Source organism: Capra hircus, chromosome 8, assembly GCF_001704415.2.
Source record: "Capra hircus breed San Clemente chromosome 8, ASM170441v1, whole genome shotgun sequence".
Taxonomy (NCBI): domain Eukaryota; kingdom Metazoa; phylum Chordata; class Mammalia; order Artiodactyla; family Bovidae; genus Capra; species Capra hircus.
This window is the reverse complement of record NC_030815.1, coordinates 8,481,703-8,542,650: the sequence shown is the minus strand read 5'-3', so window position 1 is coordinate 8,542,650 and position 60,948 is coordinate 8,481,703. Positions and strand designations below refer to the sequence as shown.

At 51.8% G+C, this 60,948-nt stretch overlaps 1 protein-coding gene across 1 annotated transcript; it reads right to left on the bottom strand.

The window, feature by feature from the left end:
* On the bottom strand, positions 685–45,923 carry RP1L1 (retinitis pigmentosa 1-like 1). The gene is made up of 6 exons (XM_018052756.1): positions 45,327–45,923; positions 44,455–44,596; positions 37,948–42,569; positions 37,703–37,797; positions 3,231–3,321; positions 685–963 (listed from the first exon to the last, which is right to left on the bottom strand). Exons 1-6 carry the CDS (start codon positions 45,921–45,923, stop codon positions 685–687), a joined length of 5,826 nt encoding a protein of 1,941 aa, XP_017908245.1.

Sequence of the window (60,948 nt, the reverse complement as noted above, 5' to 3'; positions counted from 1 at the left end):
GAGTGAGCGCTAAGTGCCTTGCTCTGTGCTGGGAATCAGTTTTTTGCTGCTGTTCATGTTTTTTTTAGTGTCTTCTGAGATGTCACTTTCTTTGCAAAACCTTTGCAGTCACCCCCAAAGAGTAGTTGGGAGACGTGCTCCAGGCCCTCATAACTATACACACCTCTAGGGTGCTCCCAGCACCCAGGTTTTAACTACCTGTGAACCTGCAGAGTGTCTCCTTTAGAACTGCCATCCTTTCTCCAGCACCTGCCCCTGGTGGGCATGCAACAGAAATGTGGATGAGCAAAGACATGAATGGATGAATTTATGAGTACACGAATTAAGCTGTGCAGGCTAAGGTGAAGTGAAGGGGACTGGGAGTAAGAGGTGCTTCTCTGGGGTCCAGACAGGCAGGGAAAGAGGTGGGTCCCCCTCCCTGGCTGATATTTCACTCCTTTCACTGGTGGTGAAACAAAGGAGAACCTCATCTCCTAGTGGTTAATCACAAGCAACAGCTCCCAGCATACAGGCAAAGAATCCAAACTGGAGCCCAGAGAACTAAATACCTGAAGTTACTGCCAGTTCCCTGCATCCCACAGTGGAAATAGATTTTGATCATTCCTCTGTAACTGGGCAATTTTCGAAAAGAAAAGAGAGCCCAGACCTCAGTCTTAGGAGCACATATTCACCCCCGGGAGGGCTTTAGGGAGACAACAAGGACATGAGGTCCTTCCTGAGTGGACTCCAGAATTGCTGCCTCTGGAGCATTTTAGGGGGATTCCTGAGATTCCGAAGACTTAACGGGGAAGCCTCCTGGAACGGAGGGCTGGGGCTGAAGGTGTGAGCCTTGATGGTCCCAAACGCGCTGACGTCATCGGCTGGAATAGAGCAGAAACTCACATCCACGCAGCGGATGCTCAGCCACATGAAATCTGTGAGGCAGTACCTAGACCCGTCCTCGGGCGGCATTTTCCTCGGCTCCTAGGTGGCAGTTGTCCATGCTTTTACTGTTACTGCCAGGGGGAGACCCCAGGAGGGGCGGATGCTGGTTCAGAGGCTGGCTCAGGCTTCAGGCCACCTGGGCTATGAGTCTGGAGGCTCCCTCAGCTGGCCTCTCCTCTGTGGTGACCCCACACCCACCCTTCTCACACCAGCATCTTTGTCTCCAACAGATGTGACATTTGTATTCCCTTCCTGGGTCTCCTGCCTGGACCGTCGCTCTCACTGGCCTCTCCGTCGAACCCTTGTGCCCGAGTCCCCCAGACCTCAAGGGGAAGAAGCTGTCTTTTCTTCTTAAGCAGATATTGTCCTCCTGTTTCTTTAAGGTCACTTGTCCCAAATCCTACAAAAATTTCCCATCAGACCCCTCTTCTGTCTTTCCCTTGCCCCTCACCCCTCACGTGGCTGCTTGATCTTGGCATGAGCGGTCCTCTCCCGGGGTCCAGAGTCAGCCTTTCCTCTTCCGACAGATTCTGTTGTCAGCATCAGACAGTGTTTCCCAAAGAGGGTCCCAAGAATCCCACAGAACGCATTGTATTCAGTCAGGTGGGTTTGAGAAAGTCCCTACTTGGGGATATACAACACAGGAAAGGTCTGGAGAGTCCTGCAGCAAAGGCTACTGCTGCACCTGGGAAGACCCAGACTTCCCTGGGCTTTCGTGACCTTGGAAGACCTTTCTCCACGTAACACTCGTGAAGTGAAAGTGAAAGTGAAGTTGCTCAGTTGTGTCCGACTCTTTGCGATCCTGTGGACTGTAGCCCACCAGGCTCCTTCCTCCATGGGATTCTCCAGGCAAGGATACTGGAGTGGGTTGCCACTTCCGTCTTGTGAACATCCCCCAAATAGCAGAGGCAGAGGCCAATGATAATGAGAGGACTTCCCAGGTGGCACCAGTGGTAAAAAGTCCGCCTGCCAATGCAGGCAACATAAGAGACACAGGTTCGATCCCTGGGTCAGAAAGATGCCCTGGAAGAGGTCATGGCAATCCACTCCAGTATTCTTGCCTGGAGAATTCCATGAACAGAGGAACCTGGCGGGCTACGGTCCGTGGGATCACAGAGAGTGGGACGCGACTGGGCTGAGCGCAGCACAGGGTCAGGGTAGAGGTGGCCTCCTCTGCCCCTCCTCCAGCGAGCTGCCAGACACCCGTCCTGTGTGCGGCCCTTGCCCAGGGACTCAGGCGCATTGTCCCAAGGTCAGCACACCCGGGACAGACGCTACCCAGCAGAAAACCATGACCCCATCCCAGCACCTCATGCTCGTCGTCTCCCAAAGCCCCCCAACATCCCTGCACAGACCCTCCCCACAAACCCCATGGCCACCCCATTCCCACGCTCACTCCCTCTCCTCTAGGGAGCTCCCCAACACTGTCCCTCTGCACCACCCCCCCACCCCCAGCCAGGGGCTATCCAAAGGGCAAACCAAAAAAAAAAAAAAGGGAAACCAAAGCAAACAAAAGAATTCCCCTGACCCCCCAATACACACACATACAAAAGAGCAGGCTTGTGGGAAGAGGAAGCTGCCCCAGCACCTAGCCCTGGGGGTGGAGGAGCCGGGCTCCCCCCATTGTTCTCTGCCCAGGCCTGTGATGACAATCCCAGCCCGGACAGGTTGCAGCCCCCCTGCCCTGCAGCCAGCGGCCCCCCTCTCCTCCCCACCTCGGCTCCTGAGAAAGACGCCTCAGAGCAGCTGTCATAGGCTCACAAGTGGTTCCCACAGGAGGAGGAAGTGAATGCTCACAAAAGACCGGGCTTTTCCCTGAGGAAGCAGGGCTGGCCTTTCAGTGACAGACTTGGGCGAGGACGAGGGACAGGGCAGGCCGCGGACCCAGGGGACCAGGCCAGGAGAGGAGCCGGCTCTCGGAGGAAAGACGGGCATTGTGAGCCCTTGTTTACGGGCGGCGGGGCCCTGACCTTGCTGCAAGTCCACAGGCCCTCCGGCCCCGCCCCCCGCAGCCTGGCGCATTGTTGCGGCGTCGGCCCATTCATAATTTTATTTGGGGGTGGTTGTTTTGTCGGTCTCCAGCCCCTCCCCCAACTGGCTCCCTTTCAGCATTGTAACCCGGATAAAAAGGCAAGATATCCTTCCCTTTTCCTGGACCTCGCTTCCTACCTTGGCCTCGCCGGCCTCGCAGACTCTGTTAACCCTTCGAGCAGCGGAGGACAGGGCTCGCTAATGACAGGCCTGCGAGGCAGGCTGAGCCCCTCGCCCAACCCCGACTCCGTCTGCCCCCGCCCCCCTCCCCGTACCTGCTGGGGGGCAGAAGCCCGGGGTCCCAGGAAGGGCTTGGGAGCCAAGCGCTTTGGGATCACAGAGCTAGGTGCCGGCGTGTGGGAAGGGCTGAAGAGCGAGAGGATGGAGAGGTGCGGAGCGGGCCGTCCCAAAAAGGGCTGACGCCTCACCAGCTGTCCTTGTTTAGTCGCTCAGTCATGTCCGACTCTTTTGCGACCCATGGACTGTAGCCTGCCAAGATCCAGGGTCCTTGGCACCTCCGTCCGAGGGATTTCCCAGGCAAGAACGCTGGAAGGAAAGGAAAGGGTTAGTCGCTCAGTCTTTTCTGTGACCCCATGGATTGTAGCCCACCAAGCTCCTCTGTCCATGGGATTCTGCAGACAAGAATACTGAGGTGAGCTGCCATTTCCTCCTCCAGGGGATCTTCCTGACCCAGGGATCGAACCTGCATTTCCTGCATTGGCAGGTGGATTCTTTACCCCTGAGCCACCTGGGAAGCCTGCCTAGAAATGGAGGCCTAGCTCATACCAATCAAGGGTGCTCCCCACTGGGACATTCCTGGCAGTCAAGGGTTAAGCCTTTGCCTTCCAATGCAGGGGGGTGTGGGTTCAATTCCCGGTCAGAGAGCTAAGACCCCACACACCTCAAGGACAAAAAACCAAAACAGAAAACAGAAGCAGTATTGTAACAAGTTCAGTAAAGAATTTAAAAATGGTCCACATCCAAAACAGAAGATGTTCCCTGTGTTGGCAGTGGGGTTCCCACCTGGGAACCCACTTTCCCAGGTGGCTTCCTGGGAAAGCCATGAACCCATGTCTCGAAGCAGAGCCTGGGCATGAGAGTGGGGCCACCAGAAGGTGCCCAGGTACCACCGAGACCAGGCGTCCAGGGCCAGAAGCCGAAGCTTACCCATGACCAACTCAGGGCCACACGGGGAGCCCAGAGCAAAGCCAGGACAGGCACCCAGGCTCTGGACTCCGGGAGCCGAAGCCAAGGCTGGCTGCCCTTGACGGGGTGAAGCCTTCAGCCAGAAGGTGGGAGCTTAGAGCTCCTTCCACACCGAGACCAAAGCTTGGAGGACTTTGGGCTTCACCCTCTTGCTCTGGGTGATCTTCCTTCGTGACACCCTGGGTAGTTAAACCCATTTCTTCCCCGATCTGGTCCCTCACATCTCACACCTTCTCTGCTTGATACCTGGCTCAGGATATCACATGCTGCCCGAGCACCCAGCCAGCTTGTTCCCACCCTTGGAATTACTTCCCTGTCCTAACGTGCCACCTCCCACCTGCCTCCCAACCACCAGTCCACTTGCCTACGCGAGGCCCTGTCTAACTCTGAAACAGCACACTTGCCCCTAGGGACACTGCCTGAGGGTCCTAAGTGCACTGAGGGTTTTCCGCCTCTGCAGCCACCACAGACCCTTTGCAGTGTCTTATTCGCCCCCACAGAGGTATCATATCCCAGAGCTTCTGCCATTTAGGTTTATGCCCTGTAAGTGACGGCTCAGACAGTAAAGAATCCACCTGCAAGGCAAGAGACCTGGGTTCGATCCCAGGGGTGGGATGATCCCGTGCAGAAGGGAATGGCAACCCACTCTAGTGGTCTAGCCTGGAGAATCCCACGGCCATAGAAGCCTGGTAGGCTACAGTTTGTGGGGTCTCAAAGAGTTGGACATGACTGAGTGAGCATGCATGCCTATGAGTTGGTGGGAGGGGGCCACAATTCAGCCCAAAACAGGGGGAGTAGGCTGTCTCTAAGATCATCTTGAAGAGTTCACTGATTCTATGAATAGCCAAGCAGATAAAGAAATAGAATAAAAAAGAGAAAGGCGGGATAGAGGGATCTGAACTTGAAGACTGGGGCAGGGGCTAATGTCCGGAGAGGCACATCCCCCACCTCAGCCGCCTCTCCAGTGTATAACCTGTTGGCGTCTTGGGCAGCCTGAAGCCCACCATGGCCATCCATGGCTTTTTTGTGAGGGTGTCTCAGGTCTGCATACAGGTAACGATATCTGTGACAGTGACGGAAGTGAACTGAAAGGCGGCAGGGTCCACTCTGGGGAGATGCACAGTGCTTTGAAAGAAGTGGCCCAGCTGGGGATGGGGAGAGGTGTATGGGGTTGAGACACTGAGGGATTATGGATGCCCAGAAAGGCTGCTAATCCTGACCCACCGAGGTCACAAAAAGGTGAGGTAAGCAAAAGCCTTCCTAGGAATCCAAGATCCCTGATGGGGAGCCGGCGTCTCCCCCAAACCCCCTTGTCTGGGTGTGCATGTGTGTATATGCAATGCATGTTTATGCCTCTGCGTGTGTGTGCTTGCACGCATCCATGCGTGCATGTTTGTGTGTGTCTTCCTGAACTGCAAGTGACCGAGTATCCCAGATGAGGTGAGGGGAGATTTGGGCCCAGCCGGAGTGTGGAGGCTGAGGTTCAGGCCACAGGGATCTTTGCACTTGAGCGCCCCAGCAAGCACCTAATAAGCACCTGGTTTTACCTTGGAGCGGGTAGAGGCACCCACTTCTCTCCACAGCCCGCCCCTTCTGCAGAGGCTTCTTTCTGACTCCTTGTGGGTCTGTTTGCTCTTCTTTAGAGTGACAGGGAACAAAAGGATTTGAGAGAGGGGGCATCTTATGCCCAGGGTCAATGTGAGAGGTTCTGAGAAGCCCTTACAACTGTCATGTTGCTCTGGAGCCCAAGGACACACTGCCGTGAGTTCCTCCGTGTGGTTCTCCTTGGGGGTAGGGGCGAAGACTGTGGAGTGCAAGCCATCTGCCTTCTGCAGCCTGGCCACGAGCACTGGCTGTGGGCATGGGAGCCAGAGGGACCAGGGCTGGGCTCCTGGCTCAGCCACTACCAACGCAGAACTGAGGGCAAAGTCTCTGACTCCCGGTCTCCTGAAATGTAGAATGGGGCTCTCTGCACCTGCGGGGGAACCTTGCGGTGATGAGTGAGACAAAGAAGCTAAACTTGAAGCTCAGTTAGAGCAGGTAGGGCAGCCCCCAACCCCCACCTCTGCCAGGGGTCGCAGACAGCAGGGTGGAGGGATTAGACTCCGCAGTGCCTGTCTCCACTCACCCTCTGTCTGTCTCTAGAAATCTCTTTGTTCAGCTGTCCCACCCCAAGGCTGCCTCTTAGCCAAACCTCCAAAGTCTGGGATTAAGATGAAGTTGAATAGCCAATGCATCGTTCCACTTCCAGCAGCCCCCAAACCAGCAAAATCCCAGATCAGAGCTAAAAGGGCAGAGGCAGAGTTGCCTAGATCCTTCTCAGAACCCAGGGCAGCCAGGGGTCCCCCAGCATCACAGAGCTTCACCTCCTCGGGGGTCTGCAGATAGCAGATCAGAGGCCAGGAATGCGCCCTACCTGACCCCACTTCTCACCTCTCTGTGCACCCCCCCCCGTGTCCATCCCCCACACATTCATTCCCTACTTCCTGAGCCCCAGCCCATTGTAGAGAAGAAGCCCCGCACCCACCCAGGTCCTCCCAGAGTTGACAACTCCTGCCCACTCCCTCCTCCAGCTACAAACAACTGAGAAAATGTTGAAGAACAAGAAAGGCCGAAGGCCCACAGGCTGCTCCATGTCAAGCCTGTTGTTCCCAAAGCACATCTCCATCCTACACTCCGAATCAGAAGGTGCTGAGTCAGGGTCTAGACCCTGTTCCCAGCTGAGCAGAGACCCTCCTACTAGGAACCAGGAGAGGACTTGCCCGTAGGCAGGGAGATGGGTCACCAAGACCCAGGAAAGAAAGCTGGGATGTCCCTGGCAAACCCACTTCTCATGCCTGAGGCAGGCCTGTGACAAAGACTCACACCCTTCCAAGCCGTTTGTTCCACCCGGCCTCAACCGTGGGCTTCTGTCTGTTCTTTCAGGGTCTAGTTTCCGCTAGAGTCTGGCTAAGTCCATTTGCACACTTGACATCTAATCCCTCTTGACTTCGGATTAAATTCCTCATTCCCCGAGATCTCCCAGTTGATAACCAGCCATCCAGGCCTGCCTTCGGGGATAATCATGCTCTTGGATCCTTTTAGCAAGAATCCCACTACCCTTGATATTGCCTCTTAGAGATCTCCATCCACTGACTCCTCCCTGCCAACTGCTCCTCAGCTAGAAACCCCCACGTATTCTTGTGGTATTCAGGGTTCAGCCCTGTCTGTCTCCCCTACTGCAACAGCCTGAACACTATTACAATAGTCCTGAGGTCTGAATGTTCATTTCTTTAACAGTTAATATTAAAAGCAACGGAGGAGGGCATGGCAACCCACTCCAGTATTCCTACCTGGGAAATCCCATGGACAGAGAAGCCTGATGGGTTACAGTCCATAGGGGCACTCAGATATGGCTGAGCATGCAGGCACTAAACGCAGCCAGGCATGCAGGTATCTGTTCTGTTGGGGTGGCTGTGTTGAAGACAGGTGCTTGCTTCTGAGTTTTACGAGCCGTACAGCCAGCCAACTTTTGAGGAACAATCGTGAGGGTTATTAACAATCCACAGAGTCAGGGCCAGGCGGAACGTTCCAGACTCTATCTAGGATTTCCCTTTCAGGGACAAGAATTTAGAGACAAGGACAGACGTCTCTGTAGGTCCAGGCGTCAGCCCTGGCGTTGACCCGCTCTGGCGGAGTGGAACCCCCACTAGTTAGAGGCTAGCAAAGCTGACACCTCTTTGTTATGGATATGACTCGGAAATGAAGCCTGAGCTCGTGGTCACCCGTTCTCTGAGGGTCTCTGATCATCAGGGGGCGCTGCCCAAGGGTGTCTGTGGAACGCCAGGGGCTGTGGTCGCCTCTCGCCTGGGGATGAGCTGGGCTGGTCTTACCCCCCTTGAAACAGAGACTCCCCTCCAGGGCCACGTTTGAGAAAGATTTGAACTTGCGCTGTTTGACTCAGAATTTGGGAACCAAAAGAGACCCTAAATGCAGGCAGACCTCAGAGACACTGCGGGTTCAGTTCCAGGCCACAGAAGTAAAGCGGATATCACAATAAAGCCAGTCACACACATTACTTTTTGGTTTCCTACTGCATATAAAAATTATGTTTATACTATACTATATTGCACTACTGGATATGCGATAACATTAAATGTAAAAAGCCAGTATCGTACCTTAATTTAAAAATACTTTCTTGCTAAAAAAAATAATGCTAACCATCATCTGAGCCTTCAGAGTCATCATCTTCTTGCAATAGTAACATCAAAGATCCCTGGTCAGAGAGCACCAGCACGGATATCTTCATAATGAAAAGGTGTGAAGAACTGTGAGAATTACTAACATGTAACGCAGGAACCAAGGGGGCAAATGCTGCTGGAAAAATGGTGCTGATAGACTTGCTCGACGCAGGGTTCCCACAAACCCTCACTTTATAAATAATAATAATAAAAGTGATATCTGTGAGGCACAGCAAAGTGATATATACCTCTATGTGGCCCACGCCCTCCTTTGACCATTGGGAGCTGAAGCGTTGGGTAGAGAGCCCCCACCACCCAAAACCAACCCGTTGAGGTGAGGGCAGAGCCAGGTGAGCATCCACACCTGGGTCCTTCCAATGAGCAGGCTCTCCCACAGTCTTCTCCAGAAAGGCTCAGAGATGGAGCTCATAGTTATTTTTCACCTTGGCAGTTGCGAGAAAACTACCCTAAGTTTTCTTTGTGGGAGGAGGAAAAAATAAGAACCTGCAATTCAGCAGGGAGTACAATTTTAAAAATAAGTCTCCGGGCCAGTGCATTTAACGCCGGCCCCTCGGGGATGCAGGGCCCATAACTCAGGAGCACAATGGCCTTTCTTGTTGTGAATGAGTGTGAAGTGCCAGCAGAGGAAATAGGAAGCCCCCAATGCAGCCTGAATGGACCTGTGAACAGGCATAATAAAAGTTGTCCTGGATTTCCGCTACCACCAGGTGCTTCCGCCGGGACTTGTATTCATTCAGGCCTGGGGGTGGCCACCGTGCCAAACCTTCCCCGCGACCCCAGCCCCTGCTCACTCTCCTGACCTCACACATCGAACAGGGGCCCCTCGGGCCTGGACTCCTGGGACTGGGTGACAGGTGAGCTTTCACCCCACCCCCAGCGCCCCAAAGGTGGAGTTGGTTTTAGAGTGATGGGGGGGGCTTGGGGTGGGAGACAGGAGGGGGGTCACCAGATTACAGCGCCTCCGTGTTGCAAGTCTGATAAGAGAAGCTTGTCGGAGGAAACCCAAGGGCACATGGAGACAGGTGTCACCAGTTACAAGTGGCAGACACAGTGAGGGGTTTGGCCCATGAGGCAGGAGGTGCCAGCTGCAGGGAGGGTAGGGGTGAGAGGCTGAGAAGGACACCCATCAGTGAGGGGGGTGGAGACACGTCCACACCAGGCACAGATACTTGGGAACAGCCAGAGGCAAGCACCCGCAGGCCACCCACTTGCCGTGTGACCTTGAGCCTGTAGCTCTCCCCCGAACCTGCCCTGCCCCTGGGCTCCCAAACGAGAAGGTTGGATGGAACACACCGCCCATCTGGTGCTGCCTTCTGTGATCTGAAGCCCGAGTGTAAGCTGGGAACGCTTCTGACAAAAGGGAAAAGGAGACTGCAGTCTCTGAGGCCCACACCACCCAGCGGGGCATAGATGAGTGAGGCCAGCGTGGCGTGAGGCAGGGACTGTGGGGACAGGAAAATTCCAACAAGACACGGGCCACAGAACATGCGCCTGCCCGCCACCCAAGGGGGACTCTATCTAAGGCAGGCCTCCTGGCACCGGATGCTGAGGAAGCTGCTGAGATGGCGTGCGTGCATGCTAAGTCGCTTCAGTCGTGTCCGACTCTGTGTGACCCCAGGCTCCTCTGTCCATGGGATTTCCCAGGCAAGATTACTGGAGTGGGTTGCTGTGCCCTCCTTCGGGGATCTTCCTGACCCAGGGATGGAACCCGCATCTCTTGTGTCTCCTGCATCAGCAGGTGGGTTCTTTACCACTAGAGCCACCTGGGAAGCCCACTGAGATGGCAAGCCTGCCCTTTATTAACCGTCTTAATAGAGTAGATTCAGAGAGATGCTGCCACATCCCTATGACAAAGCAAGGAGGGGCTTTGTCATTCTGAAGTGGGGTAAGGTGAGGGGGGCGGTGGATTTATTCTCTTAAGGTATGAAGGAGAATGCACCAGAAACGCCTTGGCTCTTAACACAGTAGATGGTTTATAACAGGGGTCCCCAGTCTCTGGGAGCTAATGTCTGATGATCTGAGGTGGAACTGATGTAATAATAATAGAAATAAAATACACAATAAATGTAATGTGCTTGAATCATCCTCAAACCATTTCCTCCTCCCCTCCCCCTGTCCCAGTCCATGGAAAGATCGTCTAACACAAAACTGGTCCCTGGTGCCACAAAGGCTGGGGACTGCTGGTTTGCAACACACACCATCCAGGTGGATAAGAAGCTACGGAACAGCCGCGGCCCTGATCCTGAGTAGGGAATCAGTCACCCACCCCCATCACAAGTAGGAAGGCTCACCTCTTCCTGGAAGCCTGCCCAGCTCTGGGGGGATAATGCCTGGAATCCGTGGATAGCTGACCCCTTGGGCACTAGAGCATGTTAACTGGGTTTGACACCGTAAAAGCCCCTGAGTCCTTGTCTTTTGAAGTAAAGTGCTGACTCAAGAGTTAATGATGGGGAAATGTGAAGATGTAGAGATAAAGAAGAGCTGTTGAGCTGAGAAAGTGGTAACAATTTAGACTATAAATCTGCCACATAGCAGAATTACCAAACTCTGAGTTCCCTGAAAGATATGGATAAAGGTCTGACACATTCGTAAGCTGTTTTTACAGGAAGCAGACCTCCCTTCAGATGAAAACTGCTGACTGCGGGAGCATGGACCTTAGACTGGTTGAAACCAGAGTTGATGATGCCTGAAACTTCACCTTAATGTCAGCCAATCCAAGAACTGTCCACGAGCTGATCACGCCCTACTCCTTGAACACTGTAAAACTCCCCACAGCCCCTTCCCGTCTTGAAAGCATTAGTCCGCTGTGGCCCCCCTTGCCTGGCAAAGCAATAAAAGCCACTCTTTTCTACTTTGCCCAGAACTCCATCTCTGCATTTCTATCAGGCACCAGTGAACCAAGTTCCGGCAACAGGGTCATTCCTCTTTGGCACCAGCAGTGTGGCAGGGAGAGGACCCTCCAGCTGGAAACCCTTCGTCCTCCCACGTCTAGCCTCCTGGTTCCATCTGTAAGACAGGAGGCGAGCCAAGCAGTCAACACAGACTAGGAACCGCCTGGGAGCTGAGCAGCCCTCTGGCTGCCAGTGTTTGGAGAGCAAGTTGGGACTATGGACAGCCCAGGTGTCTGATATCTTTATTAGTCACCTAAGGGCTGCTATTATCAGTGTTATGCATCCATCCAGAATGAAGATAAGATTCATGAAGATAAGATTCACCTCAGTTCCCCCAGGTGACGATGGAAACAACAATGATACGGCAGTGGTAATGTTGGTGATAAGCAGCATCAGAGGGAATACGGAGTTACAGGCTTCTTGTACCATATGCCTTATTTGGAGTCTAGCAATGATACGATTCCAGAGACAGAGGAGCCTGGCTGGCTATGGTCCACGGGGTCGCACAGAGTCAGCCACGACTGAAGCGACTAACACTTTTACTTTCAATGATGATGTATGAAGGGTGGATATTATTTTTTTAAACATTTTTTTAAACTTTTTATTTTATACTGGAGTATAGCCAGTTAGGAGCCTGGTAGGCTGCAGTCCATGGGGTCGCAAAGAGTTGGACACAACTGAGCGACTTCACGTCACTCACTATAGCCAGTTAACAGTGTATGGTTTCAGGTGGACACAAAATGAGTCAACCATACATGTTGTTATTGTTAGTCACTGAGTCGTGTCCAACTCTGTGAGCCCATGGACTGTAACCCGCCAGGCTCCTCTGTCCATGGGATTCTCCAGGCAAGAATACTGGAGTGGGCTGCCATTTCCTTCCACAGGAGCTCTTCCTGACCCAGGGATTGAACCCGTGTCTCCTGCATTGCAGGCAGATTCTTAACCGCTGAGCCACTCTCCCCTCTGATCCGTACTCCCCTCCCATCCAGGCTGCCGCGTGACATTGAGCAGAGCTCCCTGCGCTATACAGTAGGTCCTTGTTGATTATCCATCTTAAATACAGTAGTGTGCACATGTCCATCCCAAACTCCCTAACTATCCCTTCCCCCTGTGTTTCCCCCACTCCCCGCAACCATAATTTCATTCTCTAAGGCTGGAGTCTCTTTCTGTTTTGTAGATAAGTTCATCTGTATCATTTCTTTTCAGATTCTGCATATTTCTCAGAAGGGTGACTATTATTCTGCAGGTGAGAGCATTGAGGCTTACAGAAGCATGAGGGTCATATCTGCATCAAAGTTCTCATAACTAGGAAGTATCAGAGGTGATTTTTCTTTCCCCACCCAAGGAATGCGGGTCTGCCAAGTGCTGTCCACCATGATGGCATCACTCAGAGATGGTAAATGGGCTGAATATTGTCCACACTGGGGACATCTGCTGGGCTCTGAAACATCCCCAGGTTGGATGATTTTGGCTTTTCTTAAAACAAACATGGGACTCTTGGTCCTCCAACTCTTTGGGAAGCTGAGTGGGTCCGGGGCCTCTGGCAGATCTCAGAGGACGGCTTCTCAATTGCCCACAGGACCTGAGCATATCTGGGAGGGTGTCCTTGGTCAAGACCAGTTTGGGCCTGACTGTGGGATTAGCTACGTCGTGTGCTAGAAAGAGCCCGAGGCCTGGGCTCCAGCAATCCAGATCTTGGCTTCTCTTCTGATTCCTTGACGGACTAGCTGTGGAATCAGGGGCCAGAATGACACTGTGTGAGTGCTGACTGCTGCTCCACATGGTCACAGCGCCGCCTGACTTCCCAGGGCTGTTCAGAAAAGCACCTGAGCGCAGCCTGGTACCTCGATAGTGTCCCAGGTGCCTGATACCTCTACAGACTCACACACCTGACACAAACATCACAGAAGAAAATGCAAGCCGGGGACGTCCCTGGTGGTCCAGTGGCGTAGGCTCCATGCTTCCAGTGCAGGGGGCCCAGGTTCCATCGCTGGTTAGGGAACTGTATCCAACTTGCCACAGATGAGACCCAGTGCTCAGTCAGTCGCTCAGTCACGTCCCACTCTTTGTGACCCCGTGGACTGTAGCCCACCAGGCGCCTCTGTCCACAGGGTTTTTCAGGCAAGAATACTAGAGTGGGTTGCCATGCCCTCCTCCATTGGATCCAGGGATCGAATCTGCGTCTCCTGCATTGCAGGCAGATTCTTTACCACTGAGCCACAGAAGTGAACAAACACAAGCCGGACAGAAAACTGGGATCCAAAGTGTGTGGTCAGCAGAGTCAGGAGGGCCGCTCAGGCCTGGGGTTCAGGCGCTGCCCCAGCTCCGAGCCCTGCAAGGAAAGAAAGTCTAGGGTGGTGACGCTCCGTTCTAGGCTAGAACCTCTATGTCACAGGGCAGGCTGTGGTCAGCAAGGAGCCAGAAGCTGAGGTCCAGAAAAGAACCTCTTTTGCGGGGCGGAGGTGGACAGAGAAGCTTTCTTTCTCTCGGGCCTCTTGCTCAGGCCACGTCTTTATTATCCCATGTGATTAAAGGCAGCGGACCCCTCCTCTATGAAACCGTGTGGACCAAACTCACGTCCTCTGAGACTGGAGGCAGCACAGGTTTGCTTTTGCTCCCAAGGACTTTGATAAATGGGAACACGGTTTCAGCCCGAGCCCACCGTCACTGGATGGTGCTATCTAAGTTCAAAATGATCAGCTGTGTTGAATAGAGGCAAACGACACACACCCAGCCCTGATGTCATAGGATACGGTGAAAGTGTAAACGGGGAGACTTTGTGGACTCAGCTACTGTGAGATTTGGTGGAGCCAGGCTCGGCTTGGAGTCACAGAATCTGATGGCACCCTGACCACAGGACTCACTGGGCCCATGGTCCTGGGTGAGGTACTTAGTCCCAACAGCATTTGTTTTTCTCGCCTGTAAAATGGGACAGCGGGATGACATGAGTGTAGGAAAACTGTCTACAGCTGAATGGGATCTGGAGCTTCATCCACTGCCAAGTGCTGTAGGAAAGCTGAGTGTTGTGTTCTCTGAGCTCTAAGGTTGATTTTCTCGGCCTGAGGTCTCTCTTGGGACTTCCCTGGCGGTGCAGTGGCTAAGAAGCCGCCTGCCAGCACAGGAGATGTGGGTTCGATCCCACGTGCCTCGGAGCAGCTAAGCCCAAGCACTGCAACTGCTGAGCCAGTCAGTGTGAGCCCGAGCTCCCCAGCAAGAGAAGCTGCTGCAGCGAGAAGGCCACACGCCGCAGCCGAGAGAAGCCCCAGCTCCCTGCAACCGGAGAAAGCCTGCGCAGCAGTGAAGACCCAGCGCAGCCAAAAGCAAGGAAATACATAAAGACAATTATAAACATAAATTTTAAAGAGCTCTCTTGCTCAAAGCCGTTACGGTCTGCCTTGGGTGTTATCCCTCTGATCTCCTTGGGTGTAGGGAGGTGGGGCTGCCCCTGGTGAAATACGGTAATGGGTCACAGGCTTCTCCTGTCCCAGTTCAGGCCCTGTTCCTGGGCAGGGATTGGGGGGAGCATCCAGGGAGCCGGCCGCCTCTCTCCCCACTTGCAGGCCTCTGGGAGTCAGGGAGATGCTATGGGACACGCTCAGAAAGCTGAGGTTCTCCCTCCAGCCCTGCTATTCACCTGTCCTGTGGCCTGGGGCAAATCACACCCTCTCTCTGAGCCTGTTTTTGGCCTGGAATGATCTCTAAGATCCTTGCCAGCTCTGATCATTGTCCTTCAAAAACTCCATATGTAACCCCTTTGCTCTGAGAGCTCAGAATTCAATGCTACAGCAAGAAAAGCAGTTGATTCATTTTGGTCTGCTCCTCTGCCCCACTAGATAATCCCAAGAGTCATTGTCACCCCAGGCTTGTCCCATCTGACACTGGCGTGTCCAGCCTGGGCCCTGGTACTGCCCCACGCCACCCTCTGACCTACAGGCCTGTCTGACTGGCTCCCTCTTCCCAAACAATGAGATTTAGCACTGGGGTGATCCCAGATCCGCCTCCCAGGCTATGTCCACACCAACAGGGGCTCATCTAATGCAGTGCCCCCACTCACAGAGCACCCCAGCTTTTTGTTTAACAAAGAGTCAAGTGGTAGACACTTCATTTTGGAAAGGTTAGCAGATTGATGAGAGATTTGGGATCAAGCAGACTTGGTGACGGGGAAGGGAAGTGTGGGACAAATTGAGAGAGAAGCACTCTGCCCTGTGTGAAACAGCTAGCTTGTGGGAAGCTGCTGTAGGGCAGAGGAAGCTCAGCTCAGGGCCCTGTGGTGATCTAGAGGGGTGGGATGGTGGAGGGAGGGAGGCTCAGCTGGGAGGGGATATACGTATATATTTAGCTGATTCACGTGTTGTGCAGCAGAAACTAACACACTATAAAGCAACTATTCCCCATTTCAATACATAAAGAAATAAGATCTGGGGTCAGTAAGGCCTTCCAGGGCCCCCCAAGTCAAACAGCTGGGCAACATTCAGGTCATTCTCTGTGGGTCATTCTCTGTGTTAGTTTGATGATGCTCAGGGCAGGTTCATTAGCTGGACCCTTGTTGAATAAAGGCTGATGGGAAGGGGCCTCTTGGCAATAGAGCAATTCTGCAGGGTAGGGACAGAGGATGGGTCTCACTGCACCCAGCTGGGCAATTGCCAATGGGCTGAGTCCAGTGCTCAGATACTTCATGAAACAGCCACTTTCGCTGTCCCTTCTCCCTTAATCCTAAGGCAATGTCTATTCTCAGATGAAACAGAGCAGAGCCGTCTGAGCACATGGTTAGGGTGGCCCCTTCCAGAAGGGCAGGTTGAGACCCGGATTCCAGCCCCGGCTTGGACCAGCTCACTCTAATGAGGGATGGGACAGGAGGACGCTGGTTTCCATGCCAGCAAAGACCTGGCACAGTGCCCAGGCCGGCCATCAGGGGTCATCCTGGGAGCCAGACACACGGCTCCCAGACAGCCTCCTATAAATAGCTATAAATAGCCTTGGCTCTGTGTGTGCACACGCCTGGCCGCTGTGTACAGGGCGGCGTGCACAAGCCCGGGGCGCGGTGAATGGGGATTGTTGAGCGGGAGATGGCTTGCCTTCACGGGCTCTGCTTGGGTAGGCGCCAGCCTCTTTTCTCCGGGCAATCCCATTTGGGCTATTGTGCCCATTATGGCTGATCCTTATCTTGGTTGTTTATCCAGTTGCTGTATAGATTGACTTTCTGAATGTCAGGGTTGGGCTGTTTCCATAACAGGAAGCTGCTTGCTGTCTTACTGTTTAAGAAACTCCAGGCTACACAATAGAGTCCCAACAAAACCCTAAACACTCCATGCGCCAGGGGGACCTCATTGAATCCAGCTCTTATTGTTTCTGTTGCGGGCTGAATCCTGTATTTACAGTCAGACGGGTGTGTGTGTGTATGTGTGCGTGTGCACGCGTGCACGCAGGCACAGGATATTAAGCCTGGCTTTTCACTTTCCAAGTTCTCACCATAGATTAGGGTGCCCAGATTCCCCAGATGTAAACCTCCTGAAGGTGGGGGAGCAGGGACGAGCAGGGCCCGTCCCCAGAGAGTTTCCTCCCGTTCTCCTGGGGACTTGTGTTCAGAAGGAAGTTGGCGTTTGTGTTTTCATACCGGGGCACAAACAGTAGAACAAATGCTCAAGTCAACGTTGACCCGGGCGCCAGGACCCCTATGGAGGAAGTGGAAGATCAAAGGGAGCGCTCGGCCCTGTTTCTTCTGTCACTATTATTTATTATCTTCTGAGGTGGTTCCCAGGTCCAGCTTTCAAAAACCCCTCTAGGCTGGTTAAGGATCATGGATTCATCTTCGATTTTTTTCAAGCCTCCTCTCCAACCCTCAGCAGCCAAGGAGCTTAGAGAAGAAATCAAATGGAGTCTGAGACCTCTAGGGAGAGCTGCCTCCTGGCACATCGGAGAATCACCTGTTTGGAGCTTGGCTGGGAGCTCCTGGAAGGCTCAGGATCCCTCAGCCAAGTTCCTGGCGGGGAGGGAGTGGGTAAGTGCCACCTTGAAGTTGGAAGGACCCTGTGAGCTTACAGCCCCTTGGGATGTAATTTTCGATGGAGAACAACCCTAGGTTCCTTGGCAGTAGAGCCTCCAGGTTATCTTTAAACCTTGAAAATATAAACACAGATGAGTTTAAGCATCATACCTGATGTCACCAATGAAGCCAGGGAAATGGCTTTTCAAGGCATCTCCAGCGGTTAAGGGAGGGTGTGCACAGTGGTCCTTCTTCCACAGAGCGTAAGGGCTTTGCTTGACATTGTGCATCCTCATCTTGGGAAGGAGCAGGTAGACCCTGGATTCAGATGGTCAAGCACAGGTTGCAGAGAGACCAGTCAGTGGATTCCTCAGGGTATTGTTAGTAGACCCCTTAGATCAGTCAGCAGATCCCTTAGACCAGTCAGTAGACCTCTTAGACCAACATGGCTGGGACCTTCTCGGCTTGAAGGAGCAACTGATATCAGCAGAAGTTTGAGGAGAGAGACGTGGGGTTGGCGGGTCCTGGAGGGAGCTGCAGGTACTGTAGACATCACTGGGTTAATCCATTTCTTCCTTTTAGAGGAGACAGGAAGAGTGAAGATGAGGCAGTCAAGCAAAGCGCCTGGGCTCAGATTGCTGGTTAGATGCAGAGCTTCCGGAGAGGCTAGGCTGCTCCCCCAGCCCCCAGCCTCCCAGTGAGGGGCAGTGGGAAGAGTGCCCATTCCTCTCAAAGCCCCGGTGAGAAGGAAGTGGCAGCCTCACCACCGAGAAAGCCCAGGCACGAGAAAATGTAGACAAAGGGCTTCATCTCAAACCACTGAGCCCCGGTCATCCCAAATCACCATGTCACCTCCAAACATCTCCAGGAGAAAGTTTAGGTTTCCTGGGGGAGATGAGCCAATGGTCTGGACTTCTCTTAAATTAAGTACAACTGGAGGTCCGGGGAGAAGAGAAGTGCTTAACGCTTGATTATTAGAACAAGTTCTGAATTAACAAAGCCTTCCTTTCTGCTTGCAAAGAACTGATCCGGTGAGCTACAGACACCAGCCAAGTCACCAGATCCAGAGAGGTAAGAAAAATTAAGTTTGTGTACTTGAACAAATGTGAACAGTCTTCTATTTCGATACTGATTGTTTTTTAAGGGCCACATAGTCCAACTGCTATCAGAGGCTTGAATCTAAATCTAAGACCAAAACTTCCATTTTGGTTGAAGACTCTTGTCTTATGGAGTAAACCATAGTTACCTTTTCCCACTCCCATGGAGGGTTCCCTGTAAACAGCCTGGGAGGGAACCTTGCCTTGTGAGCGGTGGTGAAAGCCATTTAGCAGTAGAGGGCGCTGTTTACCTAATATCCGAGCATGAGGCTGCGATGAGAGAAAGAATTCTGATGCTGTAAGAGTGGTCATCTAGCTGCCTCTTCCATCTCCTCCAGACCGTGTTCGACCAGCCTGATGGATGGGAAAGTTGTACGTTCCCAAAGAGCTCCCTGTCTTACTTGGGAACTCAGTCCTGTCATAGCCGTCTTCCTTGCTAAGAAGCTCTTAAACCAACCTGCACCCATTGTGTTACGTTTCCTCTCGTTCTGTGTCACTGACTTTGAACCTCGTGTCCATGGCGCTGCAGAGTGAATTGCCTTCCCTTTATTATTCTTGCTTGCCCAGCATTCACTACCATAGCAACATCCCGCGGGTGGGGCACAGGGTAGGGTTGGGACTGCACAAGTCGGACCTAGTATGAACACTGCAGATTACATTTAACATTGTCTGAGAATATGGGATACCGCTAGATCTTATAAACGGTAAATAAAGAGCATTTAATTATCTATTGGGCTTACCGGTTAGGAGCCTGGTTCCTGTAAAACACAGGCAGACATCAGAATCACTGTTAGAAAATACTTTCAAGACACTCCGAACACAGGAAATAACCAGATGTCCTCAGTGTTATTCTCAAAATATTAGCCACATTTGTGGATAATGTTGACTTTGTTTTGAGATTTGGCCTTGGTCTCTATGTGATGGCTCAGACAGTAAAGAATCTGCCTGCAATGCAGGAGATCTGGGTTCTATCCCTGGGTAGGGAAAATCCCCTGGAGAAGGGAATGGCTACCCACTCCAGTATTCTTGCCTGGAGAATTCCGTGGACAGAGGAGCCTGGAGGGCTACAGTCCATGGGGTCACAAAGAGTCGGTTCAGACACGACTGAGTGACTGACGCTTATATACGGTGGGTGGTTTAGCCTGGAGCCAACAACGGTTAACACTCAAGGTTCTTCTTGGCTAGCCAAGGGCCTAGCAATCTCTCGTTCAAACAGCATGTGTATTTGTGAAATTTGTAAGCATAAACTATTTTAATCCCAAATTGGTCAAAAGTGTGGTTTGTTTCTACTCTGACTTCTGTCCATCATACTTATCAACACACACAGACACACACACACACACACAAACAGACACTTTAGTTGCTTCTGTGCAGTTAAACATTGCCAACTGTTCTGGTGTAGAAATAGCTTCCAGGCATACCCCAGTGCCAGCCCATGCCACTGATGAAGGCCCAAGACCAGGCTTTGTGATCAGTGGGGACCTGTCTTCGGGCTCTGAGCACTAGAAGCCCGTCCCAAGCAGAGGATAAACACACACACAGAGCCAGAAGCTTGTCTGGATTATTTTTCTGGTTTCCTAATATTCCTGTTTTCCATCTTTTAAAAATCTGCTATTTGGGCAGAACTATGGAGAAAATAAAAAGATCAGTGGTCACCAGAAGTTGGGGGAGGGAGGGCTGGGCAGGGGGAGCTAAGGTCGTTTAGGACAAGGAAATCACTTTACAGACTTCTCATGGTGGAGACAAGTCACTGGACTTTTGTCCAAACCCACAGGACTTACCATGCTGACTGTGCCCACATGGTGCGAAATGCTCAGTCGTGTCCGAATCTTTGCGACCCCATGGACTGCAGCCCACCAGGCTCCACTGTCCATGGGATTTTCTATCAAGAACACTGGAGTGAGTTGCCATTTCCTCCTCCAGGGGATCTTCCCAACCCAGGGACTGAAACTGCATTTCCTGCGTCTCCGGCATTGCAGGCAGATTCTTCATAACTGAGCCACCGGGAAGCCCCACACTAAGGCTGACCCTAATGTAAACCAGGGTGACGATGAGGTGTTAAATCAGGGCCATCAGCTGTAACAAAGGCTCCATGTTGATGGTGGGGGAGGCTATGCATATGGGGAGTGGCAAGGGTACAAGGGAAATCTCTCGAACTTCTTCCCTATTTTGCTGTGAATCTAGAATGGCTCTGAAACATAGTCTTACAAAGTATGCAAACAGTTATCATTCATTTACTCACTCCAAATAAACGTTCACTTAAGAAACTTGTGACGCATTTGCCATCACGCAGGCTGTTGTTGTTGGTTTTTTTTTTGTTTTTTTTTTTTACGCAGGCTGTTTTTAAAAAGCCCCCGGTTTGTTGACTCACCCACAAAACCTGGGTCTGCCCTGTTCATAAGTCCTAAGTCCTTGCCACTGTTATTAGCTCATACTTACAACTATGTCACTTTTCCATTTGGATTATAAATATCTTAAAGATGAAAAAGTATCTTTTGTTTCCTGTGTCCAGTGCATTAAATAAAACTTTTCATTGGCTGGAGTTGATAGATGCCTCTCCTGACCCTCTTTGATTGTTACCTGCAGGAGCTGTGTTACTGGTTGGTTGAACAGAGTGTAGAGTTCTGTCCTGAGATCTTTAGTTACTTGAAGGTGTCTTGAGCTGAAACAGGGGCTCCAGGGAAGCATATAATTACCCATGTCAATAGAAGGGGACAGCAGAGAGAGAACCACCCAATCAGAGAATTGCGTTCCTGGTACGGAGAACAAGACGACGGTCAATCCTTCCTGTTGCTCCCACCACTATTAGTGACTCTGAGGCGCAGTACCTCACAGACTGAGAAACAGTCACCTCTTTCCATTTCTTGAAGTTCTGGAGTCCACTCCTCCCGGAGGGCAAAATTAGTGAATGTTTTGTCTCCTTTTCTCCAAGATCCTGCTTGGCTAGCGTGAAAAAATTGAGTTTTTTCAACAACCAAGATTCACGACGGTGAATCTTTCTTCACAGAAAAGCCACAATTCCAATTCTCCCGGAGGAGATGAAGAAGGGTGGAAGATAAACTGAATATGCCTGGTAATTCTTTCAGGGACTGTCCCTGAAAGAGACACCAGTCATACCAGCACTTGCCAGCAGAGGGCGAGATGTCCCCGCTGGTGGGACTGAAGTTGGCTGCGCTCCCTGTCTGGGTTCTTTTCGTTGGTCCACCTGGATTATCTGGACGAATCTGCAGAATTCTCTATCTGTACCCACTCTCCTTGAGGAGGTGGTTCCACCAGAGGAGGCTGCAAAGAGCCCAGGCTCTGAATATCCCGCCTGGGCTGTTCTGGGGGCCTCAGACTTGGGGCCTCCCTGTGCCCTGGAGAGCCACCTCGAGCCTGCAGTTCTCCCAGAGGATTCTGGGATGAGAAAGATCTGAAGGTCCCTCTGCCTCCCCACGCCCCCCGCCCCCCGCAGTTCCTGGTCCCGTCTGAACATCCCAACGACCTCCCTGCAGCATTCTGAACCCCACAGAAGGTCTTCTGTAGGGGTGCCAGATACAATCCAGGATGCTCAATTCGATTTGAATTTCAGATAAACAAAGAATAATCTATTATTAATAATCCATCCCAAACATTGCAGGGGACATACTTACATGTTACAAACCCTTCTTGATCTAAAATTCAAGTTGAATTGGGTGTCTTTTCTCTTTATTTGCTAAATCTATACCACCCCGGGATTCCCAGGTGGCTCAGACAGTAAAGAATCTGCCCGCAATGCAGGAGACTTGGGTTGGGAAGATACAGTGGGGAAATGAATGGCAACTCACTCCAATATTCTTGCCTGGAGAATTCCATGGACAGAAGAGCATGGCGGGGTCACCAAGAGCCAGATAAGACTGATGTGAGACAGCACACATGCGTACCACCCCAGCTCTCCTGAGAAGCCTAAAATATTCTAACACAATGCAGACCAAAAGCAAGATTCCTTCTCCCTCCCTCTAGCCCCTTCTTCCCCCAAAACACTCTGGCTAGGATCTGCCTTATTAGGCCTGCTCTAATCTAAACCACGCACTTCACACACTTTCATTTCCTCAGCTTTATTTGGTCCTGTCAATAAACCAGGCAGGCCTGCACCCAAACAGAAGGAAACAGACGCGCGATTCTGACTGTGCAGGGCATCAGCCTTGGTGGAGCAACTTGGCTAGGCTGCCTGAGACTCCAGATATGACAGCTGGAAGTGGGGGGTGGGGGCAGGCCCAGAATCTCCTGTCTTTCCCCCTAAGCACCGAGAACCAAGATCTCCCCCGCCAAGGAGCCCAGTCGTCTGCCACGTATCCCATTGCAGGCTCTGGGGCAAGCCTGGGGGACCCAACTGGGCAGGCAGACCCGCCACCAGCACACCTGGGTCCTGTCCACGGGCTTCAGCCGTGGCCTCAGCAGCAGCCATGCCTTCCTGCGCAGCCGCTGCGGCGTGTAGGATGCTGATAACAGGAACAATGAGGCAGAGGAAAAGTGGCAGGAGCGGGACAATGAGTGGGCCTCAGGGACTCTCCCAGGCCAAGCGCGATGGAGGAAGGAGCTGCAGGTCCCAAGGGACAGCCTGGGGACTTCTGCGTGGTGGGATGGAGAGCGGGGACCCCAGGGCCCCAGGAAGAGGGGGGGCAGCCTCAGCCTTGCTCCCACCTGAGAGAACCCCTTTCTCTGTGGGTGGGGCCAGGGAATTACTCCAAGCCCATTACCCCAAGAAGGGACCTTCTAGTCTCCCCAGGGCAGAAGGGTAAGCATCACACAGCTGCAGTGAGGACAGAGTGGCTCCTGGATGATCTCAGCTCTGACACCCGGAGGCCCACGACCTCTGACTCCCTCGTCTACTCTCCAGCCTGTCTCAGGCCCCGCCTGTGCAGAGTGAAGGGTGCCCACGCAGGACTCCAGTTCTGCAGGTAGACCAGCCAGCGGGGCAGGAGAGGAAGACCTGGGGGTTTGTCCAGAATGAGGCCGAGTTGTCTTGCTGGGGGCTGAGTGCCTGCAGCTGCTGAGCAAGTCATCCTGAGAGGAGCCGCCTCTGCTCTGGGCCAGGAGTGGCCGCTGGGACATCCCAGGTGTCACAGTCACTTCATTTATGGCTCACGGCATGTGGCAGAGCTGGATCAAAGTGTGTGATCAGAGCTCCCCGGGCCAGAAGTGGAGATGTTCAAAGGTGGTCCAGGGGCTAAGTGAGGTGCCTTGAGGGTATTTATCTCTTTTCTAAATCCGGACCGTGGCTACTGAGTCTGTGTCTATTTATTCATTGCTTAGCTCACCCTTAGTATGAAAAAGATGTACAGCAACCAGTAAGATGCAGACAAAAGAGGATAAAACAAAGAACGAAGCGGAGGGAAACAGAGGAAGAGAGGTTCCGCGGAGCCAGGAGAAAGGGTTAGGGTGCAACCGAGGCTGCCATGAGGCCCCTGTGGGCGAGTGGCGCAGCACCAGGAAGGAGAAGCATTCCCGTCACAGGCTGTTTGGGAGGAGCCAAAATAACAACAAACAAAAACACCAACGTGTTATTTCTGATACTAACACCAGAGACCAAGCCTCATCCAAAGTCATCAGGGAGGGAACTCAGAGCAAGGGGCTGGAAACATCCAGGCTCCGGGATCCTGCACCTCAGAGCTTGTCGAGGGTCAGGCGGGGGCCACTCATGAAAGGCTCTATAAGGAGGCCTCTGAGACAGGCCCACCCAAGCCCCCTACTGTTGGTGGCTTAAGCCGAATATTTTAAAATTCATTTTTATTGAAGTTTATTGTAGTTGCTTTACAATGTTGTGTTAGTTTCAGCTGTACCGCAAAGCAAATCAGCTGTACGTATACATACAGCCCCTCTTTTTGGATTTCCTTTCCATTCAGGTCACCGCAGGGCACTGAGTGGATTTCCCTATACAGCAGGTTCTCAGTAGCTATCTATCTCACACATAGTCTCAGCAGTGTATATTAGTCAACCCCAATTTCCCAACTCATCCCACCCTCAGTTCCTGCCTTAGTATGCATGTTTGTTCTCTATGGCTGTGTCTTTATTTCTGCTTTGCAGATAAGTTCATCTGTATCATTTTTCTAGATTTCACTTTCAAGCGATATTAATGTGCGTTTTTCTCTTTCTGGCTTACTTTACTCTCTATGACAGTCTCTAGGTCCATCCATATCTTTGAAAACGGCAAGTTTTTTTCCTTTCTATGGCTGAGTATATTCCATTGTATATACCTACCACATCTTTATCATTTCTCCGCTGAAGGACATTTAGGTTACTTCCATGTCCTGGCTATTGTAAATAGTGCTACAATGAGCGTTAGGCTGCATGTATCTTTTTGAGTTATACTTTTCTCAGGGTGTGTGCCTGGCAGTGGGATTGGCTGAGTCCTATGGTAGTTCTATTTTTAGATTCTTAAGGAACCACTATTCTATTCTCCATAGTGGCTGTGTCAATTTACATTCCCACCAACAGTGCAGGAGAATTCTCTTGTCTCATAGCCTCTCCAGCATTCACTGATTTTTTGATAATGGCTATTCTGACTGGTGTGAAGTGATACCTTATCTACGCAAAACAAGCTACTTGTCAATGCAATCCCAATCAAATTATCAATGACATTTTCCACACCACTAGAACACGATTTTTACGGTTTGTATGGAAACACGAAAGACCCCCAATAACCAAAGCAATCTTGAAAAAGAAAAGCTGGAGAAAGCAGGCTCCCCAGCTTCAGGCTATCCTACAGAACTACAGTAGCCAAGACAGTATCAACTGGCACAAAAACAGAAATATAAACCAATAGAACAGGACAGAAAACCAGAAGATAAACCCATATGCGTGTGACCAAGAAGGCAAAGGAGGCAAGAATATACAACGGAGAAAACAAGCTCATCAGTAAGTGATACTGGGAAACCGGACAGCTACGTGTAAAAGAGCGAAATTAGAACGCTCCCTAACAGCACACACAAAACTACACTTCAAACGGACTTGAGGCCTAAATGTAAGGCCAGATACTGTAAACCTCTTAGAGGAAAACATAGGCAGAACACTCTTTGACATGAATCGTAGCAATATCTTTTTTGACTCACCTCCTAGAGTGATGAAAATAAAAACAAGCAAATTGGACCTGATGAAACTTAAAAGCGTTTGCCCAGTTATGGAAACCATAAACAAGACTAGAAGACAACCCTTCGAATGGGAGAAAATATTTGCAAATGAAACTGACAAGGGATTAATTTCCAAAATATACAAACAACTCAGCAGGTCAGTATCAAAAAAATAAACAGCCCAATCAAAAAATGGACAAAAGACCTAAAGAGACATTTCTCCAAAGAAGAAACATAGATGGCCAAGAAACATGAAAAGATGCTTAACGTCAGTAAATATTGAGTGCCTGCATGCTGAATTGCTTCAGTCGTGTCCAACTCTTTGCAGCCCTCTGGACTGTAGCCCGCCAGGCTCCTCTGTCCATGGGATTCTCCAGGCAAGACTAGTGGGATGGGTTGCCATGCTCTCCTCCTCCAGGAGATCTTCCCAACCCAGGGATAGAACCCATGTCTCCTGCGCTGGAAGGCAGGTTCTTTACCACTAGCGCCACTTGGGAAGCCCTCATTAATTATTAAAGAAATGTGAGTCAGCTGAATTTTAAGGAAAAATTCTAAAGCACAGGTGCCTAAGGATGGAGGTGGAACTTGGCCCCGCCCCCAGGTAGCCCTCTATCATCCCCAGGTAGCCGATTTATCTGTCTGTCTTGGCGGAGCTCTGGCCAGGGATGGGGTAGCAGGGTGTAGGTGTCCCTCCCAGGCCACACCCCCAGGGGCTCTCTGTGAGTTCCTGGTTCACGGCCTGCCACCTCTCTGCTAAGGCTAAGCTGTTCCCCGGGTGGGGCCTCCATCCTCTTGTGAAAGATGAGACATTTGGGAGGCCCCTCCCCTCCCTGCTCCCTGCCCAGGAAGCTAGAAAGGCCCCAGCTCAGTCCAACTGGGCCTGGCCTGACACAGGGTCTACCGGGTTACGAGCAGGTGACCGGGCTTTTACCCTCCTGAGCCCACCCCGCCCCCAGTACCTCCCCTTGCCAACACCTGTACTTCTTGATAAAACTCATTCAACCTTAGACACATCACCTGCACTGGGGAACACAGCCTCTTTGTGGCAGGAGGCAGGGCCGCTCCTTGAGAGTGCCTGTACCCCCCGCCCTGCCCTGGAGCAGCGTGGACTGCGATGATCAGAGGGGTGTGTGTCCAGCCCCCAGTGCAGCCTTGGGGGCGAACCAGCGGCTCTCGAACACTGTGCTGCCCCAGTTTAGCAGGATTCCGGCACATCCTCCAGGTCAGGGGACAGGATACCTTGGCACTGACCCCCACCGGTCTAGCCGGGCCGACTGCCTATCCCTGGGTCAACTGGCTGGCTCAGTCCCCTGTGGTTTCCTCGTTCACACAATCAAGCCCAGCGCCCCGGAGCTCCCTGTTAGGGACTGTTTTGTCAGCCCTTGGCATGCAATCAACAGAGGTGACACCAATTACTAGTGTCACAGCTTCTAGAGAAGACGGAGATGTATGCAATCCAGCATGGGGACCATCCATCAAGGTCTGAGAAGAGTGGACTGGGGGTCTGTCACGGTGACAGGGATCAGGGTGGGGGGCGGGTCTCTCAGGACAGCTGCTTGGGAGAGTGCATTCCATCAGCAGGGCTGCCACCTCGGCAGCGGCGCTGAGCCAAGGTGACGACGACCAGGACTTTTGGAGCCAGGCATCCAAACCAAAAGCCCTCCCTCCCCCGCGTGCCAGGTCTGGCCATGCTGGATCTTCCCTGCCTCCTACACCTCTGGGTTTTAGACCATTCTGTTTCTTCCCCCTGGAATCGCCCCAGCCCAGCTCCCAGTGCCTCCATCAAAAGCCGCTCTCTTTAGTCAAAGTGCTGATCAAATGCACTCTCTCTCTTTTTTTTAATCAGTAACTCCATTTGTGTTTTATCCAGTTACAATAATAGATAATTTATGTAACAACTTTTGTGCATTTAAAAGTGTAGACGATAGAAGTTCTAGGGTAAGTGTGACTTCCACGAACTTGTTATACATATCTAAAAATAATTCATACTTATTAGTGGAATAAACCCCTAAAATTCCTTTCTTTTCCTCCTTCTTTTTTATTTTTTTAAATTATAAAAGTATGATAAGATATGTGTAGGAGACTTGGAAAATACAGAAGCGAAGTTGTGTATAGTTCCACTGTAGATTACAATTATTTTTAAGGTAGATAAATTAAGATTTTTAGTTGGAATTTCAATATTAAAAAAATCAATGGAATGAATATACAGAAAAGTAAAAGGGTATAGTAAACCTGAAAAGCACCATGAAGCAAGTTAACATAACTGAGATTTATAAAATTTTTACACAGCAGTAGGGTACAAATCCTATTCAAGTTCCCATAGACTATAAACTAGGAGACACTGCAACGTATCCAGGGACATAAAATAAGGAAATGCACTCTCTTTTGTAAAACCCTCCCCAGTTTACTCCCTTCCAGTGGGAATATGCTTTCTTTCCCATGGCTGAACTCCAGGAGCCTCTGCACCACCCCTCCAGACAACTCATTTCCAACCTGTTCCAAGAATAATTGATTTATTAAATACTCAGTATGGCACATCCACAGTTATCATACCAATTAATTCTCATAGCCACTTAAATATGTGGGCATCGGGCCCATTTTGATAGATGGGTAAACTGAGGCTCAGAGACATTGGTAACTTGGCCAGAACACATGATTGGTGAGTAGGGGGTGGCAGATGGGCAAACTGAGGGTATAAAGGAAGGCATGACATAGGGATCTACCAGTGGATCCTTCAGGATCTACTGATTGCTCCCGGGGGCTCTGCACTAGACGGAGCCCTCACTTGGGACACAAGGAGGATGAGACGGTCCATCCTGGAAGTCCCACCAGTCACAGGAGGATGCTGGTCTTGCAGGAGGACCTGCCAGGGCCTGAGGAAGCCAGCACAGTTCTGCCGGTAGGGGGTCCCAGCTCCTTTTGGGCTTCGGGGGCCTGGTTTTAAGTCCCCCCTGTAGAGTCAACTTGGAATGTCACTCCAGGCCTAGGGAATTCGAGTCTTTCCTGTAAAATGTGATGCCCACTTAGAGTCACACACAGAGCGCATGGTTTACACCAAACCCCAAAATATTCCAGGGAAGGACACTTCCTCCATGGGAAGAGGCCAGCTTCACCTTACAGCCATCTGTCCCCTCGGCTCTCAGAACCCGGCTCCCGTCCATTACACTCTGAGCATCTCTCCATGAGAGGCCTTTTACTGGAGGATTTCTCAGCCCTGTTTATCCATCTGTCTGTATCAGTTTTTCCATCCATCAAATGGGTACAGCAGACTTTGTATGGCTTCTTCCCTGGGTCATTCTGAAGGCCTAAGGAAACCAGGCTGTGCTTTGTAAAATGGGCCCCTTGTGTGTGAAGGGTGGTCTGGTAGAGCCCCACAGTCTATTTTGTGGGACTGAGGGGGATGGGAACAGAATCACCAAGCCACAGAGAGGTGTATGTCTCAATCAAAGTCAAAAATGGCCAAGGCTGGCAGCTCGCAGAATGGACCCAGGACTCAGGACCCAGGACCACTCAAGAGATTTTGCAGAATGACCGGTAAGTACGTGGCCCTGGCTCTCTGATGGGAAGCTCAAGGAGGGCGCTCAGCCCAGCCTCAGAGCCGGAAGGGACTCTAGGGTGTTGCAGATGAGGACATGGGCCTGGAGGAGGGGAGGGGCTGGTCAAAGTCACCCCACTCAGCTCACCGCCAGAGAGCCGGGATGGGAGGCCCCGCCCCCCAAGGTGGTCCCATGGGTACCTTCCCAGGAGACAGCTAGCAGCCAGCACAGAGCTCCTCCTCTGCTTTCGGTGTCTGCATCTAAGGAACTGATTCTCTGAGGCAGCTGGGGAGTCACTCAACCCACTCGCCCTTCAGAGAACTCATGCAGGGTGGCCCTCAGCCCCAGCAAAGGGCTGCCTTTTCTAACTCAGTTGAGGAACTTAAAGCCAAATGGGGGTGACACGCCAAGGCTGGGCGCATTCTTGGATCCTTCACATGTGGTCACACAGCCCCATACCGCCCCCACACCGCAGCCCGGCAGGCCACTGGCCTAGCTTTTCTCCTCCTAATTTTCCTCATTCCAGCTCCTGATAACACAGGTTACCTCCTAAGTATAAAACACGTCCAACTCACCCAAACATTCAAGCCAGACCCGAGTTCTCTGCAGAGACACCAAGGGCTGGAAAGTGCACCCATCAGCCCTTTTCTTATTCAAAGTGACCCTGTTATGGGGGTGACACGGGTACACTGCTATGTATGAAACAGGGAACAAGTGAGAACCTACTGGATAGCACAGGCACCTCCGCTCAGTGCCCGGTGCTGACCTAAATGGGAAGGAAATCCAAAAAAAGAGGCGATCTATGTATACGTTTTGGAGCAGGACATGACAACCCACTCCAGTGTTCTTGCCTGGAGAATCCCCCTGATGTACAGTCCATGGGGTCGCAAAGAGTCGGACATAACTGAAGCGCCTTAGCATGCATGCGTGTATACATATAGCCGATTCACTTCGCTGTACACCGGAAACTAACACAACATTGTAAAGCAACTATACCCCAATCGAAAAAGGAAAGGAAGTAAATGCTTAGGGAATAGACACAGGAAAAAATAAAATAAAACAAAGTAACTCTGTTATAGTAATTATTGGGTTGGCCCAAAAGTTCACTCACGTTCTTCATTAAGATGATACGGAAAAGCCCGTACGAACTTTTGGGCCAACCCAATAATTAAGCGTCCTTGGCCTTTCCGAGAAGAGGGCAGAGAGCTGTTCCTACTGAAAGCTGGGCTGAGGGCACAGGGAGGTAGGCGCGCTCCACCCCGTCTGTTAAAAGAACAAATGTAGGCAGAGACGTGGGTTCCATGCCGCACGCCTGAATAGATCCCAGATGTTAGATCTGAGAAGGTTCCACACTCCCCTCCCTCTGGGCCACAGGCTGTGGGGAAGGGGCTTCAGAGCACATTGGAAAGGGAAGGGGTGAAAAAAAAAATACAACAGCCCAGAAAATGCGAATTGGCTCAGGGAGCAGCATAATGGGAAGGTTTCAGCGTGATATATGGTGGCGGGGACATTATTAATGGTTTGCTGATTTTTACCTTTAAAACCTTTGGGCAGATTATTTATTATGTCCTTGGCGTGCCTGTGATCTATGGAGGGGGCACTAATGTGCGAGCAGGGCCCCCCGTGTCCCCGCGCCTCTACAGCTTCTAATTAGGCTGCGATGCTGCTCTACCTGCCCGGCTCTCCACCCACCCGGGCAGAGGAGCAGTGCCGCCTGGGCTCTGAGGCTCTTCTTTTGTGGAATCAACTCATGCCTGCGAATCCAGGGAGCTCAGCTTCCAGGCCTGACTCTGTGCTGACCCACTGTGTGACCTTGGGCCAGGGTGGGCATCTCTGAACCTCTGCGCTTGTATCTCTTGAACAACACAGAGATTAAAATGGCAGAACGAAGATGGAGTTGGGTATTCGGTCTTCCTGGTCCAAAAGCCTCTGGCTCCTGGGACACAGAGAATTGGAGACCGGCAGTGTTCTTCATCATCCGCCCCAGAAACCAAGCATCTCTGGTTAAGGTGGGAAGTCAGCCGTCCTCCTCTGGCCCATCTGTTGTGGCTCCACTGGGAGGGGATGTCTGGACCCTCCAATGCCCCAGGTCAGAGCACTGGACTAGACGTTAGGGACAGAGCCAGGCCTAGAAACCAAGTGCAGCCAGGAAGGGCACCTGGACTGTCTCCAGACACAAACACCTGACTAGAGAAGACCACGCCCCTCTGGGACCCCTCCCCCAAGGAACCTCAAGGTCCTGCTGGTCCCCACTTCTCTCATCCAGTCCCACCCAGCGACTCCCCAGTCCGACAGCAGCCCTCACCTCTCTTAGAGCTTCTGTCGCCTCTTCCTGTGCTTTGGGGACCTACTGGCTGAGTGCAGCTGTGAGCCAGGCCAACCAGAGCGCTGGGCCTGCTTGAGCAGATGGGGCAGGGAAGACGCCTGCCCTTGTGCTGGCCAAAGCTCCAGCCTATTTCACTGGAAGTTCCTGGGGAGATCCCAAGACTCTCACTCCCACCCGCCTCTATTCTAATAGAACTCTCCCTCCTTCCAGAACAGGCGTCTCTCGGGCCGTTGGCCTGGGGGTCAACAGTCTCCTTCTCAACCAGGCAGCATTTCTCTGACTCTCTACTTCCCTCCTGCCCAAAGACACCCTCCCCCAACACACCACATGACTCCTGAAGGCTTCTCCTAATTGCTGTCACCCCTATTCTACAGCCCTGACCCCCAGTCTCAGCTCATGACGAATGTACCCCATCCTGGCTCCTGTCCTTTCTTCCTGGAGAACACTCAGACCACCACTGCCCCTAGTCAAAACAACTCAGGCAAACCGGCCTTTCTGCTGCTATGGTTGATACCAGATCCACGCCCATGCATCTCCCAGTTTCCTCAGCCACCGTCTGGGTTTTGGCTCTCGCTGCCGCCCGTGGGCACACAGAACAGGAATACAGCTCTGTGTTTCGCTTGCCCATCAGGAGGGCAGCCCTGCTGACTGCTGAGCTCCAGGGAGGGGCCGCAGTAGGCCCAAGGAGTGGGACTCACGGGGGCCATCTTTCCTCTCTGCGTCCTCAGCAGCTGCCACGCGGCCTGGCCCAGCAGAGCTGCTCATCATAGGCTGGATAAAAGAACCAACAAATGTCAAGGGTCCCAGTATGTAGTGTGCCCTGCAGCACAGGCCTGGGTAACATGGGGAAACCCTATCACAATGAGCTTCTGCTGTTGTGACATGTGACTGCAATGATCCATCGCACCAGTCATAATCTCTGTCTGTAAGAACAGGGGGAAGAGCTCCAGACGCAAAAGGGAATAATTTACTCTGTAGATGTTTTTTCTCCTCACCCTCATCCCTTAAATTCAGAACTTGTGTGGGTTTGATTCTGATAGGCATTTGAGAAGGTCAGGTGGGCTTAGAAGGCTGAGACCAAATAAGGGAAGAGAGACCATGGCTCCTTGATGGTGGAACAGAGGACCTGCAAAGCATTCCGTTTATCCCTGGGTCCCCAACATTTTCTGGAGCCATCTGTCCTGTCGGGGCCTGTCTTTCCAGGGCAAGGAAGAGCTCGCCAAGCTAGGGCAGAGCAAAATGGGATGTGGAGTTCAGCCTTTTCCAAGAAAATGAGTCACTTCCAACTTTCATCCTTCCCACCTTCCATTCATTGCCCCAGAGGGCATCTGACCCCAAGATTGTCTTTTCCCAGAACTGCTGTGATGATGAAGCTTTGAGAAGTCACCCAGTTCATCCCTTCGCCTTGAGGCAGGTGCTCCCAACTCAGCCGGGAGGGCTGGGAGCCATCTCATTCCTTCTCGGATACGACGGGAGAGTCAGGACTCAGGAGAGAGATGCTTGTGTGTGCCCTGACCCTGTGCTCTGGGGAATCCACTGTGCCGAACTTCAGTCTAGCCGGCCGTAAAGTGCAACAGTCATAGTACCCGTGGCATCTGGGGTGGGACCACACATCCTGGTAACAGACTGGCCCAGAGCTGCCGGGCGTTTCGCCTGCTGGCCCCTGCATGCCGCACCACCAGTTGCTGGGATTGACAAAAATATTCAATGCTTTTTCCAGGCTGCCCACAGGTGGAAAACCATAAGTTCGCCTTTGTTTATTAGGAACGGGCCAAGGAGTGTGAGCCCTGGAGTAGGGAGATGCTGGCTAGGACAAGGTGTGAACTTGGAAGGTCAGCCCCCAAGCCAAGGGCAGGCAAGGTGGCCAGAGGTGCGGCTCAGTGGAGCCCAGCCTCCCCCCAGGTGGCCCCTGGAAATGGCGACCCAAAGGGAGGAGCCGGAGGTTGAAGCCCAGCCCAAGGGGTGCATATAAGCAGTCCATCAGGCCTCGCCTCAGGCCCTGGCTGCATGGAAGAAGGGACCCAGGCCTAGGAGTGTCAGGTTTGGGTTCAGACCATGGCTTCAGGACCTATCCACCACATGTCACTGAGTGACTCCCCTCTGAACCCATTTCTTCATCTAGGAAGCGGCGACAGGTGACCGTGTATTAACACAAAAAAGTATCTTCTGGATATGCTTCAGGGGTGCAGTAAGGGATCATGGGTTTTCACTGGGAGTCCTCGGACCAAAGAAGGGGCAGAAACAGCAAAAGTGCGTAGGGTCCTCTGGGGAGAGGAAGGAAAAAGACCAGCGGGCTGGGAATGAGGAGACATCGGTGTTTGGATGCAACATGCAGGCAGAAGGGATGGGAAGCCAGAGCTGGAGAAGGGCTTGAGGAGGAGATACTCAGTGAGTCGGGGGCGTCATTAGGACAGTGGGCCACCACCATCTCAAGAGAAAGGGTTACTAGTGTTTGGAAAATTCATAACCAGCAGCGATTTCAGGGCCGAGGATGGAGGGGTGCGATGAGCTGAGATAGGATGGCAGATTAGATGAACGTAGGGGTGTAGTGGTGAGGGCTAGGTGTTCTCCTGACCTGTAGGGGCTTCAGCTGGTTTCCTCATTAACAAACTGGGTGCCTTGAGCTATGAGTGCCCCACACACACACAACCAGGTCTAAACATTTAACCCAGGAGGACATGGAGGACAGGGCAGGGCTCTGTAAACCCTGCTAGGAATAAAGGGACAGGTGGGATCTGGAGGGGACTCGGAGGGAGGGCGTGGAAGCAAGGGAGGGTGCAGAACTGGCCCAGAGGAGGGACACCACCAGGTAGCCATTCCACGAATGCTGAAACTGAGCTGCTGTCACTGGGACGTGAACCTGATCATCCATCTCCAAGTCCCGTGATCTTTCCCATATTCTCCTCTTGACCAGAGACGAACATGCCATTTTAGTGAAGTGCTGGGTCAGTAAGAGCTGGGGTGGTTGTCTCTGTCACTTGAGGAGATAGCAGATTATGAAGCAAAGAGGTTGAAACCTCTCTCGGGAAATGACTGAGGACCTCAGGTCACAGAAGAGGTGCACAGTGGATGCTCCATGTCAACTAATAGTGACAAGGTCTGGACAGTCCTAAATACCATTATATCTAATCCGAGCTTACAAGGCAATGTGTTTCACGAGGAGTTTCTGACCAAGATGAGTGAGTTCAAGTCGCTTAGTAGTGTCCGACTCTCTGCAACCCTAGGGACTGTAGCCCATGAGGCTCCTCTGTCCATGGGATTCTCCAGGTAAGAATACTGGAGTGGGTTGCCATGCCCTTCTCCAGGGGATCTTCCCAAACCAGGGATAGAACCCAGGTCTCCTGCACTGCAGCCATCTGCGCCACCAGGGAAGCCTAACCAGTTCATAGATACATAAGTGTGTGTGTGCATACACTTACATACATATATATACTTCTAAATATTTATTTTTAAAAATTGAAGTATAGTTGATTTACAATGTTGTATTTTTCTGGTATACAGCAAAGTGATTCAGTGGTACATATATTTATGCATATTCTCTTTCATATATACTTTTGATGTAAAAACTTTAAAAACTCACCTCCAAAAGAACTTTTATAATCATGCCAAATTAAGAACATCTCCAGCACTCAGATACAGAGCAGAACAGAGGGCTGTGGTGTGAGGACACAGCCGACACCCGACATTTGATTGATTTTCTATTATTAACATATCTATTTTATTTTTTACATTATATTTACATTTAAACAACCAGTGAACGGGACCTGTTCTTGTAGCACAGACCTTCATTTTAATGATTCTGAATACACAAAATGGTCCGGTGTGGATGGGAATGCTGGTGAGAAGCTGTGAAGGAGATTCTGCACCAGCAAGGACAGCCCCAGTTCAAGGCTTGCTGGAGAAATGTGCTGAGAAAGGGCATTTTTTTTCAATCTCAAAAATGATGGACATTTTTGAAATTATAAAGGACACATGTAAATCTATTCATCTAAAAAAGCTAGAATCCAGCTGAAAACAGGCAAAAGTCATACACGTATAATCTATGTTTGAATAGATTTTTTAATAAAGACTAGAAAACTCTTTAATCTCATTAGCAATCAAATATAGCTAAAATAATTCCACCTTAAAATGAGGTACTATTTTTGCCCATAAAATTAACAAAGGATTTCTCATTTTTAATGACTCTCCCAAACACAGATGAGAATGTAGCAGGCAAGGTGATATAATTTAGTACTACTTAGATGTTTAGAAAAACAATTTGGCAGAAGATACGAAGAACTTTTAAAAAGTTGGTATCTTTAGACCTAGTAATTCCATGCCTCAGAAACTGTCCTAAGGAAATCATCTGTCATTTGGGGCAAAAAAAAATTTGTGTATATATATAACACATACATACAATTATAAATATGGAAAATCCCATATACATTGGAAAAAAATGGAAATCATCTAAATAGTCAACAAATGGAAATGGTGAAAAAGTATTTTATAGTATCATATTATTTGGGCATTAAAGACATTATTCAGATATTAAAAATAGGTTTATAAAGATTTTGAGATTAAAAGGGGAATTTCTTATGTTAAGTTAAAAAAAAGGAAGTTTATAGGATGAGCGCAACTATCAAATAATTAGAAAAATGATGGGAAAGAAATGCATCAAATTGCTAACATCAGTTATCCCTAAGGGATGGGATTATGAGTGACTACTTTTCCTTCTTTCTGTTTTTTTGCATTTTCCATTATTTTTCATTACAAAAGCATACATACATATATATATATATATATATATATATATATATATGACACAGCCTTTGGAGCCGAGGACAAATTTTGTCCACTGACACTGAATTTATCTTCTTCTCCCAAGCATTCATATCTCCAGAGTCACCGAATATAGTCAAGACTAGAAAAAAAGCACTTCAAAGTCGAGCGAGGTCATTGCCCAGGAGAGGCCAAGGAGAGAAATAACTGGAGATCAATAGGCAAAAGAAGGAGGGAAACTCTAGCTGGTAAAAAACAAACACAAACAAAACCTCTCCTGGACCACAGCCAGCCAGTTCCATCCTCTTGGGTTCAGCAGGCATATGGAGGGGAGCTGACTTCTGATAGCCGGGCAGACTGAGACCCTCCCTCACTTGGTGGGTGGATGGGCCGATGGTGCCTCAGAATTTAGACCCAGGGTAGTGAGGGGTGGTCGTGTCCTTGGCAAGCCCTTGGCTTTTGCCTGTGTCCTTTGCACATCTCCAGTGGATGGAACTTCTGACTCAGGACTGTCTCCCAGGAAGTTCTCTAGAAATCTAAGTCATCTTGGTCAAAGCCATCTGTCTGGTCCACGCGGAGGTTTCTAAACCTCGTTTCTATGGAAGCGAGACATTTCCCTACCTTTTTAGCTGCTAAGTCAGAGCCCTCCTCTGTCTCCTGCTCTGGAGCCGGGCCCTCCTCTCCCTCCTGCTCTGGAGCCAAGCCCGCCTCTCCCTCCTGCTCTGGAGCTGGGCCCTCCTCTCCCTCTTGCTCTGGAGCTGAGCCTTCCTCTCCCTCCTGCTCTGGAGCCAGGCCCTCCTCTCCCTCTTGCTCTGGAGCTGAGCCCTCCTCTCCCTCCTGCTCTGGAGCCAGGCCCTCCTCTCCCTCCTGCTCTGGAGCCTGGCCCTCCTCTATCTCCTGCTTTGGGGCCAGATCTTCCTCTGTCTCCTGCTCTGGAGCTGGGCCCTCCTCTGTCTCCTGCTCTGGAGCCAGATCTTCCTCTGTCTCCTGCTCTGGAGCCAGGCCCTCCTCTCCCTCTTGCTCTGGAGCTGAGCCCTCCTCTCCCTCCTGCTCTGGAGCCTGGCCCTCCTCTATCTCCTGCTCTGGGGCCAGATCTTCCTCTGTCTCCTGCTCTGGAGCCGGGCCCTCCTCTGTCTCCTGCTCTGGAGCCGGGCCCTCCTCTGTCTCCTGCTCTGGAGCTGAGCCCTCCTCTGTCTCCTGCTCTGGAGCCAGGCCCTCCTCTCCCTCCTGCTCTGGAGCCGGGCCCTCCTCTATCTCCTGCTCTGGGGCCAGATCTTCCTCTGTCTCCTGCTCTGGAGCCGGGCCCTCCTCTGTCTCCTGCTCTGGAGCCGGGCCTTCCTCTCCCTCCTGCTCTGGAGCCGGGCCCTCCCCTCTTTCCTGCTCTGGAGCCTGGCCCTCCTCTGTCTCCTGCTCTGGAGCCTGGCCCTCCTCTGTCTCCTGCTCTGGAGCCTGGCCCTCCTCTCCCTCCTGCTCTGGAGCCAGGCTCTCCTCTGTCTCCTGCTCTGAAGCCAGACCTTCCTCTTTGCTCTGCTCTGGACTCAGGCCTTCCTCTGTCCCTTGCTCTGGAGCTCTGGCGCCTGATGGGACCCCTTCTTGCTCAGAAGTGGAGCTTCCTGGGTACCTCCCTGTGACTTTTCTCTCTGGATCAGGGGTGTCCGTGGCCTGGTCTTCAGTGCTCCTCATGTATTCGTCCCACGGCTCATCTTCGGAGCCTTTCTGAGACAGCAGAGAGCAGTTCCCCAGAGAGGACGTGCCGAAGGAAGAGAGGCCTGACCTGGGGCCTGACCTCTTTTGGGGGGGGTCTGCCCTTGGGGTTGGGCTCCCGCCTCCAGAAGTCTCACGGGACTGGCCACGTCCCAGGCCAACCTGAGGGCCCCCTTCTTCGTCACCTCCATGTCCTCCTCCTGTCTCTGACTGCTCCTCCCTTGCAGCCCCTCGGGCCTCTGTTGTTTCAGCACCAGCATCTCGTCCTCCTGGACCCGGGCCGCCTCCCCCCAGGCCATGAGGCTCCCCCGTGTCCTCAGCCCCACAGCCTGCCTCCAGGCCTCCTTCCTCACCACCCATGCCCTGCTCCCCGCTCCCTAGCCCCTCCCAGGGGTCGCTGCCTGCACAGGGCTCTGTTTCCCCCTCTTTCTCCTGAGCACCCGCCTCCTCCTCTCTCCCCCAGGGCTCTTCATGCCTGCCGAGGGTCTGGTCCCCCTCCTCTGCTCCGGGGCCCTGGCCTGATCCCAGCTCAGGGTCTCCATCAGTTCCCCGGGCAGTGCCTGTCCCCGAGGGGTCCCTGTGAAGGGGCTCCACCTCCCTCTCCACAGCGGGGCCCGCCTCCACTGTCTCTCCGTCAGCACACCCTGCTTTCTTATTCTGCAGAATGTGTTGCAGGTCGAAGGCCTTCCTGATGGGCGCGCTGGCTGACCCCACAGCATCCACTGGGGACGCGGGAACCATTTTCTTCCTCACGCAGGCCTCGCAGGGACAGAACTCCTCCCCCTTGGCCTCTACTGCAAGTTGGGTCCCCAGGGCTCCTCTGAAGATTGGCAGGTCCTCCAGGGAGAAGGAGGGCGCCTCCCGGCCTCGCGTCTGCTCGGAGAAGGGCGAGAGGTTGCGCAGGGCCTGGAGGCGCCGCCTGCGCTGCTCCGTCTGCAGGGACGCCTCCCAGCGGAGGGCTTCCCTGGGCGGCCCCGTGCCCACGCCCCCTGCCCAGCTCTGGACCTTGAGAAGCTCCTTCTCCACACTGCCCTGGAGCCGCTGGCCCACATCCCGCTGCAGCTCGGCCACCATCTGGTCCAGCAGGTGGTCGCCCTGCAGGCCCCAGCGGGTGCAGAGCTCGGCTGTGGCAGCCGCGAGGTGGTCCATGAAGGCCTTCTCCATCTTCTTCAACAACTTGGACACCCACACAGGGTCCGAGATCAGAGACCCCCTGCGGCCCTTGCAAGTGGTCCTCTCACCAGCCCCCTGGGTGAGCTTGTCCAGGATTTGCCCACAGCCAGTCTCAGCTGCTCCGAGCAACTTCTCTAAAGGGGGCTCAGCTTTGGGGCCACTTTGACTCCCACTGGCATCCAGGCACCTCTCGCTGAGGCTCCTGGGGGGCTCTGGCGGGCTCCCTCTCCTCCCTGAAGAGCTCTGCGTGTCAACAGCAGTGGGGTCTCCTGGCTCCTCTTCATGCAGGCTCTGACTCTCCCAGACACCAGCCCCATCCTGAGAGCCTGGCCCTGACAGTTCTAGTTCCATGATTCCTTCCTCTTCCGGAAACCCTCTGACACCCTCTGCTTGCAGCTCTGCTCTTTCTTTTTCTTCTTCTATTTCCTCCGATTGTACCCCCTCTCCCCGCATTGTGTTTCTATCTCCTTGGTCCGGGTCGCCCCCCAGCGTCTGCTCCCTGCCGCTTTTTTCTGCCCTGTCCTCACTGGCAGCACCCTCAGCCTCATAACTACTCAGCTGTTGGTTTCCTGGAACTTCTCGGTTCCCCGAGGTTCTGGAAGCAGGCCCCTGGCAGGAGATGCTTAAGGGCAGCTCCATCTTCTCGGACGCCAGGCTGCAGTCCACGGTGCAGGGTCCGCTGCCCTCCCCCGAGCCTCCGGAACCACTGCCGACATCCACCCCCGAGGAGGATGTGGGCCTGAAGTCCTCGGTTGCAATGTGGGGCCCGAGGGCCGGCAGGGCCTGGCGCCAGCCGAGCTCCCGGAGGTCTGATTCCAGCTCACCGTTCCTGAGGCCACTCCCTGGCCACAGGGCCTGGAAGGTACTTAGGAGCTCCTGGTACCGAGGAGAGTCTATGAACCTCACTTTGCTGGCGGGAGACCCAAGGTCTTCGTCATCAAAGAAGTGGAGCCTGGCAAGACAGGTGATGAGGGTCTGGGCTGAGCGGCTGAGCCTCCTGCCCGCTGAGTGGGACACTTCAGGCAGACTGCTGGGCCGGCCCGGCCGGGACCCCATCAGCGCCTTCATGATCTCTAAGGAGGTGGAGACCCTGCTGGGAAGCACGCGCTGGCCCCTCCCACCGTCCACAGCCACTCCTTTGCCTGTTCCAGCCTCTGTAGGGGTTTCTGACACTCCATGGCAAGGCAGACCCTCTCCTGACTTGGGACCGGCACTGCTAGCCGCTGCAAAGGCTTTATCTGGTTCTGCTTCCTCACTGGCCGCCTGTTCCAGAGGCACTTGTCTGGCCCAGACTGATCTTTCCAGGCCATCTGGGGAGTGTTTGTCCACAGGGTCCTCTTGGAGGCCTCCCAGGCCATGCCCGGCCACGTCCTCACCCTTGTCCTCCAGCTCGTGTTTCATGGGCTCCTCCGGGATGTTGCTCAGCCACGCACGGACCACGGCTTCTGGGGAGGCTCGGGGCAGAGCTCCCAGCAGCTCACCGCCACCTCCCTCTGGCTCCTCCAGGCCTCCTCCTCTGCCTGAGAGCTTCCCCTGGACCAGCCTCCCGAGCTGGGGACCACTGCGAGGGCTGCCCCTTCTCACAGCTCTGACTGCTCTCCCTGAGGCTGCTCCCTGAGAGCCAGGGGGCCGCGGAGGCCACGCATCCAGCTTTTCCTCTCCTACCTGCTCCCCACTAGGCTCCCCATCAGCGCTGCGGTCACCCTCCCTGCGGCTGCCTGAAGGGTGCCTCTTGCCCGAGGGCCGTGTCCTGGGGGGTGTGGGACAGTACCTGCTGCACACCCAGCAGGCCTTGGAGGAGAGCCCCTGGCTGCCCTGCGGCTGTGGGGCTGGCATCGTCTGTATTGTCCCACAGGAGGACCCGTGAGCCAGGGATGTGCCCAGGTGTGAACAGCAGCTGCCCCAGTGTGTTCCCAGCCTCCCTCCCTCAGGCCACCTGGCTGGCAGGACCAAGGGCCAGCAAGGCTGGGATTTGTCACCCCCAGTCTTTTCACCCAGGCCATCAGCTGGGGCACTGAAAGGGCCAGATGTGTTTGAAGGTGTGGGAGCCGGTGAGCACGGCCTGAACTCAGGGCCCCCTTCGGTCTCAGCAGAGGGAGAATCGGGGAGGTGGAAATTGGAAACACAGTCAGAATTGCTCCCAGGGGTAATGGGAATGCTGCTTAGCCCGCGTGTGTCCTGGGAATAAAGAGAGGCCGAGAAGGGTGGCCCTGGGTCCCAGGAGGCCCAGTTCCAGGTGCCCTGTGGGCTTTCAGAAAGGCTGGGTTGGGGGCCGTGTGGATGGGCCCTGTCTCCGCTGGATGGCCCCGGCATTGGCTGGGACACAGGCGAGTCGAGTGGGCAGTTGATGTCCTTGGGGCTGTGGTGCTCCCTGGGGCGGGCCCTCTGGGCGCCTCGACTGCGGACAGAAATGCTGGCTGAGGTCAGGGTGCTGGCTCTGCTCTCCTGCTTTCTGCTCCTGCTCGTGGCTGAGGCATAGGCAGAAGGAGGGCTGGAGCCTCCCGCATCATCCCCAGAAGCAGCCGGGCCCCGAGTCGAGGCTGGCCTCACCCCAGACCTATTTCTGGCCTGGGGGTGCCCTGCTCCCTGTCCAAACTCCTCTGCCTGTGGGTCCTTGTTCCCTATAGACGAGGGGCTCACAGTGGGGGAACCCGGAACTCCCTGCTGGGTGGCTCCCCGGGGAGTCTTGCTGGGGCGGCCCTGGGACAGCTTGTCCCTTTCGCCACACTCCTCATGAGACCTGGCGCTCGCGCAGGAGTCAGGAAGAGCATCTGTCAGGCCGCGGGTCCTGGGTTTCAGGCAGCCATCATGGTCCCTGCAGCCCAGCGCTGTCCCATTGCCTCTGCCTTCCCCAGCCCCGGAGGCCAGATGTGGGCCGCAGCTGGCCACAGCATCCTCCAGGGACCCAGAGCAGCAGGAGGAGCTTGGCTCAGAGCCTCCAGGGGGTGTGCCGCTGGAGGCAGGGCTGGCCCTGTCCTTGCTCCCTCTTTTCCTACTGGTGACCCTTTGGCTCCGGGGGGCCCTGGAGTGGGAGTTCTGGGTCAGCCCAGACCTCCACTGAGAGGCCGACCACTCTCCCTGGGAGGTGTACAGGGGGTTCATCCAGATCTCGTATCTAGACCCCTGCTGCCGCTGGCCTTGGTCAAAGGCTCCCACCCCTCCCGCCTCGCAGGGCCCCAGTCCCTGTGCCCCAGGCTCTGATGGGTCCCTAGAGAGGCCCTTCCACACACAGCCATGGATATCCGCCTCCCCATCGTCGGGGCCCTCCGTGCTGGTCGCCGTGAGGGTGCTGGCCCTCCCGAGCCTCCTGGACCACAGAAGCGGCTCCTCCCCCAGCAGGTGGAAGCGGACTTTCATCTCTACAGACAGACTGCCATCCTCATTCATGCTCACGTTCTTCTCGATGTCTTCACCTGCCACCAAGGGGCCGAGCCGGGCAGGAGTGTTCAGAGGGTGCCTGTCGGGGGCAGGGCACATGCAGGCACGATGCGGGCACACCGAGAGGTCGCTGTGCCCCGACCTCTCCGACATCAAGGAGAGCTGCCGCGGCCTGTTCTCCAGCCTGGACCGTGTATGGATCACGCTCTGTTTGGCCTTGGGCCCCCAGCTCCCTGGCGCACAATGACGAGCAAGAGAAAAGAGGGAAAGATAATGAGCCACTGGTGGGGGCTTCAGGGCAGAAGAGTCAAGGTCATGAGCCTTTCACAGCCTGTACACCCCTCTCTGTACGCTACCATCTCAGTCGTGTCTGACTCTTTATGACCACATGGACTGTAGCCCACCAGGCTCCTGTGTCCATGGCATTCTCCAGGCAATAATACTGTGTACCCCTGCCACCTCCCAAACCAGCAGTTAGGACAGAAACCACTCTAGAGTGACTGTTTGCAGAGTTCCCGGGAGGTGAACCAGTATAACCCAGGGAGATGAACTTGAAGTCCGAGTTCAGTCTCAACCCGGCCACTTCCTAGCTGTGTGAGCTTTGGCAGAGCCTCTTTCCTGAACTGTAAAAGTAATAGATCTATCTGGCAGGTTTGTTTTGAGGATGCAAGGCAGTGCATATGAGACTTCCTCAGAGTTGCTGGCGCAGAGCAGGTTCTTCACAGACAGTAGGGTGGGCTGTAGAGCATCAGTGCCCTGAGTTAACTTCTAGCCCTCTTCACTCCCACCCCCAGGGCAGGAAATTAAATCAGTAAGTTGCTGCATACACCCGTGATTGTATAACTGTAAGATGCTTTGCAATTACTAGTGGTTATTTATCATTTATCATCTTAACACTCATCAAGTTTTGGGGTTGATAAATGATGGCAAGGAAGGGCCTACACAGTTCAGTTCAGTCGCTCAGTCGTGTCCGACTCCTTGCAACCCCATGAATCGCAGCACGCCAGGCCTCCCTGTCCATCACCAACTCCCGGAGTTCACTCAGACTCACGCCCATCAAGTCAGTGATGCCATCTAGCCGTCTCATCCTCTGTCGTCCCCTTCTCCTCCTGCCCCCAATCCCTCCCAGCATCAGGGTCTTTTCCAGTGAGCCAGCTCTTACGGATGACAGCTAAACTTGTCCCTCAGCATGAAAAAGAGGAAAAGAGGGGGTCACTGGGGATAGAAAGACGTGACCCTGAGAAAGAAGGAAACCCCTAATACTTTCTCATTTTATCTCCTGAGCTGACACTTGGCAAAGAGGGAGTGGCTGGTGGAGGCTGAGCCTACGGCCAGCAGAAGAGCAGATTCCCTTGGGTCCAGCTGGGTAGGAGAAGGTTTGCCGAGCTCTGCTCCTCCATAAGCATCAAGTGAGACTGAGGGTTCCCCCAGGGGAGTGGCTGGGATTGACAGGTCTCTGTCCAGAACTTGGCAGGGGCGATCACAGAAACCATTGTTGGCATTCTCTTAATAGCTTTTCACAAAGGGTGTTATTTTGATTATTCACCGAAATTTGCCCATAGTAATTCCAATAATTTTGCTGAACTTTTTCTCTGTACTTGTTGATAGTGCTTTAATTTTTTTTTTTTTTAATAACAAAGGCTACCTCTGGCACATAGACTTTTTGGATGGGTATATGGCTGGCTGCATAGATTGATGGATGGATGGATGATCCGTGGTTATGATTTGTTTCTTTGGTCTGTTTGATCCCCACTGTTGCCTAAGAGAGTGATTCCTCTTGAAAGATACAAATGCCACATACCCATGATTCACCGTGCCCATAATGTTATACCCACTGTGGTCCTTAATAAAAGCTTATTTTAGATCCTAGAATCTTAGAGCTCAAGGTCTCTTAATTCTGCTCTCTTTAAATACCAGACCCCCCTCTCTCCTATCCCAGCCAACTGTCCAGCTCAGTTAGCGCGATGAGAAGGAGGAAGGGGCAAGAGAGACCTCTAGAGAACTGAGATGCCCGGGTGTGAAGCAGGTTTCCTAAATGATCTAGAAAGGATATTTGCCCGGCCCTCCTGAACCACCATCCAGTGCAAATAAACTGGGCATCCTCCAGACCCAACTCACCACTTTTGTTCCTTGAAGTCTGCCCAGATGAAAGTTCACTTCCTTTTTTTCTGACATCTTCCATCACCAGCGGTCTGAAGGGCTCGAGACCGGCGCACACCAGCACGGAGGGGCTTCGCAGCAGAGCCTTCAGAGAGTCCACCTGGGGAAGGAGAGTGTGGAGTCAGGAGGCCTGGTCTGCAGGCCCCCCTTCTGCCCAGCAAAGCATAGGTAGAGGGAGGGATTGGACCCATGTTTCCTGACCGGCAGGCAGGTGCTTTTCCGCTGAGTCACCGGGGAATCCCATATGTATACATCCATCCTCTCTTTCCTGATTTCCTTCCCATTCGGGTCACCACAGAGCACTGTGTGGAGTTCTCTGTACTGTGCAGTGAGTGAGTGAGTGAAGTCGCTCAGCCGACTCTTTGCGACCCCATGGACTATAGCCTACCAGGCCTCTCCATCCATGGGGTTTTCCAGGCAAGGGTACTGGAGTGGGTTGCCAGGACGTCCTCATTAGTCATCTATTTAATACACAGTATCAGTTGTGTCTGATGGCTTCTCTGGTGCCTCAGATGGTAAAGAATCTGCCTGCAATACAGGAGACCTGAGTTTGATACCTGGATTGGGCAGATATCCTGGAGGAGGAAATGGAAACCCACTCCAGTATTCTTGCCCCTTGGACAGAGGAGCCTGGTAGGCTACAGCCCATGGGGTCGCAAAGAGTCAGACATGACTGAGCAATTAATACACACACACACACACACACACACACACACACACATCAATTGTGTCAGTGCCTCTTTTAAAGGAATAACCGCCTGGTTCCATCTAAGTGTTTCGAGCTGAGATCTGGACGACTTTTTAAGGAAACAGTATCCTGGACAGCCTACCCTTTTCCCACTGGTCGTGTATACATGCTTCACAGGAAAGCGCAGTAGGTCCGACGCTTTGCTGAGAAAGGCCGTCAGGTTCCTGGTGTTTCTGTGGCTGAGCACCACTGTCTGCTGGAGTCGAGGGTCCCCATTCTTAACCAGTGTGATCCTCCTCGAGGCTTTGAGACCTTTGCAGGTAGAGGCTGTTCCCGGTGCTTCAAATTCCCTCAACTGCTGAGCGGAAGGGCTTTTCCCCTGGGGCTGGCCCAGCCCGCCGGGGGTCTTGGGGGGCTTCTTATCGGAGCAGAGATAGCAGCCACCATCCTGCAGCTGCTCCAGGGTGCTGAGGCCATGCAGACCCCGGGGTGTGGTGACCGAGCGCACCCCAAAAGAGAGTGGTACCCGCTGAGAGAGCTCGTCCATCAGGGCCCCAAAGCTCCTGAAGGCGCGCTGGTGAACAGCCAGGCGGACCCCAGCAAACCGGGGATCCCCTCGCTTGAGGAAGGTTATCTTCTTGGCCGGCGTGACCTGGGTGACAGAGGGGGTCCGGGCCACAGAGGGCAGGAGGTCCTCGCGGTGGCCGGGGGCCGGGGCATCCCTTGGAGTGCTGTTCATGGTGGGGAGGACCAGGCAGCTGAAAGGGATTGGAGAAAGGAAAGTCAGCAACCTGAGGGTCTGCACGTTTCCTCCTGGCATTGGCCCAGAGGTACCCCCTTTCCACCCCAAACCTTCCCCACCCTGTCTTGGAGAGGCACGTTCGTTCACTCTGATGAGCAGCTACTACGGCTCAGTCACATCCGACTTTATGACCTCGTGGACTGTAGCCCGCCAAGCGCCTCTGTCCATGGTATTTCCCAGGCAAGAATACTGGAGCGGGTTACCTTCTCCAGGGGATCTTCCCGACCCAAGGATCGAACCCCTGTCTCTTGCATCTCCTGCATTGCAAGTGGATTCTTTACCACTGAGCCACCCTGAAAGCCGTTTGGTGAGTAGAAGGAAGAGCAAAGGTTTGGCATCAGAAGACATGAATTAAAATCCCATCCCCCACCTCCCACTTACTGCCTGTGCAACCCAAGAGGTTGGTAACTAGTCTGCAGTTTCGGTAAAATCCAGCCATATTCACCTGAACAACATGATTCAATGGATTTACGAATGCAAAGCAAGCATCAATAGCTCAAAGGAACGGGGCACAGAATCTTAACCCTCAGGGCACCCAGCCCCCTGCTAGAGACAGCAGGGACCCAAGAAATGCTAGTGATTGATGACACTCAGACTTCACAAGCTGCCCCCCACAGAGCCCAGGCCTGCCAATCACCGCCATGCACACAGTCAGGATCCAGTGAGGCGTCTCCCCTGATTGCACGGGTTCAGACCTAGCAGGACCTGCGTTGCCACGCACATGGCAGGCGACCAGTCTCCCCTGCCGCAGCTGTCTCTCCTCACTCACGGTCCAGCCAGCGGCCACACCTCCTTTTCACCTTGACTCACCATGTACCCCCATTCATTTTCGGGGAAAGAGCTCTGCTCTCATTTTCAAAATCTTGGTGCACAAGAGCACTTGTAATCGTCTCTCATCTCTGCACAAACTTTATAATTAGCTTCTTCAGCCTCCTCCCTCCCAGCTAAGCCCTCTAAGCTGCTTTCTCAGCAACCCCCACCCCCCACGCAGCACATCCCTGTAGCTGCCAGGCACTGCGCCTCAGGCACGCCTCCCAGAGGGCTACTTTGCCTCCTGCTTGATTGGGGGTTTCACTTGTGACCGTGAACATCCTCTTGGCTCCTGTAGTCACCACCGTGTCCCCCGACATCACTGTGTTCCCAGTGCCATTGCGCACCCCCATATCACCACATCACCGTCCCTCCAGGGTCACTGTGTCTTCTACTTTCATTATATCCTTATAGTCACCGTGTCCCCCAGTGTCATCGTGCCCCCATGCCACCATGTCCCCTAGTGTGGCCATGCGCCCCAGCATCGCCACGTCCCCCAGAGTCTCTGTACCCTTCAGTGTGGCCATGTGCCTCAGCATCACCGCATCCCCCAGAGTCTCTGTACCCTTCAGTGTGGCCATGCACCCCAGCATCGCCACGTCCCCCATAATCACCGTATCCCCAGCATCGCTATGCCCCCAGGGTCACTGCAGTCTGTCAGTCTGTCCTTCAGTGTCCGTGTCTTCCAGTGTCCCCACCACCTCCAAGGACTGCTCCTCCCAGTCTGCTCCTGAATAGGGAGCCCTCCTCCACACCTCCCAACAGCAGCTCTGCAGGGATGGGAGAGACCGTGAAGGCAGAGGTCGCGCCGGCTCCCGGAAGACTCAGGCCCAAGAGTCTCATGGCGATGTTGCCGTCAGCACCCTCCGGTGCCGACGGCCCCTTCCCTCTGACATCCCTCTAGAAAATTCTAGGGCTAACTTCTTACTCTCCAGCCTCTTCGGCAGAAACAAACAGGCTCTGCTTCCCTGTGCACGGTGAGTCACTGAGAACTGCCACCTCCTCCTCAGCCACAGGGAAGGGAGAAGCCAATCGATTTTCTTTTTCAAAAAGGCAATGATCTTTTGATTCTTTCACCTTCAAAGTATCCTGGCCAGGATATTCATTCATTCGGTCACTCCTTCATTCACTCATCTGTGTACCCAACAAAGATTTTTGAGCTTCAGTTATGTGCCCGCCTCTATGCTGGGCCCTGGAAATGCAAAGATTACTGAGATATGGCACTCATCTTCAAAAACGTCCCACTCTGCTGTGGCGCTGCTGCTGCTGCTAAGTCGCTTCAGTCGTGTCCGACTCTGTGCAACCCCGTAGACGGCAGCCCACCAGGCTCCCCCGTCCCTGGGATTCTCCAGACAAGAACGCTGGAGCGGGTTGCCATTTCCTTCTCCAATGCATGGATGCGACCCTATAGACGGCAGGCCACCAGGCTCCTCTGTCCCTGGGATTCTCCAGGCAAGAACACTGGAGCGGGTTGCCATTTCCTCCTCCAATGCATGGATGCGACCCTATAGACGGCAGCCCACCAGGCTCCTCTGTCCCTGGGATTTTCCAGGCAAGAACACTGGAGCGGGTTGCCGTGTCCTTCTCCAATTCTACCGTGGCAAGTAGGAGATACTTAAGAGCAGCATGAGAAATGTTCTGAGATAGAGATACAGATACAGATGTATTATAAACAGGGTGTGACTGAAAGCAGATCAAGGGGAATGCAAGTCAAGGAAGACTTCCTGAAGGAGGTGACGTGCCGAGTTCCTGAGCAGAGACCTGCAGGACAACTCGAGGATTAGCCAGAGAAGGAGGAAGTTAGCACCGGCGTGGCAAATAGATATGGCCTTGGTGCCAACTCTGACTTGCTGGGTAGGCTGGCAGAGTGGGCAGAGGAGGCGCCAGGCTTCGTGTGTGCTGTGACCAGATGGCAATGCGGACACAGCGTCAGGGCGGATGGGCCGCACAGTGCCTGGCCTTCCTATCCCTGCTCTGCTCCCAGCAGTCGGGGCGGGGGCCTATGTGCAAACGTGCGGTGGAAAGAGAAAGACTGGGTGTTCTGGGAGGGCCTTCAGTGGATGGACGCAGAGCATCTGACAGGCTCTATTGGGAGTGGACAGAGGCTCCAGAGGGGAGGAACGGCACTGACTGTAAGATCAGCTCTGGCCCCTAGATCTACAATAGCAGAACACAGAGCCCTTCCCCACTGAAATCTGAGATGCTGGCGAAAGCCAACTCAGGGGGTCCTACCTCTGATCCCAAACAGGTGAGTAGGGAAGGAGGGGCTGGTCACTGAGTCTCGCGATAGCTAGTGGAATGTTGCTGTATGACAAAGGGAGGTCAGTCTGGTGCTCATGATGACCTAGAGGGGTTGGAGCGGGATGGAAGGAAGAGTCAAGACGGAAGGGATATAGGTATACGTATGGCTGATGCTGATGCTTTACAAAACATTGTAAAGCAATTATCCTCCAATTAAAATAAATTAATTAATTTTTTAAAAAAGCAGAGGAGAAATAAGCAAGCGTCACTGCAGGCTGAGTTTACCTGGACTGCTCCTGCTTTAGCACTGAAGGGCCTTGGCGCTGGGACCCCTCACTCCCCTGCCACCCCAGGCCCCCTGATAGATTCCCAGGATCAGGTGGGCCTCTTCCTGGCACTGGCCCAGTCGGCAGTGAGGCCAAGAAGAGCAGATTGCCTCGTGCAGCTGGATAAAGATGCCACCACAGAGGATGGGAAACCAAGTCTTAACGACCTGGCTGCCCCCCTGGGTGCACTCAGTTTGGGCCCTGAAAGTGAAGTGAGTGTTAGTCCCTCAGTCGAGTCCGACTCCTCAGGCGCCTCTGTCCACGAGGCAAAGATACTGGAGTGTGGTGCCATTTCCTTCGTCAGGGGATCTTCCTGACCCAGGGGTTGAATCCGTGTCTCCTGCATTGTAGGTTGCTTCTTTACCATCTGACCACCAGGGAAGCCCCCGAACCCAGCACCCAAACTGGAAAACTGGTCTCTTCAGCCATGCCAGCTGGCAATCCTCCCCTTAGCTTAAGGATTCGAGCTGGAGTTTCTGTCATTTGAAACAGAAAGGGACACGGATCCTCCAGGGAGCAGCACCAGTGAACACTCAGCATTTCCCAAATTCCAAAACTGGATTTCTGAGCTAGGGGACCCCTGTGGGTGGGAGGGCACGGGTCTGAGGCCCCTCCCAGATCTTCCCACTAGGTCCTCAGGGATGGAGATCAGTTCAGTTCAGTTCAGCTGCTCACTCATGTCTGACTCTTTGTGACTCTATGGACTGCAGCACGCCAGGCCTCCCTGTCCATCACCAACTCCCGAAGTTTACTCAAACTCATGTCCATTGAGTCAGTGATGCCATCCAACCATCTCTGTCCTCCCCTTCTCCTCCTGCCCTCAATCTTTCCCAGCATCAGGGTCTTTTCCAATGAGTCAGTTCTTCACATCACGTGGCCAAATTGTTAGAGTTTCAGCTTTAGCATCACTCCTTCCAATGAATATTCAGGACTGATTCCCTTTAGGATGGACTGGTTGGATCTCCTTGCTGTCCAAGGGGCTCTCAAGAATCTTCTCCATCACCACAGTTCAAAAGCATCAATTCTTCGGTGCTCAGCTTTCTTTATAGTCCAACTCTCACATCCATAAATGACTACTGGAAAAACCATAGCCTTGACTAGATGGACCTTTGTTGGCAAAGTAATATCTCTGCTTTTTAATATGCTATCTAGGTTGGTCATAACTTTTCTTCCAAGGAGCAAGCGTCCATTGATTTCACAGCTGCAGTCACCATCTGCAGTGATTTTGGAGCCCAAAAAATAAAGTCTGACACTGTTTCCACTGTTGCCCCATCTATTTGCCATGAAGTGATGGGACCAGATGCCATGATCTTCGTTTTCTGAATGTTGAGCTTTAAGCCAACTTTTTCACTCTCTTCTTTCACTTTCATCCAGAGGCTCCTTAGTTCTTCTTCTATTTCTGCCATAAGGGTGGTGTCATCTGCATATCTGAGGTTACTGATATTTCTCCTGGCAATCTTGATTCCAGCTTGTGCTTCTTTCAGCCCAGTGTTTCTCATGATGTACTCTGTATATAAGTTAAATAAGCAGGGTGACAATATACATCCTTGATATACTCCTTTTCCTATTTGGAACCAGTCTGTTGTTCCATGTCCAGCTCTAACTGTTGCTTCCTGACCTGCATACAGGTTTCTCAAGAGGCAGGTCAGGGGGTCTGGTGTCCCCATCTCTTGAAGAACTTTCCAGTTTGTTGTGATCCACACAGTCAAAGGCTTTGGCACAGTCAATAAAGTAGAAGTAGCTGTTTTTCTGGAATTCTCTTGTTTTATCGGTGATCCAGCGGATGTTGGCAATTTGGTTTCTGGTTCCTCTGCCTTTTCCAAATCCAGCTTGAACATCCGGAAGTTCACGGTACACGTACTGTTGAAGCCTGGCTTGGAGAATTTTGAGCATTACTTTGTTGGCATGTGAGATGAGTGCAATAGTATGGTAGTTTGAGCATTCTTTGGCATTGCCTTTCTTAGGGATTGGAATGATAACTGACCTTTTCCAGTCCTGTGGCCACTGCTGAGTTTTCCAAATTCACTGGCATATTGAGTGCAGCACTTTCACAGCATCATCTTTTAGGATCTGAAACAGCTCAGCTGGAATTCCATCACCTCCACTAGCTTTGTTTGTAGTGATGCTTTCTAAGGCCCACTTGACTTCACATTCCAGGATGTCTGGCTCTAGGTGAGTGATCACACCATCATGGTTATATGGGTCATGAAGATCTTTTTTGTATAGTTCTGTGTATTCTTGCCACCTCTTCTTAATATCTTCTGCTTCTGTTAGGTCCAGACAATTTCTGTCCTTTATTGAGCCCATCTTTGCCTGAAATGTTCCCTTGGTATCTCTAATTTTCTTGAAGAGATCTCTAGTCTTTCCTGTTCTACTGTTTTCCTCTGTTTCTTTTCACTGATCACTGAGGAAGGCTTTCTTATCTCTCCTTGCTATTCTTTGGAACTCTGCATTCAAATGTGTATATCTTTCCTTTTCTTCTTTGCCTTTTGCTTCTCTGCTTTTCCCAGCTATTTGTAAAGCCTCTTCAGGCAGCCATTTTGCCTTTTTGCATTTCTTTTTCTTGGGGATGGTCTTGATCACTGTCTCCTGTACAATGTCACAAACCTCTGTCCATAGTTCTTCAGGCATTCTGTCTATCAGATAAAATCCCTTAAATCTATTTCTCACTTCCACTGTATAATTGTAAGGGATTTGATGTAGGTCATCCCTGAATGGTCTAGTGGCTTTCCCTGCTTTCTTCAATTTAAGTCTGAATTTGGCAATAAGGAGTTCACGATCCGAGCCACAGTCAGCTCCTGGTCTTCTTTTTGCTGACTGTATAGAGCTTCTCCATCTTTGCCTGCAAAGAATATAATCAATCTGATTTCAGTATTGACAATTTGGTGATGTCCATGTGTAGAGTCTTCTCTTGTTTTGTTGGAAGAGAGTGTTTGCTATGACCAGTGCTTTCTTTTGGCAAAACTCTATTATTCTTTGCCCTGCTTCATTCCGCATTCCAAGACAAAATTTGCCTATTACTCCAGGTGTTTCTTGACTTCCTACTTTTGCATTCCAGTCCCCTATAATGAAAAGGACATTTTTTTGGTTTTAGTTCTAGAAGGTCTTGTAGGTCGTTGTAGAATAGTTCAACTTCAGCTTCTTCAGCATTAGTGGTCAGAGCATAGATTTGAATTACGGTGATATTGAATGGTTTGCCTTGGAAATGAACAGAGATCATTCTGTCATTTTTAAGATCGCATCCAAGTATTGCATTTCGGACTCTTTTGTTGACTATGAGGGCTACTACATTTTCTTTTAAGGGTTGGAGATAACTGTCCCATATTTCTACATGCCCTGATGGGGGAAGGGGAAGAGTCACACAGGCTCTCAAAGGTGGGAAAAAGGGTTACTGCTCAGCTGATATGCAGAGCCACTTGTATGGGGTTATCTCTCATCATCACTTTCTTCCTTTCAAAATCAAAATGTTTCTCTCTCTTGATTCTTTCCCTCTTCCCTTGTGGCTCAGCTGGTAAAGAATCTGCCTGCAATGCGGGAGACCTGGGTTCAATCCCTGGGTTGGAAAGATGCCCTGGAGAAGGGAAAGGCTACCCACTCCAGTATTCTGGCCTGGAGAATCCATGGACTGTATATAGTCCATGGGGTCGCAAAGAGTCAGACAGGACTAAGTGACTTTCACTTTCTCTCCTCTCAGCAGGAGTGGAAGGACTTGATCTCTTTAACAAGACAAGACAGGTAGGGTACCAGATCTGGCCCAGGTGGAGGGTCCATGTATCTCTTCTTTACCACGTATGACCCAGGAGGGCCACATGGTGAGGAGACCCTCCTCACAGTCCTTCCCCCATTAACTCACAGTGAGGGCGAGGGGTGGAGGATGGAGAAGGCTGTGGAGGAAGTGGGGAGCCTGACTCTTCCGAGTTCCCCCAGTTAGGGTCACTTGGGGGAGACCAGTGGTGGACGAGAAATGTCTGGATAAGGTGAGAGACACTCCGATAGCACATGGCTTCTGCCCAGCTACGCCTGTGACTGAGCGCCAAAGGGCACCTCCTTTTGAACCTGCCAACCCCCTCCCACTCGGGACAGAGCCTCAGGGTATGTTGGGCTGAGCAGACTGGAGGAGGCTCTGATGGCAAGCCTTCCTGAATCCCCTGGGGCTTCCCCAGGGTCCGGCTGTTTGGCTGTGGTGAGTGGGCTTGGTCAACCCACAAACTGGAGGGCAAATCACTAGTGCTCAGTGCTGTTGCTGCTGTTCAGCCACTCAGGCGTGTCTGACTGTGACCCCGGGGACCGCAGCACACCAGGCTTCCCTGTCCCTCACTATCTTCTGGAGTTTGCTCAGACTCATGTCCATTGAGTCGACGATGCCATCCAACCATCTCATCCTCTGTTGCCCCCTTCTCCTGCTGCCTTCAATCTTTCCTAGCATCAAGGTCTTTTCCAATGTGTCAGCTCTTTGCATCAGGTAGTCAAAGTACTGGAGCATCAGTCCTTCAGCGTCAGTCCTTCCAGTGAATATTCAGGCTTGATTTCCTTTAGGATTGACTGGTTTGATCTCCTTGCAGTCCAAGGGACTCTCAAGAGTCTTCTCCAGCACCACAGTTAGAAAGCATCAATTCTTCAGCACTCAGCCTTCATGGGTCCCAGCAAAACCCAGACCCACAGTACCACATCCTAGCAATGTTGGGACTGGTTTGGGGGTGGATGGGGGTGGGTGCCAGGGGATTTCAGGAGGAAGACAGCCAGCCAAGGAGGACTTCCAGCTGTGTGTGGGTTGGGGAGGGAAGTGGAGAAAAACAGATTAAGGGGCAAAAGGGGGGAAAAAAAAATAGAAGTCTCAGGAAATGTTCAGAAAGGTGCCAGCCCTGGTGGAGGAATTGGGCAGAGTGGGCTTGCACGGGAGGAAATGGTCTTGTCTGCAGTCCTTCCAGGGGGCTAGGGTGAGGGGCTTGGGGCAAGGCAGGCAGCAAGAGTGATGGATTCAGGAAGAGAATAAATAGGGTGAGAGAAGTCTCCAGGCGGGATGGAGGGCCAGCTTGGCAGACAGAAAACTTCAGTGGCAAAGACACTAAAGCCGACCTAAGAGGGAGGGAGCAGGAAGGGGTGGGAGCTGGGGGGGGGGTGTCGCTGTGGAAAAGCCTTGAAGGTGGATTGAGTGATGTTACAAATAAACAACTGCAAGGAGTGAGGATGATGTGAACAGAAAGATGCTTGCAGCGCGCATGTAGCCTTTAAGGGAACTGCCAGTGATCAGAGGCACCGAAGCCCCCACTGGGGTCTTCCAGTACTGCGTGGTCTACACAGGCCGTTTGAAGTCTGGAGACACTTTCAACACCACCTTTCAGTGCCCCGAATTTGCTGTTATTTTATGAGTCAAGAAGAAAGAAAGAAAAATTGGTGACAGACGGAGACGGGCTTTTCATTGCAAGGTGCATCCTGATTTCAGGGATATTTAAACGTGGCAGCAGAAGGGGCACAGGAAATCATCGTTTCAAAGTCAGTGAGTCATTCAGGACACGGAGCTGAACGCAGACTGCACGCAGATCCGAGAGAAAGACCCAGGCTGAAGCTGCTTCTGTCCTGGCTCTTGTGAAGAGGACATATACGGCTTCACAGCTTACAAGAGAACGTGTGTCCTTTGACAACCTAAATGTCTCATCGACAGGTGAATGGATTAAAAAGATGTGGTGCATAAATAAAATAGAATATTACTCAGCCACTAAAAGGAAGGAAACAGGGCCATCTCTAGAGATGTCAATGGATCTAGAGTCTGTCATACAGAGTGAAGTAAGTCAGAAAGAGAAAAGCAAATATTGGACCAAGGGATTCATGCTAATACAGCCTTGCAAAAATATTTCTTGAAACATATATGTCATAGTAACATCTCCTTCCTGGAGAGTCACATATAAATTTAACATGTGAAAATGGGTTCACTGAAGTGTTTTACTTTGTGATTATTGTGTAACTTGTGAAGCAGTATATGTGCAACCCTGTGTTAGTCATTGCTCCCTTAAACAAAAATTGTGAAAATCCTTAGTATTGTGCTTGCATTCATGTCTTTGATAGCATTATTCAAAAAGAATTGGAGGCGTTTTTCCCACAAAATGCTTGCCATTTAGTTATTTTGTGTATATATAGATACATTTGTGAGAATATTTGACACTACATAATTTTTGAGTGAAGTGAAAGTCACTCAGTCATGTCTGACTCTTTGCAACCCAATGGACTGTAGCCTGCCAGGTGCCTCTGTCCATGGAATTCTCCAGGCCAGACTACTGGAGTGGGTAGCTGATCCCTTCTCCAGGGGATCTTCCCAACCCAGGGATCGAACCCAGTCTCCTGCACTGCAGGCAGATTCTTTTTACCATCTGAGCTACCAGGGAAGCCCAAGAACACTTGAGTGGGTAGCCCATCCCTTCTCCAGCGGATCTTCCCAACCCAGGAGTCAAACCGGGGTCTCCTGCATTGCAGGCGGATTCTTTATCAGCTGAGCCACCAGGGGGGCCAGTAGCTCAGCTGGTAAAATTCTGTGTGGTCAAATCTAAAATAAATTACATGACTTCCTATACTCAAGGTTCTGAGTGGAGGATTCAGGAAGAAAATAAACAGAGTTCTAGTGAACAAAGTTCTAACAAGAGTAGAACTTACTTAACAGGTATAAAGTAATCTTGCAGCCTATATTGATAGCTATAATGTGCTAGAAACGTGTTAGACACAGAGAATTAGGCTCAATGTTCTGAGGTGGGCTTGTGCCTCACGAAATTTAAAATCCAGGAAATCTGCACCTGAGTCCTTCTTTGGCCCATGAATGTCCCCACTGCTTCCAGGCGATCACAGGATCAAGAGCCTACCTTGACTCTGCCAGTAGATAGCTGATCGCTGTGGGCAAGCTACTTGACTTCTGGGAGTTTCCGTTACTTTAATCTTAAAATGAAGATGCTAAACCAAAGGGCCACTGAGTTTACACTTAGGAGTTTATGGGAAAAGATGGCAGATGACACTATGCTAAAAACGATTACCCTTGACAGAAGACCTGTTGAGAAAAATACCAAAGGCATTCGTTTTTAAAATGTTTCCAGGTGAGGGACTTCCCTGATGGTCCAGTGGCTAAGACCCTGAGCTCCCAGTGCAGGAATCCTGGGCTTGATCCCTGGTCAGGGAACATAATCCCACAGGCTATAGCTAAGGGTTTGCATGCTGCAACTAAAGATTCTGCATGCCGCAACTAAGACCTGGCACAGCCAAATAGAATAAATATTAAAAACAAAATAATAAAAATAAAAAATTTCCAGGTAATACCTTACCCTTCCAAAATTCCAGTAAAACCATGAACAGTGACCTTCTTCTAAATAATGAGTACATTCCCATATGTGCAAAATACTGTATACAATTTCAGGGGACGTGGGCATCTAAACCCACCCACAGAAAGCCGCCAGAGATCACAAAGCCCAAGTTAAAAACCTTTGATCTAAGTCTAAGGATTTAACGTATAACATGGTGACTATAGTTGACACTGCATTGTATAACTGAAATTTGCTAAGAGAATAGAACTTAAATGTTTGCAACAACAATGGAAAAGAACCTTTGATGTAGTCCTTGAAGACGAGGAAACCACGGAGAGGAGGAACAATAGAGAGAAAAAACGCGGAGCGCCAGTTTCCCAGTATACACGGACAGTGTGGCTTAAAAGAGGCTATGTCTGTGAATAGAAACCTACTTGCTTAACCTATGGCTCCTGAGAAAAGTTTTCCCAACGATGGTTCTCCTTCTGGTGATAATGGAAAGACATACACACACCAACACATTCATGGCAACTCAGGAAGAGAGACTCAGGGCTGAAAGAACCTAGATATCTGATATTGAAGCAGGAAGGAAAATCCTAGGAAAGTCTTTTAAAAAAAAAAACAAAACACACCCCACCAGCATTAGAGTATCTTCCTGCCCCGCTCCCCACACACTTGCTAATACTCTCTAGACAGTTTATCAACAAGGAATTCGGCTAATGAGAAGGCTTGGATTTACAGAGCTTAAACTGCAGTGTGGGACAGCTGAGCTCCTTGCGGGCAGGAAGTGCTGTGGCTGTGGCCTTCTTGTCCCAGGCAGTGCTTGGCGCATCGTAAGTGCTTGACCCGTCTCTGCAGAATGAATGATGCTTGGAAGGCCGTGCAGTGGTAAGAATGGGGTGAGTTCTTTGATCTTAGCTCTTTGATCTAGAATGTGGACTCTAGGAGGCTTCCCAGGCGGCTCAGTGGTGAAGAATCTGCCTGTCAGTGCGGGAGACACTAGCTCAATCCCAGGGTCGGAAAGATCCCCTGGAGAAAGAAATGGCTACCCACGCCAGTATTCTTGCCTGGAAAATTCCATGGACAGAGGAGTCTGGAAGGCTCCAATCCCTCGCGCTGCAGAGTCGGACATGACTGGGTGCACACACACAGAGGCACATTCTCACAGTTCTTGAGGCTGGCAGCCCAAGACCAAGGAGTTAACAGGGTTGGTTTCTCGCGAGGCCTCTCTCCTTGGTGTGTAGACAGCCATCTTCTCATGCCTTCACACAGCCTTCTCTCTGTGTGTCTGTGTCCTAATCTCCTCTTCTTATCCAGACAGAGTCCTATTGGATTAGTGCCCACCCTAATTAATCACCTCGTTTAACTCAATTACCTCTTGAAAAGCCCTGTGTCCAAATACAGTCGCATTCCTCAGAGTGCCCTGCGGTTAGCGCTTCAGAATATGACTGTAGTGGGGAGCCAGGCGGGGAGTATGCAATTAAGCCCATACCTCTGGGAAAGGTTTTCAAAGTACCGACATCCACACTCCACCTTCAGAGATCCAGAGACTGGGTTTGACCAGAGGCCCAAATTAGCTTTTAGTCCTTAAAAGTGTTTTCAGTTTCTTTTTCGAAGTTCCCCAGCTGATTGGAACACCCCTAAGCTAAAGTAACAGCCGGACGCGATACGATGTCAGTAGGGTGCCAGCCCACGCGATGAGGTGAAGTCCAAGTACAACACAACAGAGGTTCACAGAAGGAGCGTCTGGCCGACACAACCAGAGACTTTGACAAGGATTTTCCAGTGGGTTGGGGGGATGGGAAGATGTCCATTGCCAGAGCAGGGTGGGGCCTGCAGCAGCTTTGCAAGCAGGGCCTTGCTTGATAGAGCGAATGCGTGCCTCTCAGGAGGGTGGCATTGCCTGGCTTGGGCAAGAGGGGAAAGAGGAAGCAGACACTGCAGCTGGGAGCCATGGTAGGCTTCTGAGCGGGGGCGAGATGCCGTAAATATGGTGATCGCCCAAGATCAATGAGCAGGATAGGGTGGAGGGCCTGTGGAGTGTAACACCCAGGTGGGGATGTTTCCATGGCAACAGTACCTGCACACACACACACACACACACACACACACACACACATGGGGGAGGGGCACTTCTTCAGAGCACTCAGGGAATCTGAACCACGGTTCAGAAGGAGTTCACAAAACCTAAAGAATTCTTAACTGGACATAAGAAATCCTAGTTCAAAATAGCAATGATGCATCCATGTTGTTAAAAGAGAGGGACTTCCCTGGCGGCCCAGTAGCTGGGACTCTGTGCTCCCAATGCAGAGGGCTTAGGTTCGATCCCTGGTCAGGGAACTAGATCCCACATGCTGCAACTAAGACCTAGCATAGCTAAATGAATAAATATTTTAAAAATAATAATAAATAAAAGAGAGGTGGTTGTTGTTCAGTCGCTCAGTTGTGTCTGACTCTTTGCTACCCCATGGACTGCAGCACGCCAGGCCTCCCTGTCCTTCACCATCTCCCTGAGTTTATTCAAACTCATGTCCATTGAGTCAGCGATGCCATCCAGTCATCTCATCTTCCGTCGCCTCCTTCTCATCCTGCCCTCAGTCTTTTCCAGCACCAGGGTCTTTTCCAATGAGCTCGCTCTTGGCATCAGGTGGCCAAAGTACTGGAGTTTCAGCTTCAGCATCAGTCCTTCCAATGAATATTCAGGGTTGATTTCCATTAGGATTGAGTGGTTTTATCTCCTTGCAATCCAAGGACTCTCAAGAGTCTTCTCCAGCACCACAATCCAAAGGCATCAGTTCTTTGGCATTCAGCCTTTTTTATTGTCCCGCTCTCATGTCCCATACATGACTACTGGAAAAACCATAGTTTTGACTATACGGACCTTTGCAGGCAAAGTTAGAGGAGAGGATAGTAGCCCTATTCGAGGCAGAGGGAAGGACTGAAGGTTGCAAGCACACTGAGGACTGCTCTGGAATACTGGTGATGTTCTTGTTCTTGTTCTTTTTTTTTTTCTTAATTTTAGGTTGTTTTAAAGTTGAAGCATCATTGAATTACAGTATCGTGTTGGTGATGTTCTGACTATTGATCTGTGTGTTGGTTGTATTGGCTTGCTAAGTGTTAATACATCCAGCTCTCTACTCCTGACTTATATGCTTTTCTGTATGTATGTTGTATTTCAACAAAAACAAAATTTTGTTTTATTTTTTTGGCCACACTGAGAGGCATGCGGTATCTCAGCTACACGACCAGGGATTGAGACAATGCCACCTGCGTTGGAAGGTGCCGTCTTAACCTCTGGACCACCAGGGAAATCCCTGAAGTTTAATTTTTAAAAAGGCTTCATGAGTGGCAGCCTGGATGGGAGGGGAGTTTGGGAGAGAGTGGATACATACATATGAATGGCTGAGTCCCTTCACAGTTCACCTTAAACTATCACAGCGTTGTTTGTTACTCGGTTACACCCCAATACAAAATAAAAGTTTTTAAAAGAAACTCCATGATGTCCCATTGAAGAGATTTATCACAAATATGCAACCACTATTCTATGGGTGGGCATTTCCCTGTGAGGTTATTAAAGACGACACTGAAATAAATGGCCTTGTAGACACAAAAAATTTTTCAAAGAGCTCTTAAAACCAACATGCATAAAGCTCTTTTTAGCTTACAAAGTGACTATATCTATAAATCTATAAATCTATACAGGTAAGTTAATATTTATTTATAGAATTATCTTGAAATCATATATAAATATAATAGCACTTATATAATATAAATATATACACACAAGTGTTATCTCATTGCTCCTGCAATGACCTACACAGAGAGCAGGGGCTGGGAAAGCCCCCTGAACAAAGGAGAAACTGGATGGGCAGAGTGCCAGGGTCTGCCTGTTCTTGGCCCCGAGGTTGTGGGCGCCCTGGGAAGCTTCCCTCAGCCTGCCTTCTCATCCCCAGCAAGGCCTCCACCCGTCCATGAGGGCTGGTAGAAAGCAAAAGAGAAGCTGCCTATTCTTGACAAAATGGAAACCAAGGACCCCTGGCCCTTAAACGATTCTGCACCCACCGAGGGAAAGATACTGTGACCACAAGTGTCCGGATTTAAAAACAGGAAGGGGGAAACCAGTGCAGGGCCGATTTGGAACCGTTCCATGGAAGTGGAATGAATCACTCCTAATCCTGCTTTCTCTGACACTCGCGGTGGCCTCCATGAGCAGGGCAGCTCGTTTCCTTGGAAATGTTTCTGTCATTTTGTCATCAGGCTTCTCACAGCAGGGGGGCGAAGGGGGAGGTCCTGGGGGAGAGGTAA

Coding starts and splice junctions, on each gene's coding strand:
- RP1L1 (XM_018052756.1), bottom strand. CDS start 45,923: ATGAACAGCACTCCAAGGGATGCCCCGGCCCCCGGCCACCGCGAGGAC. Junction 44,597..45,326: donor ACACGACCAGTGGGAAAAGG/GTAGGCTGTCCA, acceptor CTCCTTCCCCAG/GTGGACTCTCTGAAGGCTCT. Junction 964..3,230: donor GGGCTTCTGCCCCCCAGCAG/GTACGGGGAGGG, acceptor ACTGCCACCTAG/GAGCCGAGGAAAATGCCGCC.